The following is a 72,089-nucleotide window of genomic DNA, read 5'->3' on the forward strand; positions in this document are numbered from 1 at the left end:
GTTTGAAGGAAGCGACCGTGGCCTTAATTTAGGTACAGCCCCAGCATTTGCATGGTGTGAAAATGGTAAACCACGAAAAACCATCTTCAGGGCCGCCGACATTGGGATTCGAACCCACTGTCTCCCGGATGCAAGCTCACAGCCGCGCGCCCCTAACCGCACAGCCAACTCGCCCTGTAGAACAATAAATGAAGCAGTCTCTTCCTTTGGGAGACCGGTGCTTTGAGCGTACTTGTGATGAATGATTGAATGAATGAATGATTGAACGAACGAACGAATGAATGAATGAATGAATGAATGAATGAATGAATGAATGAATGAATGAATCAATCAATCAATCAATCAATCAATCAATCAATCAATCAATCAATCAATCAATCAATCATCACTTATTTGCATTTAGGTATGTTGGCTAGGTGACTGGTACCTTTTCAATAGTTTACCTGGTACGGAGCGAGCTGACTATGCGGTTAGCCTCACGTAGCTGTGAGTTTGCATTCGGGAGATAATGGGTTCGAACCCCACTGTCGGCAACCTCGGACAAGTTAGCGTGGTTAAGAGGATATTCAGGGGATTGTATTAAGAGTGTAAGGGAGAGGACGTGTAAGTTACTGTTAAGACCCCAATTACAGCGTATTTCCTAGCCGGTGTGAAAATGGGAAACTACGGAAAACGACCTTCATTTTTATCAACGGTAGGATTGAACCCACCGTTTCCCGAACGCAAGCTAACAGCTACGCGACCTTTACCGCGCGGCCAACTCACTCGAATGTCTTAAATTGTTTCATGTTGACTTCTGAATGTAAATGCCGACCCGTGGTGTGTATATGACGGAATAGAGATTCTTACTGCGTTGATGGGTTGACTGTATTTCACGCGTACCTATTGTATGTAACATAACATAATGTAACATAATTATGTACTTTTTCTAGACCACAGTGCTCATGTTAGCAACACCTGTGCACGCGAGCGCAGGTCTCTTCCCCCCTCAGTCGACTTATACTTCTCCACGTTGCTGGCTTATGGCTATGCAGGCTCCAGTCACCTGTTTTGGTCTACAAGTAATGCTTGAACCATTCAGCTACACAGGCTGCGACATAAGGGCTGACACAGTAATTTGCTAGTGTACTTCTCTATTAACACGGTGGATTGAAGGGATGCTACATTTACCACAGCCTATTTTCTTTTCTTTAAGTTAATAAAAACATGACGTTTTGTTGCAAGAGCAATATAGTAGCGCCATAGTATTCGGTATTAAACTGCTTCATAACACATGAGATTTGAGCATGTTTAGCCCTTAAAATATAAATTCCCTTGATTTCAACTTCATTGCTTTAGAATTAGTATTTACTTTCCTGGTACACGGTGGTTACAAAGCATGTTGTTCGATACATTTTATACAGACGCCGTGTTGAACATATTTAATTAAGTACTTATATGAAAGAATATAATTACACATGTATTGTACGGAGTACTGTAGTTATGAAAGGGTAAAATACACCTCGCCTTCAGGCTTGTGTTATCTGATACCGTCCTGGGCTAGCGCTCGTAGCAGCTGTTTCTCGGGCACGTAGAACTGCCAGTCAGCTCGTGACCCTGGACTTCTAAATGTAAATGCCGACCCGTGGTGTGTATACAATTCTGAATATAGATTCTTCTGCCTTGATGGTTGACAGTTCCTCAGGGGAACATTTCACGTACCTATTGTATGTAACATACGTACTTTTCCCTAACGTATCAGCGCCATTAACCACCATATTATTCCCCTCATTACCCTTTTTCTACAGTATTAGTATTTAAGTTAGTTAGTTGTCCCTATTGCAGTTCTATCCCAAAACACTTATTCCCTGAATATTTTTTTCCGTAGACCATTTCCCTAGCGTAGTTGCGCATTTCTTAAAATTATTCATCGACAATCAAATTTATGGAAATAGACTACATTTTTAAAAAAGTGCTATGACGTACGATATTCAGATTATAACATCATCTCGGAGTGGCAAAAGGCTCCTTTATATAGGGTTCATGGATCACAAGAGAGTTTCCAGCGGGAAGAAGGAGTATTGGACCTGTAATAAGAAGCCAGACTGAAGAGCAACCACTGGCTGTCGAAATGCAATACATGTAGTGAAAGAAGGAATTCATGCTCATGTTCCCAACTGGAAGTTCACTCAGAAATGTTTTGTTTTTCTTGACCTGAATGTATCTTAGGGCTGGATCTCATCGGAAATGTTGCATGACGGGACGTGACATGACAAAATGTTTCAGTTAGTAACAGTGGCCTTCAGAGGTGCACGGGCTGTAGATTTCCATGAACAGAGTGTGTTAAAACAGAAGGCACTAGTTTAAGATGCGTACCACGGCCAACTAGATCTACGCTGCGCGAAGTCGGCTGTGGTAGTTCTAACAATCAGATCAACGGCCTTCCACATACACCACACACTGTAAATCCATAGCCTCATGTTCAGGCTATGTCATCGCATTCCTTCTAACAAAGTAAGCATTTATTACCATTCCAATTCTGTCTGTATGGTTTATTTTTATGTAGCGCCATTAACCACCATATTACTCCCCTCATTACCCTTTCTCTAATATTATCTTAGTTCTCATTCTCACAATTACTTTTCAAAATTCTCCCAGCGACTTCTTATTTGCGCACTGTGTAGCACTTTGTTGCTTTACAATATACTTAGAATTAGGATTTTAAAAATATTTGGTATTCTGTGCAATCCTTTTCCCGGTAGTATCCCATTACCACTCTTTATATTCCGCACCCCATTCTGGTATTTCGTATGGCATTTGCAAGTCTACATTTAACTCTTCGCCACCCAATCCCAACTTCAGTCTTAGCCAATATTTGATTATCTCCATGAAATCTTAAACCTTTGCACATCATTCTTACACCAACACAAAACCTACTACCTAAAGGTCTTCACTCTAAACTATGTTAGGTACTGCCTAAGTAACAAGAACACCTACTACAAATCAAGGGGGAAGTATTGTATGTGAGGGTACTTTCGTACGTATAAAGATGCATCCTGACCCCGACTTACTGCATATTTAAAAATTGTGGGCATTTTTCATAATGTGATAATGAGTGATAATGACCATTTTATGACTGGCCATTTGTGATACTGCACATAAGCATTATAGGACATTCAGATAAGGACTACTTGACTAATAACTTCTTCACAATCATAACGTTCTTAAAGCACTCTCCCCCCCGCCCCCCCCCCCACTTATTCAATTGAGGCTTATCGAGTACCGCATATTTCCAATCAAACGGTACCTCAACCATTCGAATCGGATCCTTTCTTTCTTAATCGGTTTACCCTCCAAGGTTGGCTTTTATCTTGGATTCAGCAAAGGAACCCATCTCTACCGCCTCAAAGGCAATAACCTGGAGCGTGAGACTTGTGGCGGACGGGAAGATTGGAAGGGATTGACAAGAAAGGCGGAAGGAAGCGGCCGTGGCATTAAGTTAGGTACCATTCCGGGATTTGCCTGGAGGAGAAGTGGGAAACCACGAAAAGCCACTTCAAAGATGACTGAGGTGAGAATCGAACCTCCCTGTAAACAATCGACCTTCCGATGTTGAGAGGATCCCATTGCAGTCCGCGCACCACTTTTCAAATTTCGTGGCAGAGCCTGAAATCGAACTCCGGCCTCCGGGGGTGGCAGCTTATCACACTAACCACTACACCACAGAGGTGGCACCCCAAGGGCTCTGAACTTTTGAGCGTGGGTTGGCGACCACGAGGCCCTTAGCTGAGGCCTGCATTCCTTCCACTTACTAGTGCCAGGCTCTTCACTTTCGTCTATCCTATCTGACCTCCCTTGATCATCTCTTGTTCTTTTCCGACCCCGACGCTAGTAGGTTTCAAGGGCTAGGGAATTCTTCATTTTCACGTCCTTCGTGGCCCTTGTCTTTCTTTCGCCGATATCTTCATTTTTGGATGTATCGGATCCCTTCCATATTTTCTGTCTGATTAGTGTTATATAGAGGATGTTGTAATTCCTTTTAAAACAATAATCACCACCATCATCACCACAGACGTGGACTTGGATCCTTACTTCCTGAAATATAACCCTCAATGTGACCAAGTGATTCGTTACAGTGGAGTTCCAAAGTGTATAACCTTATTTTATACATGTTGTCACATCAAAAGTGTATAGAAATGCTCGTAATGGACACTGGATGTCACGAGTCATGTTTTTGACCTGCAGTGTGGAATGTTCTCAACCTTCGACATTTGTTGCGAACATTCCGAGCGGAGAGACGGTGCGGACAGGTACAGTACGGGATCAACTGTTCCTGTTTACGTAGAGCAGGGTTTTGCTCTCCACCGTGCACGGGTTCGCCTGTAGAGTAGGCACTCCAGCATAAATTTAACGTAAGTTCGCGAGGAAATACGCCTTAGCTTAAAATTCTTCTAGAAGAGAGATGAGTTCATTATGAATGCCAGGGACCCACCCGCCAGCCCCAAAAGGCGCATTTGCCAGGGACGTAGTGTGGTTTTCTACTTAGAGGAAGCTGCCGAACTAAAACAAGTTACTGACTTCATTTGCAATTATAGTCAAAATTAACACAGTAGTTTTTTTAGATTTTTAACAGTTTCTGAATGGTTATGAAAGCGTTTCAGTAAAGTATTGCTTACCTTACTTCTTGTAAACTAGATCAATTCTCAGGTTTTTCGCGGTTTACTAAGGTGGGAATTAAGGAGACAAAACGCACCTGTAACAGACAACACATCAGAGAGAGAGAGAGAGAGAGAGAGAGAGAGAGAGAGAGAGAGCGAGAATAAACATTAAATCATTCTGAACCTCGGAAGATGTACCATGAAAAACTACTGAAGTGTCGAAGTAGGTTTGAATTTCATTGCTGTAACATGCTAAGATGTAAAAAAATCTGAACATTGATATCTCGGTTCAAAGATGCACTACTTTCTTCTACAACCCAAAAAGCAAGTCACAGAAAGTCCAGAAAGGAAACAGTAGTTATTAAAAGATACATAATTTCCCTGTTCCGTTTAATCTTCTGATTGCGCTCTTCCATAGCTTTTTTATTCTGATGTCTTAAACAAAACTATAATCGCGTATTTTTCAGATAACTGAAGCTTTTCTTAGATTTGTATCTTTTACCTGATTTATAAATATTATTCAGATTATCGTACCCATGCATGTTCCATACAATCCTTTCCTTTGTAAAAGTGACGGCAGTGCCAAAAATACACGATATTTAATTGTTTACAGCCACATTAAAAGAAAAGGCAGCGCTAACAATACATGCTACTTAATTGTTTACAGCCACACAGCCACGGTAAGGAAAAAGGCAGCGCTAACAATACATGATATTTAATTGTTTACAGCCACACAGCCACGGTAAAAGAAAAGGCAGCGCTAACAATACATGCTACTTAATTGTTTACAGCCACACAGCCACGGTAAAAGCAAAGGCAGCGCTAACAATACATGCTACTTAATTGTTTACAGCCACACAGCCACGGTAAAAGGAAAGGCAGCGCTAACAATACATGCTACGTAATTGTTTACAGCCACACAGCCACGGTAAAGAAAAAGGCAGCGCTAACAATACATGATATTTAATTGTTTACAGCCACACAGCCACGGTAAAGAAAAAGGCAGCGCTAACAATACATGATATTTAATTGTTTCCAGCCACACAGCCACGGTAAAAGAAAAGGCAGCGCTAACAATACATGATATTTAATAGTTTACAGCCACACAGCCACGGTAAAAGGAAAGGCAGCGCTAACAATACATGATATTTAATTGTTTACAGCCACACAGCCACGGTAAAAGGAAAGGCAGCGCTAACAATACATGATATTTAATTGTTTACAGCCACACAGCCACGGTAAAAGGAAAGGCAGCGCCAGCAATACATGCTACTTAATTGTTTACAGCCACACAGCCACGGTAAAAGAAAAGGCAGTGCCAACAATACATGCTACTTAATTGTTTACAGCCACACAGCCACGGTAAAATGAAAGGCAGTGATAACAATACATGATATTTAATTGTTTACAGCCACACAGCCACGGTAAAATGAAAGGCAGCGCTAACAATACATGATATTTAATTGTTTACAGCCACACAGCCACGGTAAAAGGAAAGGCAGCGCCAGCAATACATGCTACTTAATTGTTTACAGCCACACAGCCACGGTAAAAGAAAAGGCAGTGCCAACAATACATGCTACTTAATTGTTTACAGCCACACAGCCACGGTAAAATGAAAGGCAGCGCTAACAATACATGCTACTTAATTGTTTACAGCCACACAGCCACGGTAAAGAAAAAGGCAGTGCCAACAATACATGCTACTTAATTGTTTACAGCCACACAGCCACGGTAAAAGAAAAGGCAGTGCCAACAATACATGCTACTTAATTGTTTACAGCCACACAGCCACGGTAAAAGAAAAGGCAGTGCCAACAATACATGCTACTTAATTGTTTACAGCCACACAGCCACGGTAAAATGAAAGGCAGCGCTAACAATACATGATATTTAATTGTTTACAGCCACACAGCCACGGTAAAGAAAAAGGCAGTGCCAACAATACATGCTTGTTAATTGTTTACAGCCACACAGCCACGGTAAAATGAAAGGCAGCGCTAACAATACATGATATTTAATAGTTTACAGCCACACAGCCACGGTAAAGAAAAAGGCAGTGCCAACAATACATGCTTGTTAATTGTTTACAGCCACACAGCCACGGTAAAATGAAAGGCAGCGCTAACAATACATGATATTTAATTGTTTACAGCCACACAGCCACGGTAAAGAAAAAGGCAGCGCTAACAATACATGATATTTAATAGTTTACAGCCACACAGCCACGGTAAAGAAAAAGGCAGTGCCAACAATACATGCTTGTTAATTGTTTACAGCCACACAGCCACGGTAAAATGAAAGGCAGCGCTAACAATACATGATATTTAATTGTTTACAGCCACACAGCCACGGCAAAGAAAAAGGCAGCGCTAACAATACATGATATTTAATTGTTTACAGCCACACAGCCACGGTAAAGAAAAAGGCAGCGCTAACAATACATGATATTTAATTGTTTACAGCCACACAGCCACGGTAAAGAAAAAGGCAGTGCCAACAATACATGCTACTTAATTGTTTACAGCCACACAGCCACGGTAAAAGGAAAGGCAGCGCTAACAATACATGCTACGTAATTGTTTACAGCCACACAGCCACGGTAAAGAAAAAGGCAGCGCTAACAATACATGATATTTAATTGTTTACAGCCACACAGCCACGGTAAAAGGAAAGGCAGCGCCAGCAATACATGCTACTTAATTGTTTACAGCCACACAGCCACGGTAAAAGGAAAGGCAGCGCTAACAATACATGATATTTAATTGTTTACAACCACACAGCCACGGTAAAAGGAAAGGCAGCGCTAACAATACATGATATTTAATTGTTTACAGCCACACAGCCACGGTAAAAGGAAAGGCAGTGCCAAAAATACATACTATTCAACTGTTTACAGCCACACAGACATTGTAAAGAGTCATAAATGACCTCGTTGAAATGCTGAGTAAATATCTTTGTATTAGTTTTCAAAGAAAGAGTTAGCTTTGGTTTATCGTTTTCAATAATGTCTAATTTCTGACGAAATGGTAATAAAAAGAAAGCTAGTTGCTTTACGTCGCACCGACACAGATAGGTCTTATGGCGAGGATTTGACAGGAAGGGGCTAGGGGTGGGAAGGAAGCGGCCGTGGCCTTAATTAAGGTACAGCCCCAGCATTTGCCTGGTGTGAAAATGGGAAACCACGGAAAACCATCTTCAGGGCTGCCGACAGTGGGATTCGAACCCACTATCTCCCGAATACTGGACACTGGCCGCACTTAAGCGACTGCAGCTATCGAGCTCGGTATAAAAAGAAAGGAGACTTAAGTTCACCGATATAGATAACACCGTGCACTAAATAAATAGCCTATACTACTGAATTTGAGAATGCACCTCATGGAACACTAAACAGCAATACGGAATATAACTTTGCTATACGTTCATAGAACTTCGTCATTTTGCCTGTAACTTCAGAATCACATCCATGGGGTTCGGGGGGGTTGGGAGTTTGTGCACTAGCCAGCATGAGGATTTTCTAGAGAAACTTAAACGAAATTATAGTATCGCACAGAAATTCTAAATCAATAAACTCATGAAGTATTTAAAATTTGAACTGAAGCGGCGCTTCTGACACATCCATGGGCACTATGCGCCTGGCATTTACTTAACCTAATGAAACATTTTAAGCACTATTGTCTATCAGTCGACCAACTACTAGCACTGCCATTGGCCGACATGATATTCTGTCATGAGATCAGTGGCCCCTTTTTTTCTACAGCATACTTCCCACACGGCAAGGAAAAATAAAAGGTAATTTAGTATCTCTAACCTAATTTCATATAACGCTCCTATCAGCAATCCCGTGAACTAAGCAGAGGAGAGAAATAAAAGAGTATCACCCTCTGCTGAGTCTGCGTGTGCAATAAGTGGAGTGCCTTCACTAGGCGTGTGTCGTCTACAGTTTTGACATCGCTTGTTACGCATAGTTTTGCCGAGTCGGCGCATGTTTCTATTGTACCAGACGGGATGAAATAGACACAGCGGTGCTCGCCGACAGGCCTGTCGTTTGCTGGCGATGCAGTGAGCGTTTAGAAGACTTTATGCGCGCTCTAGCGCCGTACATTCAGCGGCATCATTGGTAGGTATCAATTAACATATTATTAGGTTACTCCTCGCTATGTCTGCTTTGGCGCATTACAGCAGCCATGTTTTCTCTGTATTTTGGTCTGAAAATTGTAGTTAGTCTTGCCTCATCTAACGTCGCGCTTGCTCGTCGGCAGACTCGGCGGTGGACTTGGCCAAAACCGTTCCGTGTGACATCATCCTTAGTCCTCATCGCGAAGGGTGGTTGAATCCTTCAACAGCGGTTATAAGGAAGCAATGAGGAGTACAAGGTGTTGTTTGGACTTACTTTTCTCAGTTGACCAGAATGGGCTTGAAATTGTATTAGTGATATTTATTTTTTTAATTTACCTCCTCCCCGCTGTTAGCTACCGTGCGCTGAAGAACCTCAGGAAGGCTGGAATGTGTTTAAAATGTTGCACGCAGCTCAGTTCCATTGGGGGTGTCTGAAAAGAGCTGTACCACCTCAGGACGAGGATACGACCTGAAATTTCCTAATTATAAATACATTTACTTCTCCTCAAGACGATGATTTCCAAATCATTGTGCTCCACTGGATGTTTCGACTGAGGCAGCAGCACCTCACGACAGTTTGACACGCTCCCAATAAGCCTTTAGACGCTCCACATGCTGATTATTGACTTTCTAAGTCACAAACTGTAGACCTCCTAGTAATGAGGAGATCATTAACTATTCAGGAGAGAGGAAAATTATTTTCGGAGTTTATTTCATGATATAGACTACTAGTAGAGGGGAATCGGGTAATATGGAATAGTCGGGCAATAAGGAATACCACAATATCTTGCCTGTAAGGTACTCCTCTCACCTGGAAACTCGTCGAATTACGGCAAATGTTCTCATGATGCTTTGTATTCAGTTTCGACATGCTCGTGAGTGAGGTTAGTGCGTGGAGCAAGAATATTTGTTTTTCATATTTGAAAAGGTTTTGCAGTTAATTCTTTTAAAGCTTGTATTAATTACCAAAACTGAGTTTAGTCCTGGGAAATCCAATGTTACATATTGTACAAGAGTTGCTTATATTGCTACACCAGTGTAACTTCCTTGTTGTGCAAAGTTTAGGACATGACGAATTCTTTAATTCAAACATGGTGTGTCGGGTTATATGGAATACTGTTTCAGTTTCAAAGTAAAATGAGGTTTAAAATTAATTAAAATTAATTGCATTAATCCTGGTATATTATAACATTTAATTACATATAGATCTCATTTTCTGCATCTGTGACTTTTGTCACTGAATGAACAAGTGACTGTAAAAAGGAAACTCTGAATAATTAGTGTATACAGATTATCATTTAAGTTAATTACCAATTTTATTCTTTCGATTTTTAAAATTTCTGTACGTCCACCTGTAAGAACGTTCCTTAAATATAACTGAATGAATTTATTGAAGTTGTATTTTAATTTACATATTATTTACCGTACTATTCCATATTAGCCGACTATTGCGTATTACCCACCAAGTGCAACTTTTTGAAAGAAATAATTTTGGCGTGAAGACAGTAAGAATTTACAATTTTAAAATATAGAGAATCTTGGCTAATTATTTGAACTTTCAAACCATATTTATTTATATTTCATAACTGATTTCCGTAAGAAGTTATACTGCCAGAAGTAAATGGTATTCCATATTATACGACTCTCTTCTACCAATTGTATATACAAGTCTACAAATGAGTTTATGTATTAAAAACAATATTTTATTTTTGTAATATTTATAACTTAATGTTTGAATTGGAAGTGATACAGTGGAACATAATCTACAATAATGTCTTACGTTTGCGTGTAACAGAAGAGAAATCCTGTGCATGCATTGCAACAAAAATGATAGCAAATAATATTAGTGTCATAATAAAAATAACAACAATATCAAATTCCAAGAAAATATAGAAGTGATTTCACCTCTGGCCTTTAGTTCAACGATCTATTGCACTTGGTGCTGAGCCAACACAAGCACTGTGCACTATCTTGACTGATGTTCCACGGAGGACAAAGTTCTGCTGGCTGTAAACCGGCTTGAAGTTATGTAAGACATAATTGTTCTAAAATGTCTTTGTTAAGTCGTTATTCCGGGGAGGTCTTCAATTATGAATCTATTAAATGTTCACATTTCCGGCTCCATGGCTAAATGCTAGACCTTGGCCACAGGGGTGCCGGATTGGATTCCCGGCAGGGTCGGGAATTTTAACCACAATTGGTTAATTACACCGTCATCATGATCATCATCATTCCATCCTCATCACGACGCGCAGGTCACCTAAGGGAGTCAAATCAAAAGACCTGTACCAGGCCTCTCCGCAGGCCACACGCCATTATTATTACGTTGTTACATTTTAGGAAATACGTATTTTGCACTTCTTCCCTCCACCATTTTCCCAGTCGTTCACTTTTTGAATTCTTTTCAATGCAGATATGTTTCCGGACGGGTTACTTTTTTTTCTTTCTGGAATTACCGTCGTCAATTTAGCGAGCATAATTTTGCATGGACAGAAAACCGAGACCGTGTTAACGAGCGTTCTTCATTTTCTTCCTCGCCTTATTACCGTGTGCCAGAACACTGCCTTCTAGATACAGCAGGGACAAATGGCGCACTGGTTTAAGGTGACACTCCGGAAATTAAAAATATATTTTTACCTAATGCATGGATTATTCACGAAACTTTGTGGGAAGGTCACCTGCATAAAGTAAAGATTTCACGAACATTTCTTTCATATACCGTACAATTAAGAGTTTTCCCGAAATAACTTTTTCGAAATTTTTAATTCCATTTATTCATGAAATGTAATTAACATGTTAATCTAAATTCGCAATTAGGTAGATAATACTTCTTTTAAAATTTCTACGTATCCATTTTTCTGTACATAATTTCTATAAGGAGATATATAGTGTTAAATTTTGAGTATTTTTAAGTTCTAAAATTTTGAACTTAAAAATCCCTACTAGAAAACATTCTGCAATCAAAAATTCCATACGCAGGTTTTTTTAATATAGCTGTGATACATATACCATACAAATTTTGTTACATTTGGCAGAATATTATGGGAGAAAAATGGGATTTAAATGTAAAATTACAATTGGCAAACGAAGTATTATTACAGTGATAAATTGTTTGAATTCAGTGGAATGTCTTCGTGACAAGAAATAACACAATTTCAGTCATTAGAAAATTTCACCAATATGACCAAATATCGATTTTTATCCCCGGAGTGTCGCCTTAAACGAGTTTCCACTGTCCTGACGTTTCTTCTAGGTCACAGGTGACGTCACCAACGGCAACATTAGTTTCTCATAATACGTAGCCATGGAGCTGTCTTGTGACATGACATGCTGGATCACCTGTCATGTTGTTGGAGTAGATCATGTTTGTTTTGACTTGTCGAGGCTATTTAACTCCCGTCTGGGTGGAGTCAAGGATGCGTTATCTGTACTCCCTGGATATCGTAAGAGGTACTACGAACCAAACAAAACTCCACGGCGCAACAGCCGCGGAGGGCCATGGCCTACCAAGCGAATGCAGATTACGGGCCGTCGTGCGCTCCGTACGAAGAATCCTCTCGGCTCTTATTCTTGGCTTTCTAGACCGTGACCGCTCTCTCACCGTCAGACAGCTTCTCAATTGTAATCACATAGTCTGACTTTTTTCTACCTGTTTAACATCGTACTAACACATCGAAAGTTTTCGGCTGGAACCTACAACTTGAGCTTCAGTGGAATAAACTCTCCTAAAACCGAACTGCCTTCCGTTGATCCAGTTATTAATTTATTAATTTCGCAAACATGTCTAATATAATCAGGAAGAATGCTTCCCCAAAGCTTAAATGCAATGCATGTCAAACTGACTGGCCTGTAATTTTAAGCTTTATCACCTTTTCCTTTATACGCAGGGGCTACTATAGCAACTCTCCACTCATCTGGTATACCTCCTTCAAGCAAACAATAATCAAATAAGTACTTCAGATATGGTATGATATTCCCAGACGTCTTATCAATTCCAGCTGTTTTTGTAGTTTTCAACTATTGTATCTTATTGTAAATGTTTTTATTATCATACGTAAATTTCAGCACTTCGTTAGTATTAGTCACCTGCTCTACCTGGACATTCTCCTTGTAGCCAAGAATCTTTACATACTGCTGACTGAATAATCTGCCTTCTGAAGATCCTCACATACACACCCCCCTTGTTCATTAATGATTCCTGGAATATCGTTCTTGGAACTCATTTCTACTTTAAAGTACCTATGAAGTTGCTCTTATAATTATAATTAGCATGTCTGTCTGTTAAGTCATCAGCCCAAATGTTCCTTGGATCCTCAATTGGAAATCCCAAAAATTATGCACAAAAGCACAAACTCCGAGGCGTACGAGACAAGTTGGAGAATGAGATAATTTGCCATTATTTTCCTCACTGGGCAGAAAGTGCTATTGCAACACGAATGACCTTATGTAATGGAAAACCTTTCATAACACTTGGACACACTACTCGTACTCAGCATCGCTCATATACTGTAATGGTAGTTTGGTGGAAGCTATATATTGCTCTGACCTTTGTCAGTTAATATGAGCAAACCGAGAATCAGAAATCTATTTAAGTGAGTAATGATCGATATAATGTATCAATGAATGAGGTATATTGTGAAGACATGAAACGTTATTTAAGGTCTAGGTATACATAGGGCTGTATGATCTCACTTTCGAAAAGAAGTAGACACGCAGTAACTTTTGGGGATCACAATAAGTACCTAGGTGTTAGTATAATGAATGACTTTCACTGGGGTAATCATTTTAAGGAAGTTTTGAAGAAAGGGCACAGATCTCTTCAAATGGTTATAAGGGAATTGAGGGGTTGTATGAAGGAAGTAAAGGAAATGGCATAAACGTCTCTGGTAAGACCCCAACTTGAGTATGGGAGCCACACCAGGAATTCTTGATACGAGAAATGGTAGACCTGGAAAGGAAAGCAGCTCGATTTGTTGTGGATGATATCCGACAAAGGAGTAGTGTTAAAAGAATGTTGCAAACTGTGCGCTGGGAAGACTTGGGAGAAAGGAGACGAGTTGCTCGACTAAGTGGTATGTTCCGAGCTGTCAGTGGAGAGATGGCGTGAAATGATGTAAGTAAACGAAAATGCTTGAGAGGAGATTTTAAGGGTAGAAATGATAACAACATGAAGATAAAGTTGGAATTCAAGAGGACAAATTGGGGAAAATATTCGTTTACAGGACGAGGAATATGGGACCTTGTGTAGGGTAGCGTATACTCATTACTCGCTTCCGTAAGTTTATAATCTAACACATTCATTCTTCTTTCCTAATCTGCTTACCCTCCAGGGTTGGTTTTTCTCTCGGACTCAGCAAGGGATCCCACCTCTACCGCCTCAAGGGCAGTATCCTGGAGCTTCAGACTCTGGGTCTGGGGATACAACTGGGGAGGATGACCAGTACCTCGCCCAGGTGGCGTCACCCGCTATGCTGAACAGGGGCCTTGTCAGGGGATGGGGAGTTTGGACGGGATAAGCAAGGAAGAGGGAAGGAAGCGGCCGTGGCCTTAAGTTAAGTACCATCTCGACAATTGCCTGGAGGAGAAGTGGGAAATCACGGAAAACCACGTCCAAGATGGCTGAGGTGGGAATCGAACCCACCTCTACTCAGTTGACCTCCCGAGGCTGAGTGGACCCCTTTTCAGCTCTCGTACCACTTTTCAAATTTCGTGGCAGAGCCGAGAATCGATGCAGGACTCCAGTGTTTGCAGGTAATCACACTAACTACTAGACCACAGAGGCGGACTTCTAACACATTACTGCCTAAAGATACGGACTTGTTACATGAGAAGGTTTTCTCTAAGTATGTTTGTGTAACCATTCAGGAAATTCTGTTCATTTTAGAAGGCAGACAGATGTTACTTCACATATACATCTCGGTGTAGCGGTTATTACTTGCGTTAGTGTATTTATTTACGCCTTTATTTCCAAGGCGTGACTCAGGCTATGAAGCCTACTATTCTGCCAGACCATGTCTTACAATGTACATACAGTTCACAATATAATATACATATTACACACACTGTACACATGGTATAACAAATTAAAGGAAAGAAAAATAAATGTATTTAAATAATCCAGAATAAATCCAATTTCCGTAATGCATCAATGAAAGCAAATTTAGTAAAACTTAGTGACACGCAGAATGAGATAATGAAACAGGAAAGTAGAATTCATGTATTTACACCCAACTGATCCGTCCAAGTACCGCTGCTAACATTCCTTTCTAAATACCGGTTCATATAGGGTGTCCCTTAGGTCGTACATCACTTGATCAATTTAAGTTTTAGTGCTGCTTAATTACAGGCAAAAGAACCTGTGGTCCTACTTGTAATTAAATTTAAATAAATAAATAAATTAAAAATCAAATCAGTAAAATCCTGCTCCGGGTGTCGCGCAGTGAGAGTGTCGTGTCGGAGCGGGCAGGTACAGCTGATGTAACGTTATGGTATATAAAGTGGCTAGCAACATGCGTACATTGTCAGTACAGCAACCAGCAGACATGGCTTCACTTCAGGTAACTGACATACAAACATCTGACGTAGCGCATAGATCTTACATTATTAGAGGAAATGAGTTGAACGTATTAGCACTTCCTGTTAAGGAATAAGGTTCATCATGTCAGTAGTAGAGTGACGACCTTCGGATCCCAAGGTAGAAAGTTGAAACTCGGCAGAGATAGTCGGATTTTTTAAGGGCAGAAAGTAAGTCCATTGGAATATGTCGGCATGTAGGAAATGTCTGGTAACACATTTGGTGTTTACATGACAAAATTAACAGCAATTCTGCCATAGATACCCAACAGAGTTTCAGGTTACTCTGCCATCTAGTAGGCATAGAGCAAAACAGAAAGTCCAAATAGAGGGAGAAAAAGCCAGATGGCGTCAAGTTAAAACGCTTAAACACAGTAGTTGCTAATAATAATAATAATAATAATAATAATAATAATAATAATAATAATAATAATAATAATTTCGTGAAGTAGGAACGATCCTAAAAGGACACATTCAATGTTGAAGATTACATTCAGTTAAATAATTCAAGAATACTGGAAAACTTCTGTAGTATTATCGATGGGAAGTATGATCCTACAAACCAGAGGGAGTTTAATTTTGAAATGTGACTAGGTCAAAAAATTCTGTTCGAAATAATAAAGATCAGTATTTTATTTATCTACGGAAATGGCATCAACTCATACGATATGAATGACCAGAGGGGTCCTGAACGAAACATATTAATTTCTTACCCTGGATAAAGAAATCCAGAAACGTGTGTTTACAAGAAAAGAAGGAGAGATTGCTAATGAACGATGAAAATACCCAACTTAGTAAAAATTAAACAATTAAAGGGATGCAAGTCTAAGGCTTCACAGGTTCCAAAATTCTATCGGGCAGATTTGAATAATTTTTATGTCATTCGAAATCTCAGGATGAGTAGACTATACGGACGATTTCTCGAAAAAGACCACATGAATGATGGAGAAAATATAACTCCTTAATAGTTAGAGATATCGAGTTGCGGTCTTTTAAAAATTTGATTCTATGTTCTAGAAAGCTAGAGCTTTTTTGTGTCAAGAATTAAATTTCATTAATAGATAATAGCTGATCTGAAGGATAGCTGTGCTTATTGTTACAAGAAGATAAGATATACAAGTGTTTCGGTTTTAAAGAACATACAAACAATATAACCAGAAGAAATTGGTATTAAAAATATTCAAATTACCTTAAAAGTGGAAGAAAGCTCGAATGAGAATCTACACCCCTTTCCTTATTAGGAAAACCTACAACTATTTGTGCATTTTTGGTTCGAGCTCAAGAAATTGCCAAGCACATTTCTTCCTACACCTCGCTGTATTTTTTGCTTGCAACGGTTTTTATTGCTTGTCCTTAAATAAAAACATGTGGCTTACCTCTAACTTTTGTTTCAGTTACTGGCTGTTACATTGCTCGCCATGGGGGCCATGGCTCAGTACGGTCAAGGAGGAGGCTATGGAGGAGGTCATGGATACGCCCAGTCCATTGCGCACTTCAGTGGGCCTGTAGTAGGCCATGCCCAGCCTATTGTAGCCCACGGCAAGTACGGCAAGGAGATCATCGACTATGTGGTGAGTAAACTGTTATTTATTCGAATGTTTACTATCTTCAAAATAATGTATGATTTGGAACTATACACTTCCATCAGAAACATTTACTGCACCATGTGTGCGAGCCATAACATCTCTCGACTGATTATTGAACGATATCGATTCTTTCATGGATGATATCGAATGTGTCAAGGTACGGAAGTAAATTGAATGTAAAAAACCTACAACCTGTTTTCCAGTCAGTGACCGGGTCAGAGATGGAATGAATGACGCCCCCATCTTGCAGCGAGCATAGGAATTGTGCCGGCTGCCGAGGCCTGACGCACTCCTCTGGGGCAATCATTAATGACTGACAGATGCAATGAAATGATAACGGAGAGTGTTGCTGAAATGAAAGATGACAGTGAAAACCGGAGTATCCGGAGAGAAACCTATCCCGCCTCCGCTATGTCCAGCACAAATTTCACATGGAGTGACCGGGATTTGAACCACGGAACCCAGCGGTGAGAGGCCGACGCGTTGCCGCCTGAGCCACGGAGGCTTGAACTGAATGTAATGTGTTCTTAATATTATTTAACAGTCCATCAGAAACCGTTCCTGTAACTGTTCGTGAGAATTGGCTCCAATTCACAATATCATCTTGCAGCTGCTTGTTGCACTGCCTTGTCCCTTATTGAACGAAGACGTCTCTCAGATAAACTACGCCTATTCACGTACCTCACAGAAATATGCTGTTAATCGTAATGATGTTTATGGATAACCTGATAATTTGTTTCCTGTAATCTGCACTCTTATAATTTCATAAACGATGTGTACAATACCGCATTTATGCGAATAATCCCCGCGGTCGCATAATCGCCGCACCCTAATTTTAGGAAGGCTAATTTTGAAAAAAAAAGAAATGAACTAAAAGTTTCCATCGAAAGAGTGACCTACGCATAAAACACATTTCATATCACTCTGCGAGGTCCACGTGGTCTTTACGCAAATAAGAACGTGAAAATTTACGGATTTAGCTGCTTTGCCTGAACATTATTTGAGATGATAAAAATACATTATCACTGCTATAAAATATATTTGCCATCAAAATTAGCAAGTAGCCCTAGGTATTTCATTAATCTGAACTTGCAAGAGGCTCGATTCCCTGTAGATCGAAAGATTCGTTGTCTCTTACATCACTAGAATCCTCTCCTTAATTACTCACACTCCACGTCGAAAACACTTTTCACGCGCGTTTTTTATTTACGTGGATATTAAAACGCCCAGTGGTGGATAATTCTTTTCGTGCAATGTAAACATTTGAAACAGACGCACCGACGAACTCGGATGTTAGTTTTGCGATATGGTAAATCCTCATTAATTCAAAAGTCGTTGGGACGCAACATTGGAACTTCGAATTACGTGATTTCGAATTTACCGCCAACTCGTACCTCAGAAATGCCAACCTTTGCCGCGCCACAAAATATTCTAAAATCCGTTACTGCATGCAATTAACATTGATTCACAGTTTAAACCTTTCAAATGCCATGGAAAAGAACTCTTTCCAAAATTTTTCCAACAAGGAGCTTTTACTCCATTCAAATAATGCACTTGGATAACTCACTGGCAGACATAACCTCACACAACGAAACAGAACACGAGGACAAATAACGTTGGCTCACCTGTGCATGTGCTTTATTTTTTTCGATTACTGTACTGTTTGCCTTCTCAGATGCCTTGAACTTACACGGAAAGTACTCAATGCCCTTAAAACATCGTGGCTTATCGACTTTCCTATGTGGAAGGGAGGAAGTCTTCCACTTCGGTATGCATTGCAACACAGTACAGTGATCCCCTTTCCTTTTAAAATGTCCGTTTGGGCTAGGCATTAAAACAATGCAGTTTGATTGGCATTGAGTATAGTTCGTTGCGTACGATTTGATTATAATTATGAGCCACGCTTTTTCGCCAACTGCCGGCAACGCCAAAGAGAATCGCCATTGTTCGCGGATTCTGATTCTTTGCACACTGCTCGTGACGTGTTAATGTGGCGTTTCTTAAAACTCTGAATAAAAAATTAATTACTATTTTATTCGAACTTAGCAACAATAAAACAAATTGTCCACACACCAAAGTGAATGAAAGTGCGGAAAGCAGCGCTGCACGTTCCGGAAGAAGCATTCTATCGTGACACGGAGACATTTTGAATTTAAATTACTGTGTAAAATACTACTTTATTTATAAGTAAAAGCAGTCGTAAATTAAAAGCCTTAATTGCTTTACGTTTAAATATGACGTGCGGGGGGTAGTTTTATTCCATCCGCTGTTACATAAAGCATCACTGTACACCCAATATCGAATACTAGGCGAACCAGGAGCGCAATGCCAAATAAAACCCGCACCTCAATTTCGTGCCTCAAATTTGTTTAAAGCATGCGGGGATTATTCCAGTAAATACGGTATTCCTTTGAAAAAATAAGAAACTTAAAATTATTATTATTATTTCTCCGTTGGAGTGGTAGGGACCAAAAGACTCTTTCAGTGCTTCATTATCTGTTGTCCCTTATTCTTCCTCGAATACTTCTTCATCTCACTATGTCTCCTTTCCCTCTACTCAGACCACTTTGAGATGGTTTTCTTACACTTCCGACCTTGGAATCCTTCTATTTTTAACACTTCCTTTCTAAAGCCCCCCCGCTGTTGCTTCTTCTTCTTTTATACTGTTTCTTTTTTCTCCAAACCTTCTTTTTCTTCTTATTATTATTACGTGGGTTTGCAGATGCGAGTATTTTTCCTGCACGTTGCTCTGTCCTGAACTATCTCCTCCGTCATGCTTTCTTGAATGTTGTCCATCCATCACTTTGAGAGTCGATCTCGGCTCCCTTTCCCTGGTGAAAACAGTTCAATCACTTTATTACACACATATTCTTGATATATTTTCTTAACTTGGGCGCACCATCTGAGCCCAGCTTCTCCGACTTCGTCAGAACTTTGCACCATATTATGTCTTCGCCTAATCACTATACCTTGTTCAAATTGTATGTCCATTTCTGTCACATCCAGATTTTAAACCCATTTCCTTGTTAGCAGCTAAGTTTCTACGCCATATATAACTTCTGATCTCACCATCGCCTTGTGCACTTACCTTTCAATTTTCCGCGTATCTTGTTGTCACACAGTGCATTCCGTGTCTTTCACCAGTTGAACCACCCGGACCCTAACCTACTCTTTATTTCCTCCCCAAGTCCACTATCTTGTTGAATAACAGTAACAAGATACCTGAACCAACTCACTGTTAGGATTTCTATTCCTGCTAATTTAAACAATTTTCAGCTCCCATCAGGCTCAGAAACTCTGTTTTACCTCTTCTTATTTCATTCCTTGGCTTTATAGTGTTCTTTCCATTCATCCATTTCTCTGCACGGTCCTTCGTCTCACACACAGTACAAAATCGTCACTAAAAATTTTTAAAAAATACAGGAACAGCACACGCAGGAAGATACTCATACAACAAAGAACCACAAATATATAAGAAACATTGCTTCTAACAGTGTTGAAACAGAACGAAATTCAAGGTAGTATGAAATAAGCCATTCTCCGATACACGAGTGAAAATTTTTCAGGTCTTCATTACGAAATCCAACCTTAAAATCTAACTTTTGGCCCTTGTAACGTAATAACTATTTTAGCTGTTCTTTATTCCAAAGTTCGTGAGAACACGCCCTCAATTATGTTTGTGTTCCAGGCCTACCCCAAGTACAAGTTCCTGTACGACATCGCCGACCACCACACTGGAGACTTCCACGGCCAAGAAGAGGTTCGTGATGGCCACAACGTGCACGGCATCTACAGACTGAAGGAGCCCAGTGGTGGAGAGAGGTCGGTCAAGTACGTGTCCACACCCAAGGAGGGCTTCCTGGCCGAGGTGCACACTGGGAAGATCATCCACCCCACGGGACACAAGTACGGCGGTTACGAGAGCCAGAAATATTAACACACTCTGCACTCCTTTCATTTTCATCCTATATCACACCATTCATGTGTAAAACACTTGTTTCATCTTAATTAAATATATTTTAATTCAAAAGAGTTGTCTGTATTCATTTTTCATTCCTCTTCCTCGGGGCATTCGAAGTTATACCCAGAACATCCAAGTATGTTCGTAAAAAGGGGAACATTTGGTTTAACGCCTCATTTCCACCAGCACCTTCAAACTACTGTCTGCATTCTGGGCTTTAGTACAACGATTCCAGTGATTTTTCGTTTGTGGAAGTACTCACGGAAGTCTTCCGGCCTGTGACATGATCCACAGAATTTCTAGGAAGGAAGAACATTTTTGAGAGGAGTACAAGATAAAAATAAATAAATCAAAAAGAAAGGTAATGGATTGCAGTCGATTGAAGTCAGATGATGCAAGAAATATTAGATTAGGAAATGTTATTTGCTTTATGTCGCACCGACACAGATAGGTCTTATGGCGACGATATCAGAGGAAAGACCTAGGAATGGGAAAGAAGCGGCCTTGGCCTTAATTAAGGTACAGCCCCAGCATTTGCCTGGTGTGAAAATAGGAAACGACGGAAAACCATCTTCAGGGCTGCCGACAGTGGGGTTCGAACCAACTACCTCCCGGATGCGAGCTCACAGCTGCGCGCCCCTAACCGCACGGCCAACTCGCCCGGTGATTAGGAAATGAAGTCTTAAAGGAAGCAGATGCATACTGTTACTTGGGTAGTAAAACAACTGACGATGGTAGAAGTGAGGAGGGCATACAAAGCAGACTAGTACATGCAAGGAAGAGCTTTCTTAAGAAAATAAATTTGCTCACTTCAAACATTGATATAGGAATTAGAAAGACGTTTTTGGAGACTTTCGTCTGGACCATGACATTGTATGGAAGTGAAACATAAACGATAATGAACTCAGAAAGATAGAAAGACACCAAGAAAGAGAACATAAGCTTTTGAAATGTAGTGTTACAGATCAATGCTGAAGATCAGATGTATAGATCAAATGGCTACATCACTAAACATTAATATTTACCATTATCTTCAATTACAGTCTAATATCCAGGCCACGAATGTAGTCTACTGATCTCTCCTCAGAGCCAGGAACTCTGTAGGCTGGCCAGGGAAAGCTCTCAGAAGACGTTCTTGGACTTCAAGGTGAACAGGCTGCTTTTCAGCGCCGCAGTCACAAGTTGGAGAAATTACTTTCTTCCTCTTGTGCAGGAAATTAGTACACCTGTCAATGTTGTTTATCATTCGGTCAAGAACCGACCAGATCTTGCGTGGTCGATATGCAGGACATCTTCAGTTGTTCTGTCATGTTTTTCTCCAGCAGTCATTAATATTACACTCATTATCAGCTAACATCCTTGCAGTGTCCAGGGTTGGTTGACGACAGCGAAGCCCTCCTTTGCTGATGGTTGGAATGTCTGCGCGGACAGGGAGGTGTAGCTTTTTGTACTCCCGTACAGGTGCTCTTTCCCGCCTAATGGAGGGTGGTGGTATTTCGCTAATTGTGCCAGTTATACGATGCATGTTATGGTCGAGGTGTGTGTCAGCAAGTCTTGTGTGAGCATTATTCATCCAAGCTGGAGAGCAATGTTCCGCAACAGGGTAAACCAACCCCAGAGCTCAAGTACGGAGTGTCGATGCAGATGATCCCCATAATGTACCACAGAGTTTCTGGAGAACGTTATTTCGAGTATTGATTTTTACAGCTGTTCTTGTTTGTAACTGAGCGTGGTATGAAGCGTGGCGCATAGATATTTCGGGTTTGTGTTGTGTCTGAGTAGCCTTCCTTCAAAGTAGACCCGTGAGCTTTTTATTGGCCAACTTGTTCTTTAGGTAAAATGTTGGGACTTCTGTCTTAGCGACACTTGGCTGTAACCTCCATTTGTGAAAATATTCATCAAGAACTGTTAAATCATTCGTCAATACGGACTCGGTAACTTCAAGAACTTTATGCCTCATTGCGAGTTCCCTGTTGTCAGCATACCCAAACTTTCTTGTTGTGCTTTCAAGCTTATCTGATATGTACGAACTGATCAGGACAGGGGCCAGGACAAATCCTTGTGGCAGTCCGTTGTTTAGCTTCCTCTCTGAACTCATCTTTTTGCCCATTAGTACTTCAAAAAAAACGGTTACTGAGTATTTCATTGATAAGATTGCCAATTTTTAGACTTGGGATGACTTGTCGAAGTTCTTGCCGCAAGACTGTATATGCGTCTGTCAGATCAATGAATACGACTGATTACATATCTTGAATGTGGAGAGAAGAGAACGATTTGACGAAATTTGACGAGAAGAAGAGACAGAATGATATGACACATCTTTGGACACCTATGACTTGTTCAGTTAGTTTTTTTAGGGAATTATAGGCGGTAAAAACGGTAGGGGTAGACCAAGGTATGCATATGACAAGCAGATTAGAGAACATGCACATTACGTTACTTGTTTAAGTTGGCCCTAAATTTGTGCATCCATATATGACTTCACATGCTTATAGAACAAAAGGACTTAACGTGGCAGCAACCTCTCCATCAGCGACGAATCACGTAACTGCTATGTCATGCGTGCTTAGGGATGAGGGTCTTTTTGTCGACTCCTGGACACTTCATGGTTGCTGTCTCCTTGATGTCGGTCGTATCTGAAACTGTTGAGTTGAGTTCGAACCATCTACTTCGCCGCTTAGCGTGCTCTAATGCACGATTACAAACTTAGCACAGGTTATTCTTTGGTTATAGTCTCCACACAGATAAAAATCCGATCCACGCGGCACTAAATTAAGGGAACTGGGTCGATTGCAATCTGTCCTTGTAAGCGGTTATATTTTAAATGACTCCCACATATTAATTACACATTTCGCATACCCGTTGGATAATACTCTCTAGCTCTTGTGTGCTAAATCACAGCCATTCTATTTCAGTTTAACAAAACTTCATAAGGCAATTGCCTTGTCGGCTCGCGAATAACGACACATCACACTTGGCGTTCAAAAGCAAGATGCGAGTTCTTCCAATCTCACCGCAGATTTTATAGTCTCTCGAAGTCGTCAGTTCTAAGGGAAACCACCAGCACACAGACAATCTTTTTTGTAAGAGCTCGCGAGATGTCAACAGCTGCTCCCGTAAATACGCATAATTCTCAGTTTAGCACAAGTAAGTAGTTTTATCAGCCCCTGTTACCCTATAATTATCATCTGAATTATGTGTCAGATCTATGGAATTTAGCTTAGTGGCGGATTAATCGATTCAAATTCAGATGATTCCAGTCCTGGAAAAGCGAAGTTTGTCAACAAACGTTCGGTACATCCCCTCGTTTAAATCTCATCCTCTCCAGAGTTTGCTGTGCGCTTGGGTACGCCGCTATTGGGGTGTACATGATCGAAATCACGGCTTACGGCCCATGTCCACAGGAGGAATTCGTTCCTACCGGAACGCTACGGGGTTCTCACAGCCTATGACTCGGCCATCCAGGGTTCCTCCCTTCGCTCCCAGCGACTATATTAAGCGCTTAAATAAAATTATGCCACAGTGTTATAATAAATAAATTGAAGCATATTACGACATAGTTCAGAATGGTTTCACAGAGTATTAACATTACCATGGAGTGTTGGTAAGGTACCTTCAGATTGGACAAAAGCAGTAATTGCACATATCTATAAACAAGGGAACAGGAGGGTTTGCAACAATTATCGATGTATCTCATTGATTAGTACACTGACTGACAGAGCAAATGCAACACCAAGAAGGAGTGGTCAGAACTTTATGCCAATTGCAGGGTAGACTGACGTCACTGAGGTATGCTCATGATGTGAAATGCGCCGCTGTGCTGCGCACGTAGCGAACTATAAATGGGACACGGCGTTGGCGAATGGCCCACTTCGTACCGTGATTTCTCAGCCTACAGTCATTGTAGAACGTGTTGTCGTGTGCCACAGGACACGTGTATAGCTAAGAATGCCAGGCCGCCGTCAACGGAGGCATTTCCAGCAGACAGACGACTTTACGAGGGGTATGGTGATCGGGCTGAGAAGGGCAGGTTGGTCGCTTGGTCAAATCGCAGCCGATACCCATAGGGATGTGTCCACGGTGCAGCGCCTGTGGCGAAGATGGTTGGCGCAGGGACATGTGGCACGTGCGAGGGGTCCAGGCGCAGCCCGAGTGACGTCAGCACGCGAGGATCGGCGCATCCGCCGCCAAGCGGTGGCAGCCCCGCACGCCACGTCAACCGCCATTCTTCATCATGTGCAAGACACCCTGGCTGTTCCAATATCGACCAGAACAATTTCCCGTCGATTGGTTGAAGGAGGCCTGCACTCCCGGCGTCCGCTCAGAAGACTACCATTGACTCCACAGCATAGACGTGCACGCCTGGCATGGTGCCGGGCTAGAGCGACTTGGATGAGGGAATGGCGGAACGTCGTGTTCTGCGATGAGTCACGCTTCTGTTCTGTCAGTGATAGTCACCGCAGACGAGTGTGGCGTCGGCGTGGAGAAAGGTCAAATCCGGCAGTAACTGTGGAGCGCCCTACCGCTAGACAACGCGGAATCATGGTTTGGGGCGCTATTGCGTATGATTCCACGTCACCTCTAGTGCGTATTCAAGGCACGTTAAATGCCCACCGCTACGTGCAGCATGTGCTGCGGCCGGTGGCACTCCCGTACCTTCAGGGGCTGCCCAATGCTCTGTTTCAGCAGGACAATGCCCGCCCACACACTGCTCGCATCTCCCAACCGGCTCTACGAGGTGTACAGATGCTTCCGTGGCCAGCGTACTCTCCGGATCTCTCACCAATCGAACACGTGTGGGATCTCATTGGACGCCGTTTGCAAACTCTGCCCCAGCCTCGTACGGACGATCAACTGTGGCAAATGGTTGACAGAGAATGGAGAACCATCCCTCAGGACACCATCCGCACTCTTATTGACTCTGTACCTCGACGTGTTTCTGCGTGCATCGCCGCTCGCGGTGGTCCTACATCCTACTGAGTCGATGCCGTGCGCATTGTGTAACCTGCATATCGGTTTGAAATAAACATCAATTATTCTTCCGTGCCGACTCTGTTTTTTCCCCAACTTTCATCCCTTTCGAACCACTCCTCCTTGGTGTTGCATTTGCTCTGTCAGTCAGTGTATATCAAGCAAAGTATTCACTTACATCTTCGAAGGAGGGGGCGATCAGTGGTTGGGAGGAAGTCGGATGAAAGCCAGTATAGTTTCAAACCACAGAGGGGCTGTCAGGATCAGATTTTCAGTATGCGCCAGGTAATTGAAAAATGCTACGAGAGGAATAGACAGCTGGTTTAAGTTTCGTAGATCTAGAGAAAGCATATGACAGGGTACCGAGGGAAAAGGTGTTCACCACACTGGCGGACAAGGCAATCAAGGGTAAATTATTAAAATAAATGAAAGGGATTTACGTTGACAATTGGACTGCAGTGAGAATTTATGGTAGAATGAGTTCTTGTTTCAGGGTACTTACAGGGGTTAGACAAAGCTGTAATCTTTCACCTTTGTTGTTCGTAGTTTACATGGATCATCTGCAGAAAGGTATAAAGTGGCAGGGAGGGATTCAGTTAGGTGGAAATGTAGCAAGCAGCCTGGCCTACGCTGACGACTTGGTCTTAATGGCACATTGTGCCGAAACGCTGCATTCTAATATCTTGGAACTTGAAAATGGGTGCAATGAGTATGGCATGATAATTAGCCTTTCGAAGACTGAATTGATGTCAGTACGTAAGAAATTCAACAGAATTGAATGTCAGATTAGTGATACAAAGATAGAATAGGTGGATAATTTCAAGTATTTAGGTTGTGTGTTCTCCCTGGATGGTAATATAGAAAGTGAGATTGAATCAAGGTGTAGTAAGGTTGATACAGTGAGCTCGCATTTGCGATCAACAGTATTCTGTAAGAAGGAGGTCAGTTCCCGGACGAAACTATCTTTACATTGGTCTGTTTTCAGACCAACTTTGCTTTACGGGAGCGAAAGCTGGGTGGACTCAGGATATCTTATTCATAAGTTAGAAATGACAGCCATGAAAGTGGCGAGAATGATTGCTGGTACAAACAGGTGAGAACAAAGGCAAGAGGGTACTCGGAATGAGGAGATAAAGGCTAAGTTAGGAATGAACTCGATGGATGAAGCTGTACGCATAAACCGGCTTCGGTGGTGGAGTCATGTGAGGCGAATTGAGGAGCATGAGTTACCTAAGAGATTAGTGGACTCTGTTATGGAGGGTAAGAGAAGTAGAGGGAGACGAAGGAGGACGATGGTTAGACGGTGTCTCCAACGATTTAATGATAATAGGTATATAACTAAATGAGGCCACAACACTAGTTGCAAATAGAGGATTGTGGCGACTTTTATTAAATTCACAGAGGCTCGCAGACTGAACGCTGAAAAGCATAATGGTCTATAATGGTGATGCATGTATGTATGTATGTATGTATGTATGTATGTATGTATGTATGTATGTATGTATGTATGTATGTATGTACATCTCAAGCATACATCTCTACGTTACACAGACGTTACTGTGGAGTGTGGTATTGTTTTCTGTCTATCGTCTTACACTGACGTGTTACAAAAAATGAACTTGATTATCACAAGCTGTTTCTTTCAAACTATAAGTCATACATTCGATATTCATATATCGTTAGATACCACACAACACCAGAGTTAGACGCCAGAACAATAAATGAAGCAGTCTCTTCCTGTGGGAGCCTGGTGATTTGAGCGTAGAACAGTACGCCGTAGCGAGTGAACGTGACGACTTATTACAATCAATCAATCAATCAATCAATCAATCAATCAATCAATCAATCAATCAATCAATCAATCAATCAATCAATCAATCAATCAATCAATCAATCAATCAATCAATCATCACTTATTTACATTGAGGTCTGTTGCCCAGGTGACACATACCTTAATTAAGGTACAATATGAGCATTTGCCTGTTGTGAAAATGGGAAGCCACGGATAAACATCTCCAGGGCTGCTGACGGTGGGATTCGAACCCACTGCCTCTCGAATGCAGCTGCCGCGATCCTAACCGCACGGCCAACTCGCTCGGTGTAATGATGTACATAATACCACAATCTAGATTCAAAATTGCCGTATATACGTACGGCATCCCGTAAGTAAAAATTATACCTATTACAAAATAATGTATGTGCGGGTACTGTCATATCTTATATAGATGAATCCTGACCCCCAGTTATTGTATATTAAAAATGCGGACATTTTTTATAATGGCTTTCTTGTGACTGGACATGTCTGATACTGGACATGAGTGTAGTTGACATTCCGCTACGGACTAATTGAGTAATAAAATACTCACCATTACAACTTTCTTAAAGCACGCTCACCGTCCCACGTATTGAATTGAGGCTTATCGAGGGTTGCGTATTTCCAGTATTTCCAATCAAGGAGTACCTCAGCCATTCGGACCGGAGCCTTTCCTTCTTTCCTTCTTAAACTGTTTGTCGTCCAGGGTTGGTTTTTCTCTCTGACTCAGCGAGGGATCTCACATCTACCGCCTCAGTGGAAGTGTCCTAGAGTGTGAGATTTTGGCTCGGGGATACAAATGGGGAGGAGGGCCAGTCCTCGCCCAGGCAACGTCGCCCGCTATCCTGACCAGGGGCATTGTGGAGGGATAGACAAGGAAGTGGAAAGAAGCTTCCGTGGCGTTAAGTTAGGTACCATCCCGGCATTTGTCTGGAGGGGAAGTAGGAAACGGCAGAAAGCCACTTCGAGGATGGCTGAGGTAGGAAACGAACCCCGCTCTACTTAGTTAACCTCCCGAGGCTCAGTGGAGCTCGTTCCAGTCCTCGTACCACTTTTCAAATAACGTGGCGGAGCCGGGAATCGAACCCCTGTCCCCGGGAGTGGCGGATAATCACACTAACCACTACACTTAGGGGCGGACTCGGATCCTTACTTTCGGATCTATAATCCTGAATCTGAAGACGTGATTAGTTACATTCATCTATCCTGTCCGATTTCCTTTGGTCAACTCCTGTTCTTTTCCGACCCCGAGGCCTAAGAAGTCTTTCATCTCCACTCCCTTCGTGGCTGTCGTCTTTCTTTGACCGATACCTTCTTTTTCCTCCCTTTGACTAGTGTTATACAGAGGATGGTTGTCTAGTTGTATTTCATCTCAAAACAATAATCATGACCACCACAGTGAATGTCAAAAGTGTGTAACCTGATTTTACAGATTTTGTCACATCAAAAGTGTATACGAATGATGGTAATGGGCACTGGGTGTCACGATTCACGTTTGTGACTTGCAGTGTGGAATGTTCTCAACCTTCGACATTTGTTGCGAATATGCGAGCGGAGGGACGGTGCGGACAGGTACAGGGTGATCATATAACATTCCGTACGGGTTCAACACTTTCTGTTTACGTAGAGGAGGGTTTAGCTCGCCTGTAGTGTAGGCACTCCAGCATAAATTATAACGCATAAGTTCGCGAGGAAATACATAGGAATCTTAGCTTAAAGTCCTTTTAGAAAATAATGCCAGCGACCCCACCGAGCCCGCCCCAAGTACTACATTTACTTTATAACCTAATAAAACATTTCACATGCCATTGTCCATTAGCGGGCCACCTACTAGCACTGTCCGACATGATGTCATTTCAATAATTCATAACTCATAACTTCCGTTACCAACCTGCGCAAAATAAATACACAAGAAAAGCTTTTGTTAGTGGCTGTAGCCTATCTTCGCACATCCAGGCCTATCTTTGTCATTACGCCATGAGAACAGTGGTCAAGAGTCTTTTAATGTTGAGAACATTTCTCAGCAGACAAATTAGAGGTTCCCATACTACGAAAACCGTAAAATTAAGTATTTTCCTGAATTGTGCCGAAAGTTGAAGAGCTAAACGATCCGCCAAGGTTTCAAATTAATCAAACTAATAAACAAATTTCAAAAATCACTTTTGGCCTAAATGCAGTTCCAGAAAAACAGCCTAAATTATCTCGTTTTTTACTCGTATTCTTTTTGATCCAAATCCTTGCCAAATTAACGTATTTACATAATTATTTCTGTAATGTGTTTTTTGATTCAGTACCCTCAGGAATATTTTCATTTTTTGAAAAATGTCCACGCCGAACGTACTTATATGGGCTTAAGTGATACTCTGCATTGACTCACGTTAGCGCTTGTAGCGGTGCTTAAGTGAAACAATCCATTGACTCACATTGGTGCTCCAAGTGGTGGCAAAAGGCAAACTGCTAATCTAATCGACCTGATAACGATGATTAAGAAAAGGATTGTAATTTTTAGGAATAAATAAGGAATATATTTTCATACTTTATATTTACCTAGAAATCGTAGCTCATATCCCTTATAGGATGTTTTCAACAATGAGTTGCTTGCGTGAGGGGCTAGAACTGTGGAGTTTTTCTACCGTCGCGGCACACACTGCTCTTACTCAATTTCGTATAACTTCGTAATATTTCGTAGCTCTTAAAGTACCGCGCTCGATAGCTTCAGTCGCTTAAGCGCGGCCAGTATCGAGTATTCGGGAGATAGTAGGTTCGAACCCCACTGTTGGCAGCCCTGAAAATGTTTTTCCGTGGTTTCCCATTTTCACACCAGGCAAATGCTGGGGCTGTACCTTAATTAAGGCCTCGGCCGCTTCCTTCACACTCCTAGCCCTTCCCTGTCCCATCGTCGCTATAGGACCTATCTGTGTCGGTGCGACGTAAAGCAACTAGTACAATACGTACAGCTCTTAAAGCCGGCAATACCATGAACTAAGCAGAGAACAGAAATAAAAGAGCATTCCCCTCCGCTGAGTCTGCGTGTGTCGTCGCGATCGCGGCCGCCAGTTTTGACGTCGCTTGTTATGCATTGTCTGAGTAAAGTATCTGGTCAGTCCTCATCGCAAAGGGTGGTTGGATCCTCAAAGAGCTGTTATAAGGAAACAAGAGGGATACAAGGCCTTGTTTGCCATTGCTTTCCTCAGTTCACTAGAATGATCTTGAAATTGTTTTAATGATTTTTACTCTTGTAATTTATGCACTTCAGTAGCATAATGGTTAGCGCTGTTAGCTACCGGCCTCTGAGGCAAGGGTTTGATTCCCAGCAGGAGGGTTCTTATGTGATTAAAATTATACTTGCAGCTCACCTCCAGTGGAGATTTTCCCGAAAAGAGTTGCACCATCTCCGGACGAGGATGTCTTAACTGAAAATAAATTTATTTATCTTCAAGCAGCACACTTGAGGCGCTCTCCATAAGCCTTTTGCACATTACTGATTATTCACTAATTGAAGACTTCTTCGCAATAGAGATATAACAAATAAATCAGTAGTTTTTCTGGAGAAAGAAAATTATTTTCGGGGTTTATTTCATGGTGTATACTACTTGAACCTATTGTATATGCAAGTTTACGAATGAGTTCATGCATTAAGCACAATATTTCATTGTTAAGGTTTTAAAAATAATATATGAACTGGAAAATAATCTTCTAGTAAGTCGTACGTTTGTATATAACAGTAGAGAAATCCTCTGCATGCACTTGGAACACACAAAGTAATATTAGTGTCATAATAATAATAATAATAATGGAAATGGCGAGAATGTTTCAAAATATAGATCTGATTTCGTGTATAGCCGTTATTTAAATGATATATTACACCTGGAGATAAACCAACTCAAGCACTGTCCATCATCCTCACACCTCGCTCTAAACCAGCTTGAAGTTCAAATATAACACTTAAGACCCTATTTGAAGTAAATCCTAACTTTTCAAAACTTTCTTCATTTCGTCCTTATTCCGGGGATGACTTCAGTTATTAAACCATTAATTACTCACATTTCGTTACATTTTAGGAAATATATTTTTGCACTTCTTCGCTCCACTGTTTTCTCCATCGTTCGCTATTTCAATCATTTTCAACATGGATATGTTTTTGGGCAGGGGGTTTCTGCTATAAGCTCCATCAATTGATCGTGGACAGCAAGCCGACATCGTGCTAACCAGGCGACCAGTGTTCCACATCACCTTCCTGAGTTATTACCGTGTGCAAGAATACTGCCTTCTATATACAGTAGGTACAAATGACGCCGTGTTTAAACGAGTTTCCACTGTGAACAGTTTGCTCTAATTCGCCCCGGCACAGATAGGTCTTATGACAACGATGGGATAGGAAAGGCCTAGGAGTGGGAAGGAAGTAACCGTGACCTTAATTAAGATACAGCCCCAGCATTTGTCTGGTGTGAAAATGGGAGGCCACGGAAAACCATCTTCGGGGCTGCCGACAGTGGGGCTGGTCCCGAACCGCACGGCCAACTCGCCCGGTGTTTCTACTGTCATTAACAGGTGTTTCGTCCAGGTCACGGTAACGTCACCAAACTCTGCAGATTTTTTCTCATTATACGTATCTTGCGAATATCTGTAGCCATAAGATTGCGTGTTAAATCAGCGACCACTTTGTTGGACGTAGATGTTGATAGGTGGGGCCATCACATGACATGGAAATGTTGAGTGCTGGATCAGCTGCCATATCTTTGGACGACCGGGCAAGTTGGCCATGCGGTTAGGAGCTCGCACCTGTGAACTAACATTCAGGAGATAGTGCGTTCGAAGCGCACTTTCGGCAGCCCTGAAGATGATTTTCCGTGGTTTCCGATTTTCACATCAGGCAAATGCTGGGGCTGTACCTTAATAAAGGCAACGACCGCTTCCTTCCCACTCCTAGGCCTTTCCTATCCCATCGTCGCCATAGGACGTAGCCTAACTGCGTCGTTGCTACGTAAAGCAAATTCTTTAAAAAAAGAAATGGACGTAGGTCATGATGCTACATATTTCTTTCAATTTATCGCAACTCCTTATTTCTCCTGTAGATGGAGTGAAATGATGCATTATCTGTACTCCCTGCATGTCGTAAGAGGCTACTACGAACAAACCAAACCCCTGGCGCAACAGCCGCGGAGGGCCATGGCCTACCCAGCGACTAGTGCTCAGCCCGAATGCCTGCAGATTACGGGGCGTCGTGGTTTCCGTACGAAGAATCCTCTCAGCCGTTATTCTTGGCTTCCTAGACCGGGACAGCTATTTCACCGTCAGACAGATTATTTTTTGTTGCTATTTGCTTTACGTCGCACCGACACAGATAGGTCTTATGGCGACGATGGGACAGGAAAGGCCTAGGAATGGGAATGAAGTGACCGTGGCCTTAATTAAGGCACAGCCCTAGCATTTGCCTGGTGTGAAAATAGGAAACCACGGAAAACCATCTTCAGGGCTGCCGACAGTGCGATTTCAACCCACTATCTCCCGGATGCGCGCTCACACCTGCGCGCCCCTAACCACACGGCCAACTCGTCCGTCAGATAGATCCCGAATTTTAATCAGTGTAATCACATAGGCTGACTTTAATTCTCTACCTGTTTAACGTCGCACTAATGCATCGAAGAATTTCGCCGACGGAAGGATGGGGAATCGCTGGAACGGGAAGGTGGCCATGTCTTAATTTAGGCGCAGAACCAGTGTTTGCCTGGTGTGAAAATGGAAACCACGGAAAACCATCTTCAGTGCTGCCGACTATGCGATTCGGACCCACTATCTCACAAGTTCACAAAGTAGGCTGAGTGAACCTCGAAGCCGGTAAAAATCCCTGACCTGGCCGGGAATCGAACTTCGGTCTGCAGGTAAGATGGAGGCACGCAACTCCTACGCCGCGATGCCAGCTGAGGCTACTAAGAGGGGAACAACCTAGGACACTGTACTCGCTCTCTAGTCTTCTAAACCCCAAAACCTGTTTCTCTGCAGCGGAGCAATGTGTATAAATATACTTTTTGCATATTCATGTAGAAACCACTGAGACGAATCAAAGTAAACCTCGGAGGAGGTGCTACCACGCTGAAGTCCAGAGCTACACTGGTTTGTAGCCTCACGGTACAGTGATTTTAGAATCTCAAGGTGGCAGCACTATTTCAACATCCGATGACGTCATTCAGAGATGGCGTGTGTCAGTCGCGGTCTTTATAAAGACCCACATATAATTTAGTATTTACTACCACCATATCACCTTGGTTGCATAGTCCATTGTTAATCAGCTTTCCGCTTCTTCTAGAAGCTTCCTTATCGCGAGCCCCAACAATTCGCCGGAGCCTGGTTCATTGTTAATCAACTTCCAGCTTCTTCTAGAAGCTTCAGCAACTCGCTGGCGCTATTGCTTTCTGCGCTGGTCTTCATTGTCAGTTAACCCAGTATGTGGACATTTAACCTATTCAGTGCCAAATCTGCACATATACGTTTTGCTGCAGTGCTTGGTTCACCGAACTCATATATGTACGGGATATAGTGTCACTCCCTGAATTTGCGAGGAAATGTTCAAATAAGTTTTATATGGCACACATACTACTCCATTATCCGGCTCCATGGTTAAATGGTTGGCGTGCTGGCTTTTGGTCACAAGGATCTCGGGTTCGATTCCCGGCGTGTTGGGGAATTTTAACCATAATTGGTTAATTTTGCTGGCTCCAGGGTTGGGTGTATGTGTCGTCCTCATCATAATTTCATCCTCATCACGACGCGTCAAATCAAAAGACCCGCACCTGGCGAGCCAAACATGTCCTCAGACACTACCGGCACGAAAGTCACATGCCATTCCATGTTTACCACTCCATTTCGAGAGTTTTGAAAGGGATATGATGTGATTTCGGCTTTGTTGGATTGAAACATTTTCCCCGCTATCGTATAGCCATCATGGCCTCTTGAAGTACACAGTCATCTCTTGTTGACGAAGAAATTGAATGTTAGCTCATAAATAATAATCTGGATAGGAATGTTTTGATGAGGTAGATGGAGAATATATGTAGGCTATGTTGGGTATTCAGCTCGAAGGCTGGTTGGATCCCCAACAGCTCTACCTAGACATCACCGAAGAGGCGGTGTACAGAAATGAGGAGCGAAGTAGTTTCCCGTTACTTTCCTCACCGAGCCAGAAGTTGCTATTACATATCAGTCTGCCAAGCCCACTGAAATGTATGCACCAACAGATCCTATGAGTGATATTTTCACACCATTCATAACAGGGACTGGCTGCATAAGGAACGGTATTACTAGCATAGCTCATGCCTCGGTCACTGTCATATTGTCAAAGCCAAGGATGAGACAGATCAATAAAAGTAACAAAATGGCAGAAGACAGCGTGCGCTCTAAACACTAGGTCTCGCCAGCAAAGCCGTAGGTGACGATACGGAACTGCAAGAAAGTGCCACGCAAAAATTTAGCGATGAATATGATGACTGATGAGGATTTGACACCACCTCTTTTGTTTTCTTTTTGATCTTGTCAGTTTTATATTATATTCAGTAATAGTATCGCCGAGTGGATTCCGACTCATTGGTTGAATGGTCAGCGTTGAGGCCTTCGGTTCAGAGGGTCCCGGGTTCACTTCCCGGCTGGGTCGGGGAATTTAATCGTCTCTGATTATTTCTTCTGGCGCAAGGACTGGGTGTTTGTGTTTGTGCCAACACTTTCATTTTCATATTCAGACAACACATTACACTACCAACCACCAGAGAAACACGCAATAGTGATTACATCCTTCCATACAGAGTTGGCATCAGGAAGGGCATCTGGGCGTAAAACAGGGCCAAATCCGCATGTGCGACACATTTCGCACCTGCGACTCCACAGGTATGGGATAAGCAGTAGAAAAAGAAGAACAGTATCACCGAGTGGAGTAGGCGTGCTATGTAGACAAGCTTTGCACTGGGAAGGCGATTGGGTTCGAACCCCACCGTCGGCAGTCATGAAAGTGATTCACTGTGGTTTCCCTTTTCACTTCCAAGCAAATGCGGGGACAGTTCCTATTCATAGACCATAGCTGATTCCTTCTACTTCCTTACCCAGTTTCATTATTTCATCAACTGACATTGACATCAGGAAGGGCATTCGGCCGTAAAATATCATCACACCTTATCCCCGACCTCTTAACAGGAAACGGGGCTAAGAGCTAGATAAACTTTCTCGTAAAAATGTATCTGTTAAAGTGCTCCTTCCCTTAAAATAGCCTGGTCCGGAGTGTTCGCCTGGTCTTCAAAACTTGGCAGTGAAAAGATTGAAAGTCTCCTTTCTGTGCTGAATATGTAACGGTACAGGAAATCGAACCCCGAACCCGCGATGCAGTTACTGTAATAATTGACATGTCTGTCTATAATTCATGAGCCGAAAGGCTGGTTGGATCCTCAAATAGCAGGGAAAAAATGAGGCGTACCAGGCAGGATGAGGAGTGAGGTAGTTCGCCATTGCTTTCCTCACTGGGCCAGAAGGTGCTATTGCAGCACGGACGGCCTTATGGTGAAGAGCACCTTTCAAACCACTAGTCGTACTCAGCATCACTCATACCTGGGACTTGGGTGGAAGTTACATTTTGCTCTGGTCCATGTCAAGATTTGTTTTTTCTCCTTCTTCCTCTTTATCTGTTTACCCTCCAAGGTCGGTTTTTCCCTCGGAGTCAGCGAGGGATCCCACCTCTACCGCCTCTAGGGCAGTTTCCTGGAGCTTCAGAGTCTGGGTCGGGAGATACAACTGGGAAGAATGACCAGTACCTCGCCCAGGCGGCCTCACCTGCTATGATGAACAGAGGCCTTGTGGGGGCTGGGAAGATTGGAAGGGATAGAGAAGGAAGAGAGAAGGAAGGGGCCGTGGCCTTAAGTTAGGTACCATCCCGGCATTTGCCTGGAGGAGAAGTGGGAAACCACGGAAAACCACTTCGAGAATGGCTGAGGTGGGAATCGAACCCACCTCTACTCAGTTGACTTTCCGAGGCTGAGTGGACCACGTTCCAGCCCTCGTACCACTTTTCAAATTTCGTGGCAGAGCCGGGAATCGAACCAGGACCTCTGGGGGTGGCAACTAATGACACTAACCACTGAACCACAGAGGCGGACGATTTGTTTTTCTACTACCGCTTTTTCCACATCTATGATGTCGCGGGTGCAAACTGCGTGGTACATGTGGATTTGGCCCTGTTTTACAGTCGGATGCCCTTCCGCCAACCCTATATGTAAGGATTTAATTTCTATTCCATGTTCCTCTGGTTGTTGGTAGTGTGGTGTGCTCTGTCCATATGAAGAGGATAGTGTTGGGACAGACAAGAACGTCCCCTCCCCGAGCCAGAATAATTAATCAGAAGCGATTAAAATATACGATCCGACCGAGAATCGAACCCGGGGTTCTCTGAACCGAACGGAGAGTACGTTGACCATTCAGCCAACGAGTCGGGCGTGTGTGAGGATACAGACAATTAATATGTGCAAACCAAGAATCTGAAATCCAGTGCTTTACCATATTTATGCGATACGCAACGGTACGCAGTGCTGGCACCTTTTTCCGAATGAAACAAACATTAATTGAATATTATTCGGAACATTCCTATCACTTTTCCCATAACGTGTTGGTTTATGACTTAAAATCAAGCTTGTTTATCTGCTTTTGTTACGTTTCTACATATATGTCCGCCTCTACGGTGTAGTGGTTAGCGTGATTAGCTGCCACCCCCGGAAGCCCGGTTTCGATTCCCGGCTCTACCACGAAATTTTAAAAGTGGTACGAGGACTGGAACGTGGTCCACTCAGCCTCGGGAGGTCAATTAAGTAGAGGTGGGTTCGATTCCCACCTCAGCCATCCTCGAAGTGGTTTTCCGTGGTTTCCCACTTCTCCTCCAGGCAAATGCCTGGATGGTACCTAACTTAAGGCCACGGCCGTTTCCTTCCCTCTTCCTTGCCTGTCATTTCCAATCTTCTCATCCCTCCACAAGGCTCCTGTTCAGCATATCAGGTGAGGCCACCTGGGCGAGGTACTGGTCCTCCTCCCAAGTTTTATCACCCGACCCAAAGTCTCACTGCCCTTGAGGTGGAATCACTCGCTGAGACCGAGGGACCCTAGAGAAAAAACATATTAAGAAAGAAAGACGAACACTTGATTGATGTTTCTGTAAACTGTCATTCGAAAATTATCTTTCTGGCCCCATTAACCAATTCGTGTCGTCAGTTCGGAGTTAAAGAAAAAAGAGAGGGATAAATCTCGTCTAGCTTTTTTCTTATCCTTCCACATTTTTGGCTATTGGAATACAATAGAGAAAGTGATTGGCTTTCTCACCCTTCGGCAAACAAACTCTTCTTGTCAAACGGTATATCCCTATTGCACGAAGTGCCGTTAATGCCAACATAGCAGCAGATAATTAGTAACAAGCTAACCGTTATAGTTAATCTCAGATTAATGTATGTATAATTGAACTGCTTTCGTTGTTTTTAAATAATCTGAAAAGCATAAGGCATTTGTTCTGCGATGTCGAGGCAAGCGAGTTCATAGTTATTTAGTGGGAACGTGGTTCACTTAGGTAAATGAAATGAATAATATAATTATTTTGTTCCGATGCACAGTAAAAGAAAACATGACGATTCTTTTGAAGTATATCCTGAATCTGCGAACAGTCAATCAAATGAATGTGAATAAAACATCGCAAGTACTAACAGATTTACTGCAGTTCAAGCGAAAAACGATTCTGACTACGATGGGCCCGATTGTTGGACATTAACTCAGCAAAAAATGATTTCTTCCAGAAGAACGACTCGCTTTATGGGAAAAAGACAATGATAGGTTGTAAGGTGTGTCAAAGTTTTACAAATTTAGGATCAGAAAAACAGATGGATGAGAACATGCCTTCCGAGTGTGCCAGTAATAAAACCAGTATCTTTGGAAGAAAAGAAGACGGTACATCTGGAGATATGAACAAGGTGTGAGATTCTGAATCATCAATAAGAGGAATCAAACCTAATGAAAGCATAAAATATTTGGGAGTTACTTTCAGTGACGAAATGAAATTTAATGAGGGTAAAGTAATGATGGAACGTTACATTTTCTGACGTGTTTCAAAATGGCGTCAAGTAGAGGTATGGACCACACAGGCCGGAGTTGAATGGAAAAGAATATTACATTAGAAGTTTATAGGAGGCCATGACGAAGTTGGAACATACAATTTTAAAAAGGCTGTGAGGAAAGAACAGAACAGTATCAAATGAATTGTTTCGACAAACAAGTAAAATATAATATATATTATTATTATCATCACACTTTACAAAACGAAACAGATAGAGACCAGACGTGTATTAATTCTGCTGCGACGGAAGAGGAGAATAATTGCCAAGATAGTTGAAATTACGTAGATATTACCTTAAGTAAAAAGAAAAATACAGCCTAATACTTGTTATTCGTCATTGAAGAGTGTAGACACGGCGTAAAATACGAACATTTATTTCAAATACGTTCACCAGTTGGACCGATTGCAAGTGAAAGGAGACGTCGAAGCTCATCACAAACAGAGTTAAAAGAAGAGACATATACAGAAATCATTTTCTGGGAAGAAGAATTGAGAAATAATTAAGCTTTCAAGAATAGAAATATCCTGAAATTATAGATTTAAAAAAAATAAGGTTGGAGACACTAATGTAAGGTAAGGTAAGGTAAGGTAAGGGTGTATTCTGCCCAAAGGCAGGTCCGAACCTCCACAGAGGTGTGCCTGAGCCGGAGTTTACGTACGGTAGGGTGGCCAGTTCCTTTCCGCTCCTCCATTCCCTTACCCCCCAACCAACAGCACGCGGCAACCCACCCAAATCTTAACCACGCGCAATGTTGCTTAACTTCGGAGATCTCACGGCATCCGGTGTTTCAACACGGCTACGGCCGTTGGCGAAGATACTGAACCCAGTATACAATATTTGGTTGTCCGAATTGATAAGAAAGACATAAGGATATTCAGAAGAGATTAATATTATTTTAAGAAGCTTTATAAATGAACGATTACTTGTTGGATTTCTTGGATTTTATCATTAGCTCAAGAATGAAGAAGCAGATGACTTGCTAATTCCGAGGTGGACCGACTATGGACCGGCCAAAAGACCAGACCTGATGAAAGGAGAAATTCCAGCCGTTCCACAGACCGCAACCAACCGTGGACCAATGATGTGACGCGGAGAGCAGCAGAGGATGTCGTACCTGCTGAATGCGAGCTAAGTTTGCTAGACATTAGTTCTTAATTAAGCTAGACGTAATTACTTAATGTAATTCACGATAAGTGTGAAATATTTAAGAAGTGAAGTGACTCAGTTAAGTGATACATTTGAATGATACCATACTAAGTTAAGTTATGGTAATATCAATATCTCGAAAGAAGTGGCTTAACATATGTCAAGTGGATTATGATAGCAAATTAGAATACGATTATTTGCGACAAGGAATGTAGATTACACACACAGTTGTACATGAGTATTTGCGTGCATAGATTTCATTAATGGGATTTGTGAAGCCATTAGTGCTAAGTAAGCATCATTAGGCGATGAGATAGAGAGGAATTATGTTTGATACGAGTTATTCCTTGTCGAATTACGTCATCAAATGGAATTACGAAGTGATAGAGGTAAAGCATTTTCTATGAGAAGAAATATGATCCAAATAAGCGAATATAATTGCAGTGGAGTTTTATACGTCTTAATACATGAAGAGGTTTTGGTATAAGAAAAATAGTTATGTTGTTGGTTTAATTGAATTGAGCAAGCGATATAGAGTCGAGAATGGATTTAAATGAAGCAATGGAAGTAAAGTAATCTTGCAGTAAGACGTAAATATGGATGCTAAGTGTATAAATATTCAGATATGGATCAAATATGTGATGCAAGACCACTGAAAGAAATTCATCGAGGGAATAACGTAATACAAGGTATGCATGACAAACCCATATTCGTAGATGAGAATAAATGGTTTCCGCAATTTCAAATACATCTGTTGTTGTAGGGAAATACTTATAGCAAATGACATAATGTGGTAATGCCCATAACAGAAGATGAAATAAGTGTGTGGCCTTATTGAATAGCATGTATAATATACAGATATCATAATGAAAAGTTAGAGGAGTTACTAAAATAAACTTGACATGAGAATATAAGCTTCGTGAAAGATCAAATGCATGCCGTGAGGAAATTAATAAGGTTAATTAAGAACTATTTTAGATAGAAATGTGAGGTAGGTTATTTTATATTTCGAGAGATGATTCATGATTTATATATATTCGTAAATATGTTAGACTTGGATGATAGGTGTCGAGAGTTTGGAAGGGAATAGCACGTCATTCAACAAAAACATCTGCATACGAGCGATCAATAAAAAAGTGATTCAGATTTAAAGATTTAAAATCATAAACTTTCTTTCAGTTTAATAATTAATTTAATAATGCAATTGAATAATTGGATGATTTTCATATCATATGAAATGTTTAAGATGTTAGCTTATGTCAGAAATGAAAACTATTTTTCTTTTGAAAGCCAGCGCTGACTTTAATGAGATACATATTTATAACAGTTGTTGTTATGTCATAATTGGAAGAATATTAGCAGATTGTACGGTCTCTTTCCTTTCATATTCAATTAGTTTATTAATTTTTTTCGTATGATTTATTTTTAAAGAAGTGAGTTTGTGATCTGTAGATGTTAGATGTATGTTGACTTAGTTTACTATAAGACCTGCATGATTGACTGATTGATTAAAAAATGCGATAGGATGGAGACGTTCATCCGGAGATATATATGTCGCGCCCGATCCCTGTCTTTCCTCTGAATCCACGTTAAAATAAACCATTTTTACGAAGAATTACCCTGAGAGAACACCAGCTACCGGGATATTTTTTTACGTATGTCGTACCAGGAGGCGGGATGGGTGCATTCGTAATGACTTGGAGGTTTCAGTGTCTACTCCAGTGTTACGCACTGACCAGAAAATAAATATAGTCAATCGATATTTTGGCCAAAGATTGTTTATTCCTTGAAAATGGCGCCATTACGTCAACTATCAAAATTGTTCTTGGAGGTCGTTGATAAATTAATTCGAAGCTCTGTCAAAGAAATGTTATTTTTGCCTACTGATATTCCCAGTAGTATTCTCTATTGTAACAATAATGCGAGATACCTTGGATTAATTCGAGCTGCATGAGAAGCCTTTTTTAATTATTAAAGTAAGTAATCCATATATCAATGTCCTACGCCCACTTCAGGAAGAATTCCAGGCTTCATGTAAAGATCTTAATCCTCCTCAACCTGAAGTTTTGTCGAAAACATCAGTAACGCTATAGTAAATCGCGAATTTGAAACTTGGAAGATATTACCTTGACGAGGTAGTGGTGTTTAAGTCTTTGCAGTTGTATCTGACTCTAACAATTTGATTCCTATCAGTGTTTACAGTGCACTATGTCTTCTGGTATGGGCTATATCAAATTTGTTACTTTCATTGACCTGTCTCAGTCTCATCCTTGGCTTTGACAATATGAAAGTGACTGAGGTATGAGTGATGCTAGTATTACCATTCCTTATGCAGCCAGTCCCTGTTATGAATGGTGTGAAAATATCGCTCATAAGGTCGGTTGGTGCGTGCATTTCAGTGGGCTTGGCAGACTGATACCGGTATGTAATAGCAAAGGCCTGCTCGGTGAGGAAAGCAACGGGAAACTATCTCACTCCTCATTTCCCTAGTACGCCTCTTCAGTTACGCCTAGGCTATTTATGACAGCTGTTGGCGGAGCTGCAGAGGATCAAACCAACCTTCGGGCTGAATACCCAACATACAACATCAAAGCTGGATTATCCACATCTGAATGGATCTTCTTCTTCTTGAGGCGCCTTCTCCTAGCGGAGGTTGGCGGTCCACATAGGCAGCTCTGGACGTGATGTTGCAGCATGGAAAGTATCTTCTGAAGTGCAGTTGTGCAATCTTCGGATGTCCTTCAGCCATGAATTCCTCCTCCTGCCAACAGACCTTTTCCCCTGTATTTTACCTTCAATGATGAGTTGTAATAGCTGGTACTTCTCGCTTCTCATAATGTGCCCTAGATATTGGGTTTTTCTTTTTTTAACAGTAAGTAATAGTTCTTTTTGTTTCTTCATGCGATGAAGGACTTCGTCATTTGAAATTTTCAGCACCCAAGGTGTTCTGAGTAGGCGGCGATATAGATACATTTCAAAAGCATCAATTCTTTTTTCTAGATTTTGGTCAACGGTCCAGCTTTCACATCCAAAGAGAAAAATGGAGAATACATAGCACCGAATCATTCGCATTCTTAATTGCACACTTAGATCCCATTTTGTAAATAGCTGTTTCATGCTAAAATATTGCCTCCTGGCCTGTTCCAAGCAGGCATCAATTTTTAGTTATGAGACAAAGTCTCTTAGTGCATTGTCACTGCCGGTGACTCCAGTTAGCCTACGCAGTGGCCTCCACGGTATGCACTAGCCAGCGTATTGGTAGGTGTGCTAGGTACCAACTGATGAGCCCACCCTAGCACACGAGGGCGAAACGCTGGCAACCAAGAATGAGTTAGCTGGGAAATTTATAATGTCCAATAACGGACCATTTATATTGGTATTATAAATTTACTCATTCAGGACAAATATTTCAGATTCCCTATGGGAATCAACATCTATATCATCCCTCTTCTCCTCCAGACAAATGCCGGGATGCTACCTAACTTAAGGCCACGGCCGCTTTCTTCCCTCTTCCTTGCCTCTCCGTTCCAATCTTCCCATCCCTCCACAAGGCCCCAGGTGAGGCCGCCTGGGTGAGGTACTGGTCATCCTCCCCAGTTGTATCCCCCGACCCAAAGTCTCACGCTCCATGACACTGCCTTGAGGCGGTAGAGTTGGGATCCCTCACTGAGTCCGAGGGAAAAACCCACCCTGGATGGTAAACAGATTAAAAAGGAAAGAAACAGGTATACTGAGTTCTTTGGGGCCACCTAAATTGGGAGGCAGTCCGGCTCCATGGCTATTTTAAATGGTTAGCGTGCTGGACTTTGGCCACAGGAGTCCCGGGTTCGATTCCCGGCAGGTTCGAGAATTTTAACCATAGTTGGTTAATTTCGCTGGCATGGGGGCTGGGTATATGTGTCGTCTTCATCAATATTTCATCCTCATCAAGACGCGCAGGTCGCCTACGGGAGTCCAATCAAAAGACCTGCATCTGGCTAGCCGAACTTGTCCTCGGACACTCTCGGCACTAAAACCCATACGCCATTTCAATTGGGAGGCAGTTTTGTAAACAAATAAAAATAAGAAGTTCGGGTGAGTACCGCCAACTTACATTCGCAGAAAAAAGTAAATAACCTATATTGAAAACATCTGAGACATTATTTCACGTCATGGTATACGTAGGGCTGCGAGATCCCAGCTAAAAAGAAAGGACACAGAGTAATTTCTGCGTAACACTACAAGTACCTAGGTGTTAATATGAAGGAAGATCTTCAAGGGGTAATCACATTAACGATGTTGTAAATAAAGGGTATTACACGAGTATTTAGGGGTTATACTAATTTAAAGGAGAGGGCATATACGTGTTTGGTAAGACGTCAACTAGAGTATGGTTGCGGTGTATGGGACCCTCACCAGAATTACTTGATACGAGAACTGGAAAAATTCCAAAGAAGAACAGTTCGATTTGTTCTGGGTGATTTCCGACAAAGGAGTAGTCTTATGAAAATGTTGCAAACTTGGGCTGGGAAGACTTGGGAGAAAGGAGACGAGCTGCTCGACTAAGTGGTATGTTCCGATCTGTCAACGGAGAGATGGCGTGGAATGACATTAGTAGACAAATAAGTTTGAGTGGTGTCTTTAAAAGTAGGAAAGATCAAAATATGAAGTCAAGTTGGAATTCAAGAGGACAAATAGGGGCAAATATTAATTTATAGGAAGAGGAGTTAGGGATTGGAATTATTTACCAAGGGATATGTTCCATACATTTCCAAATTATTTGCAGTTATTTACGAAAAGACTAAGTAAACAACACCTGGGCGACTGCCCTAAATGCAGATGAATTATTGATTCATGATTTCATCATTTACATTTTATTAGTCCTTAGTTACAGGCAAAGAAACCTGTGGTTCTACTTGTAATTCAGTTTAAATACATAAATTAAAAATCAAATCAGTAAAAATCCTGCACCGGGTGTCGCGCAGTGAGAGTGTCGTGCCGGAGTGGGCAGGTACAGCTGATGTAACGTTATGGTATATAAAGTGGCTAGCAACATGCGTACATTGTCAGTACAGCAACCAGCAGACATGGCTTCACTTCAGGTAACAGACACACAAGATAAAACATATCTATTACATCTGACGCATCGCATAAGTCTTATTGGATAAAATAAGTTAAAACTATTAGTACTTCCCTGTTAATGAATACGATACTACATCATCTTCATTATCATCGTCATATCTTCCACTGTGGATAAGCGGTAGTGTCTTCCTCCAGATCCCAAGATTCTGGTACAAGCCCGGCAGAAGTAGTCGGGTTTGTGAGGGGGGAAAAATGTCCATTCTGCACTGCATGTCTTACGATATCGGCATGTAAAAGATCTCTGGTGGCCCATTAGGCGTTCACCTCCGCAAAAATTAGTGAAGCATCTGACATAGATGCCCAATAGAGTTTCTCCTTACTCTGCCATCTAGTAGGCCTAGAGTAAAACGGAACGTCGAAATTGACGAGCAAGCAGCCAGATGGTGTCAAATTAAAATGTTTGAACACGGTACATAATAACAAAAATATTAATACTAATAATATTAATAACATTAAATTATTATAAATTACTATTAATAAATTTATTTATTTATTCGTATCAGAAGCATACATTTCACATTGCATAATGGTACTTAATGACATACATATCAAATAGTGTCTGCCCAAAATTTTGCCAAATCACGGGCATTAGGTGTTGCAGCCATCAAGTCCTCTATTGTGCAACTTAAAGGACACTTACTACAGTTCATGAAATGGGCTGTGGTTTGGTCTTCACCACATTCGCATTGCCTGGATGTGCCAGGAAAGCCCCACTTTACCATATTGGTTCTTGATCTACCGACCCCAGTGCGAAGCCTGTTCAGCGATTTCCACGTAGACCAATGTTCCTCGTGTCCTGGGGGGAGATGTTCAATTGGTAGCATCCAATCAGCAAGTTGAGGATTTCTAGTTCTCCATAATCTCAACCGTGTGGATTGGGCAGATTCGTTTAAATCTTCGGTTGTATTCAGGAAACTCCTCCTAGACCTCAATCTTCGGTGGGCAGGTTCATATCCATTTAATGGGTGTGCACATGAGGCAAGTGCTTTAGTTCTCTCATTCATGGATGCAACTTCTCTTCTTATATCTGGTGGGGCGATTCCAGCCAAACAGTAGATTCTATCTCGTGGAGTTGGTCTCAAGCAGCCAGTAATGAGTCGACATGTTTCATTTAGAGAAATGTCAACTTGTTTAGCATGACTTGATCTGTACCAAACAGGGCAAGCGTACTCTGCAGCGGAGTAACACAGAGCCAGGGCTGTAGTTCTCAACGTCTTTGGATGTGTACCCCAATTGGTTCCAGACAACTTGCGAAGGATGTTGTTTCTAGCCGACACTTTCTATTTGCTATTTGTTTTACGTCGCACCGACACAGAGAGGTCTTATGGCGACGATGGGATAGGAAAGGAATCGGCCGTGGCCTTAAATAAGGTACAGACCCCAGCACTTGCCTGGTGTGAAAATGAGAAACCACGGAAAACAATCTTCAGGGCTGTCGACAGTTGGGTTCGAACCCACTATCTCCCGGATGCAAGTTCAATGCAAGTTCACAGCTGCGCGACCCTAACCGCACGGCCAACTTGCTAGGTAATAATTATTAATAATAATAATGATGTTATTGACTTTACGTCCCACTAACTACTTTTATACGGTTTTCGAAGACGTCGAGGTGCCGGAATTTAGTCCCGCAGGAGTTCTTTTACATGCCAATAAATCTACCGACACGAGGCTGACGTATTTGAGCACCTTCATATACCACGGGACTGAGATGGCAAGTTGGGGTCAGAAGGTCAGCGCCTCAACCGTCTGAACCACTCAGCCCTGCTATTATAATTAATTAGTGTGGCAATTTCTAGCATGGTGCACTCCTTGAAAGTCCAACCCTCCGAACAGGGTGGGTGCTATCTGCCGTGTATAGGAAACTGCGTGTTATTGTGGTGGGTGATTTGTTTCGTGTGAGATGTAGGGATGTTGGGGACAGTACAAACACTCAGCCACCCGAGCCATGGAAAATAATCAATTCACGGTAAATTTCACAGCCCTGCCGAGATTCGAGCCCGGAGCCCTCTGAACACGAAGCGACCACGCAGACCAGTCAGCCACGGAACACACGGTAGCCTTGTCGCCGGAAATAGTCTTTTTTTTTGCTATTTGCTTTACGTCGCACCGACACAGATAGGTCTTATGTCGACGATGGGATAGGAAAGGCCTAGGAAGTGGAAGGAAGCGGCCGTGGCCTTAATTAAGGTACAGACCCGGCATTTGCCTGGTGTGAAATTGGGAAACCACGGAAAACCATCTTCAGGGCTGCCGACAGTTGGGTTCGAACCCTCTGTCTCCCCATTACTGTATACTAGCCGCATTTACGCAATTGCAGCTATCTTCGGTGAGCGAGTCTTTATAATGGACAGTTCATCCTCAGAAGCAGGTTATTGAAGACACTCGGCGGCGTCCTCTTCCACTTTTCCAAACAATTCTTCCTTCAGTGATGGTGCATAGGAACTCGTCATGCCGTAGAATGTGACAAACACATTTCATTTTCCTTCCCTATGTTTCATTCATTCTTTTATTTCTTTTTTAAATCCGTTTACCCTGCGGGGTTGGTTTTCCCTCAGACTCAGTGAGGGATCCCACCTCTACCGCCTCAAGGGCAATGTCATTTAGCGTGAGACGTTTGGTTGAGGATACAACTGGGGAGAAGGACCGATACCTCGAGCCAGCGGCCTCTCCTGCTATGCTCAAGAGGGTCCATGTGGGGATAGGAAGATTGCAGAAATAGACAAGAAAGAGGGGAGGAAGTGGCTGTGGTCTTAAGTTAGGTGTCATCCCAGCATTTTCTTAGAGAACAAGTGCGAAACCACGGAACGCCACTTCTAGGTGGAAGAGTCTGGAGTCAAATCCGAGCCTCCGAAAGTGACAGTTGATCACACTTACCACTACACCACAGAGGCGGACCCTACGCTTCATTGACCATGCTCGCTTTTCCTCCTATTTCTCTAAGAACTTCTCCATTGCTGTTTATTTCAGTCCAACTTTTCCTCTGGATTCTCCTCCAAATCCACGTTTCAACTAACTCTAACGTTTTCTTTCCCTGTTCCCCTAATGTTCAATTTCCACAACTGACTGCTCCATACGAAGGCTGTTGCAACGTTCTTCGGAGTTTCAATGTTTACATGTTTGTTGACCAGCAGATAATTCTTATCTTGGAAGGCTCACTTTGTCATTGCTATCTTTTCCTAACTTCTCGGGAAGGCGCCGATTATCACTCATGATTATGGTTCCAATGTACCGAAACTGTTTACGTGCTGAATTTTATCAGAGGCAATCTGTTATAAATATTTGCCTCCATTTAAATAATGTTATGGTTTTCCTTTTCCTTGCATTCATTTTGAGGTTCCATACACCTAAAGTTTCTGCTAGCATTTTGAACGTTGTCTGCATACCTGTGACTGTTCCTGCCAGTATGGCAATATCCTCAGTGAATCTTATGCAATGCACTTTTTTACCATCATAGATCCCTGCGCTGTTTTATCTGTATAGTCATTATTGACTTACATATATTTTATAGCTGTGGTTCATCTGAAAAAATACGTTTCGGAAGCTAGCGTGACGGAATCTAATGTGACGGAGTGTAACCCTAGCAACTTCGCGGGCTGTGATGTAAGGTATGGATTACCTAGCAACCGTGCAGGCTACACTTTATGTCTGGTGGTCAATCGAAATTAGCAGACCGAGAGACAAATAAGTTATATTATTTGTGATCATTTGACTTTCTGCATGGGAAAATGAGGTTAATTTTTTTTATTTCACCTCCCACAGACACAGATAGGTTTTATCGCGACTGTGGTATAGAATAGGGCTAAGAGTGGGAAGGAAGCGACCATGGCCTTAATTAAGGTACTAACCCAGCATTTGTCTGGTGTGAAAATGGTAAAACACAGTAAACCCTCCTCAGGGCTGCCAACATTGAGAGCATTTGCCTTAGTATTAGATGAAATTATATCAGATTGGCTTAGGTTAAAATACTTACTAAATTAGTGCTAGTCACTTCACTTTTGAATATAGAACTGTGATTTAACATTACAGTATATTGTCCGTTTTTTACGCGGTCGGGTATGAGGTGAGATTAATCTGTCTTGGCGGGTTTTATGACTGGATGCCCTTCCTGACGTCAAACTCATCAGAGGAGTTAATGAGTTGAAATGAATTACGTGATATATGATAGTACGGAGGGACAGGGTGTAACCCGGTGCTGGCACATTGACTATTTCTGTCGAATAGCACTAAGAGGTCTGTTCAAGGCTTAACGTCCCCATCCGACGGATGGATTACAATCAACAGCGTCATATGCCATCACTCCATATGAGCACTACGTAGAGATATGGAATTTAATCCAAGCGTTTTATCACGCAATCTGTTGATTAGAAGTTGTATACCATTACCTCTCCTACCCTGCCGACAAACATTCTAATGGTGAAACGTTTTTAGACCAACGGGACTCGAACCGGCTAAACACGGTGTAAGACCGTCTTCAACGCCTTAACGATCATGGACACCAGGCGGGCTTGCGATTTATTATTATGCTACCGCAATTCGGGGTAATAATCTTATGATCTTGAATAAAATGAGATAAACAAAGATTGCCATTGATATACAGAAGCAGATGGTGATGATAATTATAATATAATGATGTCCGTGACTAGGATATTCTGAGATCATAGAAAAAATGTTCAAAAATATACAGTAAATGGTGATAATTTTATTAGATGACCAACCTGTTCTATTTAATTTATACAGCACGGTAACAATGCAAGTTGTTAATGGTCTCCTCACATTTCAGTTATTGACAATCACCGTGCTAGTCATTGTGATCCAGGGGGCCGTGGCTCAGTACGGCCAAGGAGGAGGCTATGGTGGAGGCCATGGCGAAGCTTACTCCACCGTCCACTTCAGCGGGCCTGTAGAGGGCCATGCTCAGCCTATCGTAGCTCACGACAAATACGGCAAGAAGATCATAGACTATGTGGTAGGTACAGTAGTTTTCTAAGTGTGTGATACATAAATACAGTACACAGAGTATTACTAATATTTACTGTGTTCCAGGCCTACCCCAAGTACAAGTTCCTGTACGACATCGCCGACCACCACACTGGAGACTTCCACGGTCAGGAAGAGGTTCGTGATGGTCATGAGGTCCACGGCATCTACAGACTGAAGGAGCCCAGTGCTGGAGAGAGGTCGGTCAAGTACGTGTCCACACCCAAGGAGGGCTTCCTGGCCGAGGTGCACACTGGGAAAATCATCCACCCCACGGGACACAAGTACGGCGGTTACGAGAGCCCAAAATATTAACACTCTTCATCCTTGATCACATGTTACTGTACAAAACTCATTCTTGTTTTTAATTAAACATTTTATTTTCTACATCGTTTTATTAATTTTATTTCATTTTCCTTTCCTTTAGCCTTCCTGTGTAGTCGTCAGTTATCCTAAGCGCTTACGATAAGCCTCCGTTCGGACACTCACTGAATACTGTATGTGAGAGACGATCAGATAATATTAATAATTGTGACACGAGTAAGGCATCAAGGTGAATTTTAAACTATGTATTCTACGACTGTGCATCCATCTCTAGAAAAAATTGTGAACTTGAGGAAATCGTAGTAGCTTTTCCATTTGAGGACTAGATGTCTCTGATATGAAAATGTTACCAATCTAGAGTTCAGATGCCATTACTTGTCAGGGAGAATGTTTGTAATTATAGTTGTTACTCATACTGTCGATCTTCCATTGTTTATTTTAATTATCTGGGTACCTAAACTGCAGTTTATTTAATCCGCCCTTCTAGAAGCTAATTCATATGTCAGAATATTTGATATGAATTTAATTGAATCCAATCAAAAAAGTTTTCGCAAAAACATCTTCTAGATGCCGAAACCCCTATGTAAGACGCGAGTTTTGAGGATAGTCTGTCTGATCTTGCGGCAGCTTTAGTATGTGCACTCGTTGCCCAGGAGATATACAAGGCCGAGAAGTGGACCGATAGAATTGCGCGTCCACGGCCGACTTGAGGAGCTAGCTAGAGCGACGCATCAAGTCGGCCGTGGCGGCCCGCAAGTAGTTTAACGAACGTCCACTAGGGGTCTCGACATTGTGCAATGCTGTTCGAGCGAAATACATTAAATTAATACTACATACAAAACTACAAATAATGAAGTTACGACCATCTAAATGTGATTTACGGAGATTTGATGTAATGCAAAGCATATTTAAGTGATATTTGGAATTATTTTAGACGATGTTAAGTGCAATAAGTAATAAAAGCAATACATTAAAATGACATACCATGATCACTGCTCGTATCACTCACAATTTTAAAATCTTCACACTTAAATGCTTTGTCCTGCAGTTCTTTTCCAAGCCATGAGCATCTGTAATTTTATGAGCTTCATTGTCGAAAATTGATTTTCAGAGATCACACTCATCACATATGCATGTCTCAATGAACTTTGGAACAATAATAACGTTAACTTTTAAAACTAAATTCGTTTGCGCAGATAACGCAAGGATTGACTCGTAAAATCCAATGTATTTTGTAGGAAGTGAACAAATTTTCTTGAGGGGTAGCGTATGCTCCACGACCTTGCATCCGAATGAGGCGCATCGGTGGACTGTCATTAGGGGCTGAGGATATCTGTTCCAAGCATGATTCACAACTGGAATTTTCTTCCGCAGCTCGAACAAGATAACCACCTATCATGGCCAAGGAAGACAACTCCATAGTGACAGATTTCTCTGAAAGCTTATGGCGTCATTCTTAATATCAATAGCGTCTCAGATAACACTAAACTTGCAGATCTTTGAGGCCTATTAAAATAATACACCAGAAAGGAAATACAACGCGAATTGAGTAGTTAACTTACCTTCGGGTGTCTCATCAAGAAATTCCACAATTCTTGTTGTAAAAGCTGTAGGTTCCTGATCTAATTTTCTCTGATCATTTAATTCTTTCTCACGAATTGCAGCTGATTTCCTGAAAGCCTGTCTTTCCACGCTCCAAGAGTCAGATCGACTTATCATGCCTGTAATTAAAGTGGTTTCCATGGCATAAATGCAGGAACTCACGTCCATCATATCATTAAATCCTCCACTTCTTCTTCTTCTTCTTCTTCTTCTTCTTCTTAGATGACTATACAGAAGTTCAATATCGTCACTATTCAAGTCCCGACTTAAGATATAATGGAAGCCAACTGATAATAAACTTTTAATGCACTGCATAGTTGACTGGGTGGTAAGAACCAGGGCTTCATAAGTTTCTTAACTAATCCGGTGACTCTTCACAATATATTTCTGAATTTATTCGAAACAAGGAAGAAATGTATCTTCAAGCCATTTTAGTCTTCCATCATTTGACTCCATAAATATAATTTTATCCACATTTCTTGACATGTAAGAGCACTTAATGTTACGTAATTCACGAATATCATGCCATTTCCTGATAAGTTCCATAAATTCTATGGTCTTTTTAAGAGATCCCATATCTGGCACTGCTTCTGGGGAAACAATATGCAGTGCTTTTAAACATTCTGTAACGCGTGCAAAAATTTAGCCCTTTGGACATTCATTTCTCCCAGGTTAGATGGAAAAATTACTTTCCTTGTTAAACCACGAATAGGCTTCACTGTTCGCTGTCTTTGTATATTATATTCGCTGATGTACCCGTTCTTCGCTACGGAATTCTACATTGTATACAGAATTCTATGTTAGGTAGTGTACACGTTCTGGGAAAGGCTGTATTAAATTGCATAGTTCCTACCGTTCCCCAGAAACGCGATGCGGATGTCACCAAACGTCTTTTCTCGTGTAGAGACTGGGTTAGGGAATTTTCATTGTAATGGTAGGCCCTCTTGCTTAACATCAATCACAATCAAGTTGAGGAATTTTCATTATAATGACAGACACTCACTTTCCACCTGCCTTTTTACATCCTCAGAAAGACTGTCTTAGTGGTTTTTCCCAACTTAACATAGGTCATAACAATCATGTCGGTAGGAATGTCGCGATTAAAAAGCAACGCTATCATATGAAATACTCGATCAAATGAATATTCACACTTTTCCTCACTTTCAACGTACATTACTATGCTGCGGATCTAACAATCCAAAGATTCAGAGCTGGAAAGACCAGGCCAAAGACAGCTGTGAACACTCCTCTGCCGTATTCCATTAAATTTATATACTGCACATGGGCGCCCATATGACAGTTTGTAGGGAGGGGGGGGGGCTAGACCTGGGGGGTATGTAGTATTTTTAACATTTTGGAAGATGAATGGCGACTTGTATTCCGCAGTAAAATAACACTCACGGTATCCCCTGCCTATTTGTGGGGGTTGGTACTACCACTTCTATGTAATACCGAATTTTACATCATTTTCTTAAAAGAAAAGCACCTGACTACATTAGATTTTTGCCTTTCCCTCAGAGCTAGGGTAGGGGGGTGCTTCCCCTCCTTGCCCCCGGGCATGGGCGCCCTTGATACTGCTCATTCAAATCAGTGCGTCAGAGTAGGGATCGAATTGCTGGAATACTATGATGAACCAGTGTGTTACGTGCCAGCGGTATCAGAAAACTTATGAACCAGAAGAAACTTATCCAACTCCCCAGTTTTTTCCCGCCAATATTCAGGTAGGCTGCTATATTTGATACGCAGCAGTAACCCCATCTATCGGAGATGAGTGGCGGCTTAAGAGACAAAGAACATCACTACAAACAATGGTCCATGTAGTGTTAGTTTTGCTCAATTTTATGAGCATTCGACATCGTAGGTTTCACATTTAGTTTTATTTCGTCTCTGAAATACCACTCATACCATAGTCGGTACGGTAAAACTGAATAAAACATAAATGATAGGAAATTATATTTTCTATAACTTTTGTTATGTTGTACTTTTCGATAGGACCAATTAAATTTTAGGCTTCTTCTCTTAAAATGCCATTTCATCCAGGGTGAATACAATTATTTATAGCCTAGACTGTAGTTTCTTATTCCCCGACTCTACATACCGATTTAAATTAAATTCTGTTTACCTTTTGCTCGAGGCTAGGCGATGATATGGACTTAACAACAAAAATACAAATTCATGAATATCTCTGTTATCACAGCCGGTACAGTAAAAATGTATAAGAAATAAATGATCGGAAATTTAATTCCATATAACTTTAGTCATGCAGTATTTATCGATAGGACAACTAATAACATAAATGTTTGAGAATTAAATTTTAGATGATCCCCTGAGCTGCCATTTCACTCAGTGTGAGTAAAATAATTTATAGCTCTGATTGTAGTGGCTCATTCCCCGACTTTACATACCGATTTTCGTTCAATTCTCTTCATCCATTTTCTCGTGATGCCCGTACAGACAGACAGACAGACAGACAGACAGACAGACAGACAGACAGACAGACAGACAGACAGACAGACAGACAGACAGACAGACAGACAGACATGAAAAAATATTAAATGTGCGTTTCCTTGTTACTGTGGACTCGTCCGATACAGAAATACCATTCTTTTTAAATTCTGAGCAATGTAAAGACAAAACTTTTCTTTTATGCATATAGATAGTTTCTTAATATGGATGCTTGATATAATTTTTTTCTCACGGACAAAATATTTCTGTAAAAACTGGGAACGAATGTTCTTTAGCACATTATTAGAGTCGGAACTCAGAAAGAAAGGCCGATTTTGCTAATTTGGATGCTGAATTTCAGGCAAGATGGTCGCATTGCACAAGTCTTTCATAGTATTTACATTAACTGCACAGTTTTCAGTAACCAACCGCAGAATTTGAAAACTTGTGTCTTCCATTTCGGACAATACCTTCAAAGTTGATTTGCGCAGTTGTGTACCTGTTAAATTGGTGGGTAAAATAGAATGCCACAGGAATCCCAAAAGATGTGAGAGCCCTCGAAACAATAAGCTCAGAAGCCTGTTCGCAATCCTGTCGCTAAGACCAGATTCTTCAAGTTCAGCCTCGGAGTATCCTAGAAATTGGTGAACATATGGTCATAGTGTACTCCGGGTTTGATAGCCATTTCATCTATGATAAGGGATCCTAACTTTTCCTCCACGAATGTCAAATTCATGACCACGTAATGTAACCTTTGTTTAATGACGATGTTATTCCAGTTTCTCCATTCGAAAAGCCAAGACAATTATTGTCTTTTGATGCGGAAGTGGGAGGCAGTGAAGTGATGTAATGCATCTGTAGCCCATTGGCAATTTTCTTTGACAAAGGACAGAAATGTTTAATATCTTACATGCTCCTTCCCATAATCCTCTACTTGTTCCAATAGGAATAATGCTTTCATTCCTCCATTTCCACCACCTTCACTTATTAAATAACTTTTTCATAAAATGCAGAATGTTCAACTTCCTTCGAGGACTTCAGATGTTTTATTTATTTCTTAGCTTGTGTATTGTATGTCTCCGTCGGTAGTTCGATTATCGTTTCAGTATATATATATCGCTTTTGGAGTGCTAGTTTTATGGTCGGCAAGTGGGCAAGAGACTTGAATTCAGTGGCGGTGGGCTTTCAAGAGCACATGAGCAGATGAACACCCAGTTCTAACGCATATTCACGCATTCGAAATTGTTTCCTTTTTTTCGACCTGATTTCGTCAATCGATCGAGAGCAGTCGACTAATATCGAAGCTCCGTTACACTGACAGCTCTTCGTTTCGGCTGACAATGCCAAGGAGCACACTGGTGATTTTGCTACGAGCCTTAAGGCTATACCCATGCGCATGGAGATGACGTCATGGTTTATGCACAGATATCTCCATAAACCAGGAGCGCGGTAAGGAATGCGCCTTTCCGTCCACAACCACCCTCAAACCAGAGATAGTATTACAGTTGACCACAAGGGTCCACCACCTCCTCTGTTACTGTTGGCCATAGCAAATACTTTAAAGTATTTGGCCATAGCAAATACTTTAAAAAGTTACTATTGCATTACTTCGCCGGAAGATTTCGCTAGTAGCTAATTCTGAACAGGTGTTCGTAATCACGGGAACAGACGGCCAGAGTCTCAGCCTCAGCCAAAGCCTGAGCGATTCAGGCCGGCAGTCGTAATTTTAATTTTAATTTTCTTGTGCACTCACAAACTAGTCTCGGAAAAATGTATTCTCGGTTTTAAGGGTTCTACTATATTATGAGTAGAGAAGCAACCGTACACGGAACTTTTAGTCACATGATTTAAGTAAATGATTTTGTACTTATGTGCATTCTACTTTGGTATATTTGAGACGTGAACACAAATTTTGTTGTGGACTCCCTGAAAATTTGATCACGAGCCGCCGCTGCTTGAATTCCTGTTTCAGTTGTGATAGGCTTACCTGCGTAATCCGGAAGTCGTTACATTTCACAATTATCTGTGAAACACTTTCTTATTTTTTATTTGGAGTTGTACATGTAGCTTCATATTTCAGGATATGTTTTTTCTACTCTCGACTACCTTACGGGTGTGTTACCTTCCTGATTGTAGGTGGGATAACCTATGAAGACTGAAGGGACTCCATTAGGAGGAAGTTGTATTTTTGCTGTACTTAAACTTAAGTCACAATCTTTAAAATTGTTGTGAATTACAGACTCTGGATGACGTCGTAGATGAACAGAGGGAACCTAATTTGCCGTCCTGTCTAGGTATAGCAATTACTACTGCCACTAAAAAAATTTAATTCCTCCCCTGAAGGGGGAGGCGGACCTCTTAGACTGTGACGCCGTCCCTCAGGCTGGGAAATTTGTGACGGTGAAAGAGATGCTCAGAGAAGGTGAGGGGGTTGACAGCCGTGGCCTGTACTAGGAACTGTCCCGGCATTCGTCTTAGTGCAGGAGAATGGGAAACCACGGAAAACCATTCTCAGGACAGCCGACGGTTTGGGCTAGCCGTGATGTCCAGGCCTATCCCGTCTCCCGAATGCAGAGGCGTAGAGCCACGGAGCCGTGGCCACCCCTTCTCTACAGCAATTCTCCACTTCTCCTTTAAAACTGGATCGGCGGGAAACGAATGAAAGCTCCAATGTTCCCCTTTGACGAATCGGATTTACAGCACGGTACACAACAATGCACCATATTTTATCATGTCTATGAAACTTACTTGGAGTTCATTTGAACATTGACACTAAGTGAAATCTATACGTAAATGTATTAAAAACACGTTTCTCCTTATGTTAATACACTTCAGCACACGCGAACTAAAACACTATGAAGAGACATATGGCGGCGATACTGCGAAGCTGGTTGGGGACGGTTTTTCCGCTCAGAGCTAGCGCACACTTCCCGGCCTTGTATATCTCGTAGGCAACTGTGCACTACAAACTGAGGAGAGAGGAAATCTCTTTCTGAAGATTAAATAGGCGGAATTTCGGCATCGTGAAGTGAACTACAGCTCGTGGAGCTATGGAGCCATTTAGTATGCAACTGCTAAGTCGCCGGCTCCGTTCTCAAATCAAATGCACGGTTTTCTCTTTCGAGAACTGATGTAAATTTCGCCTTTATATTTTTGTATTTTCATTTCACTTGGGGAAATAGTTGAAATGTAAGGAAGCACGAGTGTTTACCCTCGTTAACCTTCCTCTAAATTTGTGTGTGACTTTTTCAACCATCTAAATTTTCTTTCGGTTTTTCGGCTTTGTACGTTCTTATACTTAGTCACCCAGTAGTATGGGATTAGCCTCTGTGTCATAGGACTGGACGCCCACCTAGGAATCTTCTTTCTTAAATTAATTTTGAGTGCTTGAACTTCGCCTCCATTTCACTGTGTACTTTCGGCCTTGTTAATTTAAACTGTGTTTTCTGTTTTTTCGGCCGACTAGCGTGGGCCATACATCTCTGTAAATCTTTCCTATTTTTCGAGGGCAGCTTTCATGTTACTTGTATAGGGGTAATTGTACAGCAGTGTACTGCTGCTTTCTGCTTTATGATAACTAAAGTGGTCATGGTTGAAGATTCATGGCCCATAAAGAAAACTGTTGTTTTTTTTGTTTTTTTTTTTCTGACTGTGTAAATTTCTTGTTAGACCTGCGGGTCAACGATTTTGACTGCACTACGCAAGGCGAGTTGTATTTATTTCATTACACTATTGTAAATATTTTGAGCCTTCGAGCTCCTCATGTGTAAATTTGCCGGATTAATCCATGTAGATTCTAGAGCGGCTCAGCTCTTTTGTGAATAACTGAAAGTATCTTCCCAACTGCAATTATTGATAATTTTCTCCAAAATAGTGAAATGAAATAAATAAATCCAAATGTGGTTTTGTTAGCGATACTTATATTCTGGTTAGTCCTTGTCCAGAAATTTTCCCCTCACGCTTGTTTTCCCTCCCTTCTCCGCGAGAATAAGTAATATAATAATGATAATAATAATAATAATAATAATGATAATTTCAAATGTAACTGAGGAAAATATCTTGAGGAAAAGAAGAGAGAAAGGAAAATGATAGCTGATAAAATGACATATCTAACAGTGTGCAAGAACTATCAGCAAGTGAAGCAAAGAGCAGGAGAGAGAGAGAGAGAGAGAGAAATATTGTTGCAGTGGTAAGAAGAAAATACCAATTAGGTTGTGAGGAAAAAAGGAATAATCCCTCTTCGGCTTATCACAGTTTGTTCTGGGGTCACTGGAGCCTCCCAGGCTTATTTTAGTTTTTGTAATGAAACTTTCAACAGAATTAACCAGGATTCGAATCTGAGCCTTCCGGGTGGAAATCGAGCAGCCAAGGTACGGTGCTAATAATCAGAATAAGAATTTAAAAAATAAGATAAACCAAAATCCAAACCCCCTGGCGCAATAAGCGTACCACTGCTCACCCCAAAGGCCTGCAGTTTACGAGGTGTCGTGTAGTCACCACGACGAATCCTCTTGGCCTTTTTCTTAGCTTTCTAAACAAGGGCCGGTATCTCACTGTCAGAATAGCTCCTCGGTTGTAATCACGTGGGCTGAGTGGACCTCAGACCAGCCCTAGACCCACGTAAAAATCCATGATCTGGTCGGGAACTGAACACGGAACCTCCGCTTAAGGGATTGGAAGGCTAGCCCTCCACCGCGGGTCCAGCAATAATAATAATAATAATAATAATAATAATAATAATAATAATAATAATAATAATAATAATAATAATAATAATAATAATAAAGCAGAAATCGTTGACCCTACGATAAGGTTTGAAGACTGTTTCGTAGCCAGATGATGTAGATAAAGAAAAACAGGGTGTATATGCACCAACAATAGCCTACCTACTTCAGGAGATCCTGCATTGTCAGGAACATACGAGTAAGCTTCTGGGTGCTAAAGGGACCATCCTCAGAAGTTTTTCGAATGGCGGGAATCGTACAAACTGGGCAGAAATATTGGAGACAAAATTGTTACCACGGTTATAAAATTCTCAGTGGCAATGATGCGGAACCATTTGTACGGTAAACATAGTACTGTATTTCATTTCACCCTGACAGAAAAAAATCACGTTCTTCAGTACATTAATATTTGTTTTCGAACCAATAATTCAATTATTTCTTCAAAGAACGTGTGAGCTATTCTGTGTCGTTTGGCAAAAACGTATTGGTAATAATAAAAATAATATCAAGATGCTGGAGAGCGTGCATGAAATCTCCGAGAAAGCGGGCACTATAGTCTGTTATTAAAAGACGGATATATGGAGTACAAGCCCGAAAGTGAGAGGTACATGGAAATAAACAGGGGAAGATTAAAATGACCAAGAAGTTCAAATACCTCAGAGAATGGATCAAACCCAACGGACTGGATAAAGAGACAAACAAGGCAAGATCCCAAAAATTATTTCTGGCCTACAAGCTGACACAGAATGGGTATAATAAAAGGGTAGTAACCTACAAGGCCTGGACACACACCACAGTGTTTCAAGCTGAAGTGACAGCTATCACAACATGAGTTGAAGAAAGTCAGAAAATGAACTATAGGAATAAGAGAGCTGGTGGAGTGGTGTAGGGGTAGCGTGCTTACCTCTTACCCGGAGGTCCCGGGTGCGATTCTCGGCCAAGTCAGTGTCTTTACCGGGACCTGATGGCTGGCTCTAGGTCCACTGAGCCTACGTGATTAGAAATGAGGAGCTATCCGAAGATGAGATAGCGGCCCCGGTCTAGAAAGCCAAGAATAACGGCCTAGAAGATTCGTCGTGCTGACCACACGACACCTCGTATTCTGCAGGTCTTCGGGCAGAGGAGCGGTCACTTGGTAGTCCCTTCATTTTTACGGACAGCCAAGCGGCCATTAAGGCACTAGAGTCAGTCCGGATAACATCCAGAATTGTCTAGTATTGCCATTCGCTTCTCCGAAGCTCTCAAAGTACAACATTGTCAAAATAATATGGGTACCAGGGCATGCAGGTATAGAAGGAAATGAAAAGGCAAATAAACTGGCCAGGAAAGGGACAGAAACTTATTTTTAAGCTCAGAACCTGTATGCGGGATTTCCCATGGACAAGTCCAACACTACATAGGAAAATGTGTACAAAAGAATGAAATGGAAAACTGAAAAAATACTCCCGGACGCAGTTGTAAAGGAACTGATAAAAGGACCAAACAAGAGGCATTCTAAAGAACTGTTGAAACTCAGCAGAGAAAATATGAGATGGGTAGTTGGACTGTTCCATCTGAAAAACACCTACATGGAATTGGAGTAACAAGAGACAACCTATGTGGGAAATGCATTGAAGCATAGGAATTAGCTGAACACATACTTTTCGAATGTGAGGTGCTGGGTAGAATCAGACTCTCCACTCTAGGACTACCAGGTGAAGAGAGAGAAAAAATCCAAGAAGACCCAATAAGAACAACCTGCAGTTTTGTGAAGGGAGCAGGTATATCTAGGGGGAATGAAGGAAAAAGATTGTAGCAAAATATCTTAGAGGTCGACGCTAATTTGGAACTAATATTTAGAGGCCCCATGAAGAAGAAGAACCTGCAAGGCCAAAATCCGACATTATAACTCAGTAATAACACCGGGAGGATTTACCGCCTCAGTGTGCCTTATTTTAAATTTTTAAAAATGGAGCTGAAAGAATTCGAAAGGAAGATTTGAGAAAACATTTCGAAAACCACTGATGGGACTTGGAAGGAAATGAGGAGCTCTACACTGAAAAGATCACGGACACCTGGTAACAATGGATGACAAAATAATATTCAGGTACATCATGAGATCAAAGTCAAGTGGGTAAAATAGGTCAAGATTGGCGCAGGAAAAGTTGAAATTACGCTAGCGATAATCCGCAATGGAAGAGAGTTGTCGAGAGTATAAAATCATTTGAAGAGAAACCACTAAAAAGAAACTAAACGGATCATTTCCGAAGACGAGAGAAAGTTAATATGCGAAAGAATCAAGAGGTACAGCGAAGAGAAGAAGTGACAGGCCAAGAAGCCTTAATTTCTATGTCGTCCATTAGTAGTATATGGGCGTATTCAGGACAATCTAGAATTCCATTGAATGCCGATTTAAAAACACATAATTTTTTTCCTATCTGACCTGAATGCCCCCAACGAAAAAAGATTGTTTAAATACCTATAATGATGTTTAAATACCTATAACTTTTTTCCTATCTGTCCTGAATGCCCCCAACGAAAAAAATTGTGTAAATACGTAAAACGGTGAAAAAACCATTTAAATATCTATAATTTTTCCTAAGTGTACCCCTCGAAAAATATAAAATAACAATCATTTAAGACTATTATTATTATTATTATTATTATTATTATTATTATTATTATTATTATTATTATTATTATTATTATTATTATTATTATTATTATTATTAATATTATTCCGATTTGTCTTGAAAAAATAAATAAATAAAATATCACCAATTGAAAGACAAATAAAAAATTGTTTAAATACCCTATAATCTGTTCTTAACACACCCGGCAAATAAAAATATAAAATACCTATAATTTAAGATATTTCTTCTTCTTCTTCTTCTTCTTCTTCTTCTTCTTCTTCTTATTATTATTGTATTCGTCCTAGATGGGGTTACGAAAATATAAAAAGGGGTTACATACACAATAATTTAGGACATTTATATACTAACATTAATTATTTTTCCTATTTGTCTTAACCCTTTCAGACCTGAAAGAAAACTGGAGGTGTGAATTTTTGTTTGTACGTCAAGAACTGACTAAAATGCTCCTCAATACACATATTAATAGTTTATTTTACAAAATAAAAACTAACATCCGAAAAACAGGACCCACACAATTGTGCGTATCAAAATTCAAAACCTCGTTGTATCACGTACGATGGTGTAGCTTCAAAATTTACGTTCACTAACCAAAGTACACACTTCATTGAATATATTCCGGTATTCAGTAAAGCTTCTAGATTAATATAAACGCAGTAAATAAATACTTACTTTCGGCACTACTGCTTCCTGCAATCTCGCCGATCAACTGTGCTTTTTAAACTCTTCTTCCTTCGCCCTGGCGGTCAAGCGCATACTAAAATCAATTGAAATACACGCCACGTGTCCTGCACAATCACTGCAGTCCGGTGTAGCGCCAAAAAACATCAAATACGGTCAGGGATAACTAAAATACGAACCCGCACAATTGTGCGTACTCGGTCTGAAAGGGTTAAACGGGACCCAACGAAAAAGGATGGTTATACGTGAGGATCAAACCAGCCTTCGGACTGAATACTCGACACACAACACAGGGTCTTATATATACACATAATAAAAAATAGCACGGAAAAATAAAATACAAACTGATATAACAGACTGAATAATCACACTTACCTAATGCATTTAATCCATTTTCTCCTGATCCGTGTTTTTTTTTTTACATTCAGATAGGTACGATTCCCATCCCACTTTACTGCCGACTGAGCAGTTTCAACTGACTTTAAAATATTTTCTAAATGTGTACCTTTTTTCGTGTTTTATGTTCCCACTGATTTTACAAATTTTATTAAAGAATTTTTCTCTTATTAAATGGTTGAAAATAAAATCTCTACTGACATTAAAGGTATTCCATTACAGAGCTGCTTGGAAATAAAATAAAACCAACAAACGAGTGATTTGGACTATGGCTACTTACAGAAAATTTAAACAACAATAATTTAGTTACAAATATTGGAGATATAATTTATACAGATGGAGAAGAAAATTAAAAGAATTAAATCCAATTACAGAACCATTTTGCGATAATATTATGGTCGTTAAGATAACAGATTTTATAGATTGCGAAGGAGATTTAAGCGATGGTAAATTTTTAATTAAAAAAAGAGGCTTGCGGAAATTTGAATAGTTTTTCTTACGTCTAGATTTTCTAATTTTAAATTAGTTGGACATGGAGTTAAAGCCAAGCTACCATATTTATTAAATTCGAATGCAAAAACAATACATGGAGTAAAACAAATTATAAAAAAAGATATGGAAATTATAAACAAATAATATAATAATCCAGTTGCTATTCCATATAAAATAGAACTAGCAGATGTAAAATTAGAAACTCTTTTAAGCGAACTGCCGAAAATACTAGAAGAAGTAAATAAGGAGCACTACTATTTGTTAGACTTAGATATAACACAAGATTTTGCTGGAAATTTTAATAAAGAAGAAATGATCGAATATCTAACTAATAATTATAATTTTCGAAAGGAAGGAGAATATAAAAAGATTGTAATATAATTGTTAACAACGATAAAACGGTAGGAAAAGATGGTCTAACATGGATTAATTGTAATTCTAGAGTTAAAATTTATAACAAATTTATATGCCAATTAACAAGTCCTGGAGTTAGTAAACAATTAGGAAACCATATTATAGATTTTTTAAAATGTCCAGATAAAAGATTAAAAGATACATGTACATCTAACTTAGCAAAGGAGAATGGAATAACAAGATTAGAAGCAACAATTTATAATTATATTAATCCAGAATTCCAAAACAAACAAGAATTTAATCCAATAAAATATTGTTTAAATTTAATACGGTATAATAGAAAATATTTCTATAATGCCCCGTTTTATTCTGTTCCACTCTCTAAAATGTGGTCTAAATTAACAGATTGTTCATTAAATAGTTGTGTTGTATTTAAAAATTTATAACAGTATGTATATTGGGGGAACATAAGACCCAGCATGCAAGGTAATGACAGAAATTCATAATATGTGATAGCTCCAGGCAGGAAATTTGTTTTGAAGGGTAATAGGGAGGTACATTCAGGGAAACGGGGTTGTCTAGGGAACGGTGATAAGAGTACTGAGATCTGGAAGTCAAGTAGGGGTGACATAAAAATGTTTGTGTTGAACTGTAGAAGTATTGTAAAGAAAGGAATAGAATTAAATAATTTAATAGATATTTACTTAACAGATGTTGTAATAGGAGTTGAATTATGGCTGAGAAATGATACAATGGATGCAGAAATCTTTTCACGGAACTGGAGTGTGTATCGTAGAGATACGATAGTAATGGTGGGAGGAGGAGTTTTCATTCTGTTGAAAGAAGAATTTTAAAGCTACGAAAAAGTTAAAGATGACAAACCTTAAATTCTAGGTGTAAAGTTCATTTCTAAAGATAATAGGCAACTTGATGTCTTTGGCCTGCACAGACAGGGAAAGGGTAGCTCTGACACGGATTCAGAATTATTTGATAAGATAGTCAGCTATGTGGGAAACGACATGGAAAGGAATGTGATTGTAGCGGGAGATATGAATTTACCAAATGTCAATTGGGAAGGAAATGCGAACGACAGAAAGCATGACCAACAAATGGCAAATAAGCTAATATGGGAAGAACAGCTGATTCAGAAAGTAACGGAACCAACTAGAGGGGAAAATATCCTGGACGTGGTGATGATGCCTGTTTTATCACACAATAAACTGAAGCGATGAAGATGACGATACAGCGCTAAAGTGCCCAGCTGTTACCGTATTTCGCCGGGAAGTTTCCCGAAGTCTTCACAGATAGGCTGGATTCCTGTACACACCCCCAATTTTAAATAGGTAGAGAAGATATTCAGAACATTTCTGATTGGTTGATAGATACAGGAGTAGGATAGGGCAGAAGTGCTGACAACCTTCACACAAGAGCAAAACAATCTTCAAAACTAAGGTTAGCCAACTGTGAAAATACACATTTCTTCATAAATTAATTAGAGTTCGACCCGCTAGAGGGAGCAATTAAACCGATGATAGAGACATCTAGCGGTTGATGATCCAAGTATCTTCACCATTTCAAGGCAGATTACCTAGATGGACTTATATAAGGCGTGCAGTTCAACAGGCCGGAGAAGGTGTACCCACGATATAATAATAATAATAATAATAATAATAATAATAATAATAATAATAATAATAATAATAATAATAATAATAATAATAATAATAATAATAATAATAATAATAATAATAATAATAATAATATGTTTTATTTAATATGACTACGTTAGGGATGTACTCCCTTTCTTACACTTAACCAGTCTTAATCTAGAAGACTGTTAATAGTAATTACTGATGACAAGAATATGAAAACAATATTAGCAATAATAACTAATCGTGTTAATAATACAATCAAACGTAGTGATATTAAGGAAGAATCATATCATACATGAAATACAAATCGTATCATCTACTGTATATAGGCTACTACTTAAAAGAAAGTTTCACTAATATATACATTTCAAGAAGAAACTGCCTCCATTTGAGGCGTGAAGAGAAGAAGAAGAAGAAGAAGAAGAAGAAGAAGAAGAAGAAGATGTGTTTAAGGAAGAGGAAAATAATGATATAAGAGGAGGTGTTTTCAGGTCAAACCCTGATTATTCATACAGGTTTACACACATATACACAGGCATGTTTAAAAGCTGAGCTGCTGGACATGCATCTGACGTTCTCTGCTAAGAGATTCCATTGTCGGGCTATGGTAACGATATAGATTGTTGTTCTGTGTCCAGGAAGGGATAAACACATTGTGCTGCAGGACCAGGTATTATTCTTATGTTATGTGGAGAGGGGTTCGATGTGATCTCGGAGATAGTCTGGTGAGAAATTTTAAGAATATTCTGAAAAACAGAAAGTGTATTACTGCCCTTGAAAAATTCGATTATCTCTGCCCAATTTGAAGCCACGGTCTTAGGATCCGGACTTCGACACCCTGAAACTCACCCTCAGAGGTAACTATTAATGTGATGTTTTCATACTCGGTCATGCGAGGATCTATTTGGAGAAATGGGCAGGATTTTCTACCCTGATCGATGTGATCTGAGCGGCTGTTGATCGCACTAGTTTTCCTTTCAAACAACAATAACTATCAGCACTGTTTGTGTTGGACGTAGGAGGAAGAAGGGCATTAAGAACTTCCTAGGAATATGAACAAAGAAATGTTTATTTAACAATCAAATATAGCTTTTATTTACAAAAATATGGCATGAAGTGATGTGAAGAAGAACAATGAGGATGAAGTGAGTGTTGAAGGTATTTCTTAATATTTCTGGTTCTGGTATTTTTGTCCCGTGGGGTGGATGATCTTCCCAGTGTGCACCTCGGCCAGGAAGCCGTCCTCGTGTGTGGACACGTACTTGACCGACCTCTCTCCACCACTGGGCTCCTTCAGTCTGTACTGACCGTGCACGTTGTGGCCATCACGAACCTCTTCTTGGCCGTGGAAGTCTCCAGTATGGTGGTCTGCGATGTCGTACAGGAACTTGTACTTGGGGTGGGCCTGTAAAACAGAAAAAATACTTGAAAGATTTGTTGTCTTGAAAAATGAAAGAAAAATATACTGTAGGCCAGTGCTACACGTACTATCGTGTACTGTAATCAGAAGTATTAAGCTAGATTTAATTCTCACACCTCTTTATTCATTCATTTAATTTTTCATTTACGCAACTTTTAGGAATTTTCAAAGTAACATTGAAAAATTGTGTTCGATATGAGAAGTACGAGGTGGATTATTCCAAAGAGGCCAACAGCGCAGGTTCCCGTAGCCGTCGAATTTGTTCTGCAAACATACATTCACTCTAATTCCATGCCTTATTGGGTTGTTGTTAGTCATATGCAGACCCAGAATTTTAAGGCAGGTTTTGGTTAGAATGCAAACTATTTAGTAGGAACTGTTGACTAGCCCGCTCTTCTGTTGTGTAGCAAGAGTAACATAAAATCTAGGGGCTCTGATGGGCCGTACCCCTAAAATTTATGCAAGCCTCGTAACATACCCGTCGTGTAGTGTAGACTATACTTGTTACCCGCTTGAGTAAGTTTGTAATATGACCTATTACTGCCTAAAATTCCGCGGTCTAGTCATATGTTTACATACTTTTAAAATGTTTGTCAACATTTATCAATAATCAGTCACAAAACATTCAATTTTTGTATTTATGATCACAATTTCTCCGGTTTTTCTGATAGAGCTTGTTCCTTCGAATGGAATTCCACCTCATTCGTCTCTGCCTGATATTTACACGACAATTTACACCAAGCATTTTCGGGTTCCCAAAACCTAACTTAAATAGACAGCCATCATTCCCTTTACGTCAGATATAGCGGGCACTCCTTGTGCAATCACCCTTCGTCTTTAAAATAATATAAACGCATTGCCAAAAATGTTTGCCTAATTCCTGATTCCAACATTTTAACTTCCAGGGTTGGTGTTCCCCTCAGATTAATTAAGAGATACTGCCTCTGCCGCCTCAAGGGCAGTATCCTGGAGTGTGAGAGTTTGGGTGAGAAATCCAACTGGGGAAGAGGACCAGTACCTCGCCCAAGTGGCCTCACTTGCTATGCTGAACAGGAGTCTTGTGAGGGGTTGGGAAGATTGGAAGGGATAGACAGGAAAGAGGAAAGAAAACGACCGTGGCCTTAAGTTAGGAACCATCCCGGCGTTTGTCTAGAGAATTGAGCAACTATGGGAAACCATTATGAGGTGGGAATTGAAACCCCCGCCACTTCCTCACAGTTGACCAACCGAAGCTGAGGGGACCAAATTCCAGTTCTTGTACCAGTTTTCAAACTTCATGGCAGAGCTGGGAATCGAGCCCGAGACTCTGGGGGTGGCATCTAATCACACTAACCACCACACCACATAGGCGGATATTCCAAAAGTTTACTTTTCATGAATATATAGTTTTTCTAAAGGCAATTCACCTCAAATTTAACTTCTTAATTATACATTTACTGTATTTCGATTTTCAGTATTTTCTTTCTGTTGCCATATGTTCACATGATATTTCCACGACAGTGATGTTATTTTCTTGAACGATAACAATTTTCATCCATAAAACATTAGAATGAAAATGATTGGACTGCATCAATAACAGCTGAAACAGGAATGGAAGGACAGTTATTCAAAATGGAGATAGAAGCCTATTATAGCACTTGTAGGTGGCCTCGCGAATTGTAAGATCCCAAGAAGAGAAGATATACTGGGAAGTGTGAAATAAAAATTCACAGTTACTCGTATTATCTTATTCTTCTTATCTACTTACACTCATAACATTTACCAAAATTGGGAAGTATGGATTTCTGGAAAAATGATTTAGGACATGTGTAAATTAGGAGAATTACTGTTAGACTGGGCTTTATAAACATGACAAAGAGTCATGGTAACTATTCCACTATATGTAATACTATGTGAGTTATGAACACTTATTGCAGCCATTGCCAAACTGTAGTCCGCGATAATGTCACTTGTATATTGTCATCCCTTATTTTAACAATATGAAAGTGACTGAAGTATAAGTAGAATGCGCCTGGAATGTGGGAAATTTCGCAACATGGCGTACACTGCCCTCCCTTGAGAGAGATCAACTAGCCGAAGTATGTTGTGAAGATCCTTTGAACAACTTGTATCACAGCTTCACGTCTCTGGTCGACGATTGAATCCATGAAATCGCCTATACATTACAATTTCTAGAAAGAACATACTGCGTTTACTGCCCTTCATTAAATTAATTAATAATTAATGTTATTTGTTTTACGTCCCACTAACTACTTTTTAAGGTCTTCGGAGACGCCGAGGTACCGGAATTTAGTGCCGCAGGAGTTCTTTTACGTGCCAGTAAATCTACCGACACGGGGCTGTCGTATTTGAGCACCTTCAAATACCACCGGACTGAGCCAGGATCGAACCTGCCAAGTTGGGGTTAGAAGGCCAGCGCCTTAACCGTCTGAGCCACTCAGCTTGGCCCCTTCATTAAAACACATCTGTGTCGGTGTATTTTCTGGTGTCATAACAACGTAAAGAAAGTACAGAAATAGAGGCAATGTAGGGGCTGATCTTCGGTTCAACTGACTACGCTTGTAAAACGCTTGGTCTTTGAAAAAAACAGCACCATCCGTCTCATTGATCCAACAGCCGCAACAAGTGAATTTTTTGAACTAAGTTTCCAGATCCAGAATGTTGTAATTATTAGCAAGTGTCACATTGTTTTAAAATTTCTATGCATATACTAAGTATCTTTACGTAATTGGAGTAAAGTTTAAATTTTTTAAATTAAATATTAGTCCTAAATTACACGAATAAAATCAAACATGGTAACATTACAAAATTACGTATTTTGCTTATTCAATTCAGTATTATGTTCTGTGACTAAGGGGTCCTTGGGCCTGCGTGCGAAATAATAAGGGGGACTCAAACACAAAAAAAAAAAAAAAAAAAAGTTTGGGAAACCTTGTTATTGCGTTGCATGAAATGCGTCACATCGAAGACCCTGGACCCGTATTTTATATGCCATAATAAAATACACACGAGAAATTGTTCCGTTAAAGGTGACTCACCACATAGTCGACGATCTCCTTGCCGTGTTTGTCGTGGACTACAATAGGCTGGGCATGGCCTTCTACAGGCCCACTGAAGTGCACGATAGATTGAGCGTATCCATGGCCTCCTCCACCTTGGTTACCACCATAACCTCCGCCTTGACCACCACCGTAACCGCCACCAATCTGCGCCACGGCTGCCTGGACCACCACAACTAAAACGGCCATAGCCAGCACCTGTGAAAGAGATTCAAATTCAAGTTTGTAAATCCGGGTTGTACTTTGGTAGATAATTTGGCCTCCTCTACGTCCTTTGCGGTGCTTTGATAAAAGTTTCCCTATTTTTCTGGTACAAACATTTATCTGGAAATATCAGAAAGTGTCCTTGCCCTACAGGTGTCTCGATAGACGAGGAATACAATATCAAAAGAGAGAAAGTAACATTTTGTTGCCCAGAATTGAAAGTTCAAAGAGGAACTGGTAATAATCCACCCAGTGAGAGAACAGCGAATTTAGTTTTCAATCCCGAGGGTGGTTATACCTTTAAAATCTTATTGCGTTAAATACATTAACCTATCGTCAAAAGTACTTCTAACATATCCTTCACATCTACTTACTTGTAGGGAAGCCATACTGAGGTGGTGAGTTGACTGATGCCATCCCGCAGAAAGCGCGTAGCTTATATAGTAACACTTCTGAGCTACCGAATTGAACGTCTTGCATAACCTACCAAATTATTTAATAGCAAGTGGAGTTGTTGTCCTACCTTGGGCGAGGACCGGTTCTCCCCTGCTCTGCGCTGCTTGTTTACAAAATGTAGTCTCATTTAAATTCCATAGGAGACAGGAAATGCTTTTTTAATTAGAAAACGTTATATGAGCATCAAGTTATGTGCGACGGTGTTTATTTATAGGGTTATTTACCAGTATGGGATAGGAAAGTAGCTAGGAATGCGAGGAGTGTGCCGTAGCTCTAAATAAAGTACAGTGCCAAAAGTTACCCGGTATTAAAATGGATAACATCTTTCGAGGTAACCATCCTACCACAGTCTCGAATACAAGATTGAAGTCGCACGATATCAGTTCTGCATCCGCCATTTATTCTTTCATTTTACGTCGCGGCGATTGATAGGGTTCGTGCGATGACTACTGGACTGGGAAGGAAGTGATCGATACATTAAAGTATCAGCAGTTACCTGGTATAGAAATGGGAAACCACGGAATTTATCTGCAGGGATGCCGACAGTGGGGTTCGAACCCACTAATTCCGAAAATAAGCTTAACGCTACTATGCCTAAAAAATACAACCAAATCGTTCGGTCATATGAGTATTATTAATTCATTCACGGCCATGCATACGACATATATTAACAAGTTACCTTTCTTCTCATCCCTCAAAAGTATGCCCCGTTCTTTGCATGACCGCCAAAGGTCCTCAAGTCTTTAACTTCTCTTTTCTCACACTTCCACGGCGTGGATTCGAAGTTTGGCAAGTTAATTCACAGGTGCATCCACCATACCTCCAATTGTCCTTCTAAATTGTAACCCTTCCACTCCCAGGTCTTCTAAGTCTTTGTGTACTTCCTTTAGCCACAAGTTGGGTTTTCCATTCCCTTGCAAGGTAAGTATCGCCTCCCTTTATTCATCCCCTTGATAGGTTATTATTTTCTCGATTCTTCGTCAAACCTACTGATCTGATCTCAAACGGAAGGTGCGCAGCTCCCTTAGAATCAATTCTTCTTTTGAAGCATCTTATTTCCTTTTCACCAATGTATGGATAAGTCAAACTTTTTCGTGTTTATGCCGTATCGGTTTGACTACTATCTAACTGCTTCCCATATTCCAAGGTATTTCAGTTATGACGGAAATTTCTATATGAATAATCTTTCATTACACTCAGTATCAAACTGGAACCTCAACCCATTGAGTTGGCTTGTGGTTAAATTCACTCAGCTGTGAGTTTGCATTCTGGAGACTGTGGGTTCGAACCCCACTCTCGACTGCCGTGAATGTGGTTTTCCGTGGTTTCCCTTAATATTTTCCATCTTCAAGCCCTTTCCTTCCCCATAGTCTCGATAAGACCTGTCTCTCTCGGTGCGACGTTAAGCAATGAGGAATTAAATGAGGAATCACAACATCAACAATGTCCGTCACTGTACAGTTAGACTCTGGGTTTTTCAGTTCGCTCACTTTTTGTGTCGGCCTAGATTGCGTGAAAAAACCTGAATTGAATTCCAATGCTCTAAGCAGTGTTCATATGGAATGACGGGATATGGTTATTCGTCCGTCGGATGGTGTCTTAATCCTTGAGCATACCCCT

At 40.9% G+C, this 72,089-nt stretch overlaps 1 protein-coding gene across 1 annotated transcript; it reads left to right on the forward strand.

Moving 5' to 3' along the window:
• Positions 1 to 8,610: 8,610 nt before the first annotated feature.
• LOC137501065 (cuticle protein 8-like) lies at positions 8,611 to 20,871 on the forward strand. Its single transcript, XM_068227962.1, has 3 exons — positions 8,611 to 8,757; positions 16,724 to 16,900; positions 20,604 to 20,871. Exons 2-3 carry the CDS (start codon positions 16,748 to 16,750, stop codon positions 20,850 to 20,852), a joined length of 402 nt encoding a protein of 133 aa, XP_068084063.1. The 5' UTR covers positions 8,611 to 8,757; positions 16,724 to 16,747; the 3' UTR covers positions 20,853 to 20,871.
• Positions 20,872 to 72,089: the final 51,218 nt, after the last annotated feature.

The sequence above is a fragment of the Anabrus simplex genome, chromosome 5 (genome assembly GCF_040414725.1).
Source record: "Anabrus simplex isolate iqAnaSimp1 chromosome 5, ASM4041472v1, whole genome shotgun sequence".
In the NCBI taxonomy this organism is placed as follows: Eukaryota; Metazoa; Arthropoda; class Insecta; order Orthoptera; family Tettigoniidae; genus Anabrus; species Anabrus simplex.

Bases quoted from the DNA above. Each gene is read 5' to 3' on its own strand.
- LOC137501065 (XM_068227962.1), top strand. From the start codon at position 16,748: ATGGGGGCCATGGCTCAGTACGGTCAAGGAGGAGGCTATGGAGGAGGT. The intron at 16,901-20,603 runs GTGAGTAAACTG...TTTGTGTTCCAG, and splicing joins AGGAGATCATCGACTATGTG to GCCTACCCCAAGTACAAGTT.